The 72,089-nt window shown below is 35.5% G+C and overlaps 4 protein-coding genes and 3 long non-coding RNA genes across 10 annotated transcripts in view; 3 read left to right on the top strand and 4 right to left on the bottom strand.

Annotated features, from left to right (window-relative positions):
* Positions 1-26,644: 26,644 nt before the first annotated feature.
* LOC138857679 (uncharacterized) lies at positions 26,645-27,807 on the bottom strand. The gene is made up of 3 exons (XR_011396873.1): positions 27,717-27,807; positions 26,845-27,655; positions 26,645-26,783 (listed from the first exon to the last, which is right to left on the bottom strand). It is a non-coding gene; the product is annotated as an uncharacterized lncRNA (long non-coding RNA).
* On the top strand, positions 27,382-27,955 carry LOC106621887 (uncharacterized). Its single transcript, XR_001330933.3, has 3 exons — positions 27,382-27,470; positions 27,529-27,684; positions 27,747-27,955. It is a non-coding gene; the product is annotated as an uncharacterized lncRNA (long non-coding RNA).
* Positions 27,956-28,505: 550 nt separating this feature from the next.
* On the bottom strand, positions 28,506-30,924 carry LOC118680844 (uncharacterized). Its single transcript, XR_004976435.2, has 3 exons — positions 29,163-30,924; positions 28,991-29,106; positions 28,506-28,914 (listed from the first exon to the last, which is right to left on the bottom strand). It is a non-coding gene; the product is annotated as an uncharacterized lncRNA (long non-coding RNA).
* Positions 30,925-35,282: 4,358 nt separating this feature from the next.
* On the top strand, positions 35,283-37,621 carry Grx1 (Glutaredoxin 1). Its single transcript, XM_014240906.3, has 3 exons — positions 35,283-35,450; positions 35,514-35,618; positions 37,364-37,621. Exons 1-3 carry the CDS (start codon positions 35,298-35,300, stop codon positions 37,457-37,459), a joined length of 354 nt encoding a protein of 117 aa, XP_014096381.3. The 5' UTR covers positions 35,283-35,297; the 3' UTR covers positions 37,460-37,621.
* Positions 37,559-42,691, bottom strand: Uggt (UDP-glucose-glycoprotein glucosyltransferase). Of its 2 annotated transcripts, XM_014240905.3 has the most exons (3): positions 42,554-42,691; positions 42,162-42,494; positions 37,559-42,098 (listed from the first exon to the last, which is right to left on the bottom strand). In XM_014240905.3, exons 2-3 carry the CDS (start codon positions 42,412-42,414, stop codon positions 37,693-37,695), a joined length of 4,659 nt encoding a protein of 1,552 aa, XP_014096380.2. In that variant the 5' UTR covers positions 42,415-42,494; positions 42,554-42,691; the 3' UTR covers positions 37,559-37,692. The 2 variants fall into 2 exon arrangements, with proteins under 2 accessions (XP_014096380.2, XP_014096379.2); XM_014240904.3 differs by having other exon boundaries at positions 42,162-42,649.
* A 25,928-nt stretch (positions 42,692-68,619) lies between these two features.
* Positions 68,620-70,832, top strand: Rad9 (cell cycle checkpoint control protein Rad9). 3 transcript variants are annotated; one of them, XM_036362401.2, is made up of 7 exons: positions 68,620-68,771; positions 68,824-69,050; positions 69,570-69,721; positions 69,771-69,932; positions 69,997-70,131; positions 70,198-70,273; positions 70,361-70,832. In XM_036362401.2, exons 1-7 carry the CDS (start codon positions 68,738-68,740, stop codon positions 70,790-70,792), a joined length of 1,218 nt encoding a protein of 405 aa, XP_036218294.2. In that variant the 5' UTR covers positions 68,620-68,737; the 3' UTR covers positions 70,793-70,832. The 3 variants fall into 3 exon arrangements, with proteins under 3 accessions (XP_036218294.2, XP_014096383.2, XP_014096382.2); XM_014240908.3 differs by having other exon boundaries at positions 70,198-70,610; positions 70,679-70,832; XM_014240907.3 differs by having other exon boundaries at positions 70,198-70,832.
* Positions 70,818-72,089, bottom strand: part of Blos3 (Biogenesis of lysosome-related organelles complex 1, subunit 3) — a 5,237-nt gene continuing 3,965 nt past the window's right edge. Inside the window, exon 5 of the mRNA XM_014240909.3 lies at positions 70,818-70,973. Within this exon, the coding sequence (XP_014096384.2) occupies positions 70,857-70,973 (117 nt within the window). The 3' untranslated portion in view covers positions 70,818-70,856. The remainder of the gene's footprint in view (positions 70,974-72,089) is intronic.

Below are 72,089 nucleotides of genomic sequence, written 5' to 3'. Positions count from 1 at the left end.
ATGAAGTAAATACAATACATTATACACCCTAAAAATCCCAAGAAACTTTTTTTAAAGAAAATGTAAAATTAATTACACCATTACCAAAGGAACAAACTTGCAGATAAATCAAAAAGATGAATTAATTGTAATAATAAATAAAGAACACTATGTGTAAAGGAAAAATTCTGTATTTAAAAAATTAAAACTGGACAAGAATTGTATCTTTTCTGATGATTGTGAATTTATGTACAGTATAATAATAGAACACTAATTCAAGAAATAAGTGATGATACCTTAACAATAAACAATGCACGTAATGAAAGTCTCATTCAGACTAGTGATTAAAGCAACTTCATATCAAAAAATTTTCGAAAACCGGCTACAACTTTTCAAGGACGAAGACACCAGTCCATGTGGCTGATTTTTACCGAACATATCGATCAGTCTGCAGGGGTAAAAGGGGGTATAAATCAGTTCGTCATCAGCGACTTTCAGTAGAAATATTTATTCAGATTTTTTCGAAATATATGAATATAGGGATAGCAAGACTTGACAGTTAATAAGAAGACAGAACCATCTCGATAAATTATTTTGATTGATAATTCATTTATCAATTTAATTAATGAAAAGCGGTTCTTTTGAAATTTATTGACTGTTATGATTAAGTTTTTGAACATGCAGTTTTAAATCCTCCAATCTTAACTTATTTTGAACTTAGAAGTGAGCTTTTCGAGCTTTGGTGGTAGCGAATGCGTCGATTTATATGTAGTCTGGATATTCAACTTCTTGGCTAATTTTGCCTCTAGGCACAGTGAAGCTATGTAGTCCTGAAATCCTCCCCTGTGACGAGCATGATCGATGAAAGTTTTTGATACCTGCTAAAGTACCAACAAACGTTCACCACTTGAAACAGAAACGGGTGAGGTGCAAAATATTCTCAAAGCGATGCAAATATTTGGGAAAGGTCTTGCTTATTTTCAAGCATTAATGGCATTCAATAAGTTTTATGGAGTAAGACGGGTTCCAAAATTTGTATCGTAAACTTGTTATACTTATACTGTTAATAGCTTCATTAGACAACTTATCAAATACATCAATGGAATACTTTTTTACACCTGCGTTAAGTTGATCTTATTTGATATTCTGAAATCGCGACGAGAACGCTGACAAGTGTGGCGTAGAAAGTGTTTCAATTGAATTAAATTTCTTCTTTACTGGAATTTTCAACCACTTCTTCATGTAGGTCGTTTCCGTGTGTTTTTTTTATTGATGGTAACATCGTCTTCACATACGGGCCCCTTTGAAAATTCCGGGCCCAGGATTAGGATTATGCCAACCGCCTTCTTGTAACGTAATTCGTTTCAAATGAGAAAAAGAATAGGGCATTAAAATTGAAAACAAAAGCGTAAATACTAACCAGATTAACAAGTGTGATTTTTGAATGGCGAAATATTGCTAAATCCAGTAGATTAGTGAGATAATCTACTAAACAGCCTTAATCTATTGATTAAATGTCGGCCGATACATATTTGTGCACAAATGCAGGTGGGACGAAAAGCTTCTGCTCTTTCACCAAGAAACATATATTAGTTCAAATGTATTTAAATGAAATTTTTGTGAAAAGATTTTGAAATTACAATTATTATGATTATGAAATTAATTTCGCCTGCAAAAAATTACGTATTATTTTTTAAAACTTATATATCCGAAGGAAAACTGAAACAAATCATTTTTAATGGTTTATTTGCATAATAGTTATTGCAACTCGCTTTTGCAAACTTCATTTTCCAAAATCAATACATTTTATACTTATAAATTCAAACAAATACAACCTTTGCAATCACAATCCCTTTTAACCATTCACTTAATTGGCAATTTATATGCTTTTTCTTCTTATCTCAAAAGAATTACGTTACTAGATAGCGGTATAGTGTAATTTGTCACAGCCTAAGCCGAAAAAAGAAACGGCAAATACTTTTCGTAATCTTGTATCTTATCATTATTGCGGCAGATATACCGATACTTACCGGTAACTAACAAAAATACATATATGTATATATTATATATATACATAATACCATATTCCAAACAAAAAAAATTATGAGATTACATTTAATCTATTCAATAATCTAGTCTGTCCTCACTGCCGTTGAGTATTTATAAAACAGCTGTTTTTGACAGCCTCACTCCACATTACTGTCCTTTTTTTGGTACTAGTTTCTGCCAATCTCACTTATTTACTTGATATTGCTTTAATTTGTTACTTTATTTGTTTACTTAATTTTTTTCAATTTGACACTTTTTAAAGTCAAAATATTCTTTAATAAAACAAAATGTGACAAACAGAAAACGCTAAATCTGAGTCGAAAAGGGAGATTTTGAGTAAATTAGATTCAAATCACCTGTGACGAGATTAACAAAAGTGATTTTTGGATGGCGAAATTTTGCTAAATCTAGTAGATTAGTGAGATAATCTATTAAACAGCCTAAATCTATTGATTAATTATTGGATCGAAATAAAATTTCTCAGAATAATTTGGAGCGCTTTAAGCAGAATAAAACCGATTTTTTGCCTCGTTTTATAACTATGGATGAGACTTGGATCTACCACCATGATCCTAAATTGAAAAAAGAACATTTACAGTGAACCGAACTTGGTTGTTCAGCTGCAAAACAGGTGAAGTCACAACGATTAGCAAAGAATGTTATGGCATCAGTTTTTTGGGATGCAAAAGGAATTTTGTTGATTAAAAATTAATAATAAACTCTGAATATTATTACGGCCCTTTGGATCAACTGGATAAAAAAATTCGTGAGAATAGACCTGGTTTGCAGCACAAAAAAATTATTTTTCATCAAGACAATGCACCTGCTCACAAACGTGTTTTAACAGTGAAAAAATTCAAAGAATTAAAGTAAGAATTACTTGAGCATCCGGTGCATTCACTAGATTTAGCTCCCAGCAACTTTTACCTCTTCAGAAACCTGGAAAGCAAAACCGTTTTGATGGTTTGGTTGTGTAGAGTTTTAGTGTGATGTGATGTGTATGTGCGGGATGGATTGTGTTGATACGGTCTGTTGGCGCTTAGTGGCGTGTAAGGAGGGGGGAGGCGTAACTCATCTAGCCATCCCGGCCCCCTAGGCGAATTTTAGCCTAGCAATCGCTGTAGTTGCTACAACGCTGCTGAGGCCAGGATGGCCTGGGCGGTAGGATGGCCTGGGCTGCCGACGTCGCGTTGATGCCGAACGGCTGCTCTGCTGCGATCTGCTCACGGCATGGAAGCTCGGGGCGAGTTGTCTCTCGACGGCCCGCTTTAGGGTGCGATGCAGCATGGTGTGGTCTATTTCATAGTTGGCATTGACGTACACCGGAGTTGCGTGTATTGTGGCCAAACAATTGAGGCAGTGCCTATAGGCCTGGGCAACCTGCTGACGTTGCATGGGCTGCATGTCTCGGAAAACGCTGCAGTGTTGCGTCGACACAGTGGGTATCGACTGGTTTGAGGATCTGTTGCAGGTGCTGAGGAGGGTGCTAGTGGTCACGTACCACTACGAGGAGTTGTTCGGGGCGCTGGAGTTGCCCCAGGACGCGGCACGTTAATGGCGGATCTCACAGCTGGCATTGGTGTTGCTGCCATATCCACATCCATATTTATCTGTATAAAGAAGTTAGAATGGTTATACATTTGCGGCATGTAAATTTATGGCGATTGTTCCACTGTATGTGTTAGGAATGGATCGTCGTCTGGATCGATCATTGCGGTTAGTATGGTTAGCATTTTCAACGGTTGAGTTATTTGCGGGTTAATCGGTTTGTTATACGATTTATTCATTTGCGTTGCGGTAATATCGACGGACTGTTCGTTATTTGCGGTTTCGTTATTATATGTGGTGTGCAGAAAACATAATTTCACCAGCGGTCTTGTTAGCATTTCGCTTTTAGTACGGAGATCAACTGCTCGTATATGACCGTCGGAACCGTAATGTAGTGCTTCTATGCGGCCAAGCCGTTTGCGCCTTTTCTGGAGTTTTCCATCGGTATCTTTTACGAAGGTCCTTGATATATTCTTCCTTTCAACGGCGGCTGAAGTCATGATGGACAATTTTGATTCTTTCCCATCGATTAAATAAGGATAGCGACTCCACGCCTGCCGTAGGTGTGGCCAGAATGGATGCTCCTTTGAGAGAATGCCCGTGAGTTAGTGTTGTGACTTTTTTGAAGTGGGATTTGAACCTTTTTAGAGCTGATTCCCACAAACCACCCATATGAGGAGCGCTTGGGGGGTTAAACTGCTAATTAATGCCTTGGGGAGCATACTTCTGAACAATTTCGGTGATACTTGTTTAATAATATCCACAAACTGTTAGTCAGTGGCTCTTTGTGCTCCAATGAAGGTTTTGCCGTTATCGCTCATTAGTTTTGAGGGGAAGCTGCGTTGACCGACGAAGCGAACAAATGCCGCGAGAAAAGCCTTCTTAGTCAGATTCGTACATAGCTCGAGATGTACTGCTTTTGTCGGAAAACAGACAAAGACAGCCATATAACCCTTTATTATGGTGGACGATCTTAGCATGGACGCCTTTATTTGAAAAATCCCATCAAAATCGACACTGGTGGCAAGATGCAGTGGCTTGCACCCAATTTTACCTAGATCAGCAGGATTGTCATATTTTGCTACATGTCGCCAAAAGGCTGATTCTACTAGGTCATGTATTTGAGACGTTCGATTGGAAATATAATATATGTCTTCCATGCAAAAGGTGGTTTTTCTAACCAGGCTATAATTTGTATTTTGCCATGTTTAGATGCATTTGCATCATGGATACTAATTTGACTTATTATTTTTATGGGAGCTACTTTTGCTTTTGCTACTAGTGAGTGGGTTGTGGTCGCAATGTCGCTTTGTGTGCGAACGTAAATAGTGGCGCAATATGCTTTTTCAGAGGCATCACAGAAGCCATGTAGTTCGACTTTGTGCTCTGGGGCATAATTTACCCATCGTGGGATTTGTATCTGTGAGATATCATTTAGATTGCTCGCAAACTGGGACTACTTTTCTACACGAAATGGTTTTACTTGTTCGTCCCAATCGGTTCCATCTAGCCATAATTCTTGTATTAGGATTTTGGCTTGTATCATAATTGGCGAAAGCCATCTGCGGGGTCGAAAATTTTTACCACAAAGTATAGAATTTGTAGTTTTGTTATGGCGGATAATGCAGGTATTGACTCTGTAATGTAGGAAAACTGGTCAGATATCGCATTCCATTGAATTTCCAGAGTTTTTGTTGTACTTTTCTTTTCGAATTTAAAAAAATTAGTACCTAACAAATTTTCATTTGGAATCATTTTTAAAATATTAGGGTGGTTTGCCGTTATCTTTTTCAACGTTTTGAGGGCTTGTACCACCTGTGATAGTGACTCGAATGTTTGTGGAAGACTGTGACATCCAGACAGGATATCGGCTACATGCGTTTGTGTTTTTAACACCTGGGTTGCCAGTGGAAATTCTGACTTGGTGTTTTCTTCCAATTCGTGCAGTGCTCGAATGGCTAGATATGCAGAGTGCAGACCTTGCACATGAAAATGTATTTTTTTATTTGGGGCTTAAGTCGGGGAATATAGAACTCTTGGCGGACTATATGTTGCATTAGGCGATGTTCCGCGTGAAGCATAAGTATGTTTATATAACTGAGGAGTAAAGTTGCAAGTCGAGACTTCTCTGGTATGATTAAAGTGTGGCGTTCGTTATACGTGAGGCTTGAATTGGCAAACCGACCATTCGAACGAAGCAGACCTTTCGTGTCTAGGAATGGGTTAAGAACTCCTTTTGTCAATGGGTTTTGATTCTCTTTATAGTGTTATATCGCGGCTAAGTAGCGCATTTGAGTTGATGCGATTAGAGCGACCTTTGCCTTTTGCAATTCTAGGTTTAAGTCGTTCCATGAACTTCAACATATAGGCGACTACTCTGAAGGCTCGGGAGAACGATGAAAATCGCTCAAGGATGTCAGTATCCTCCATTGCTGTGTGAAAGGAGTCTTTCTGGGGCAATTAGATTGCGCAAGGGGGATTGTGGCCAAGAATCGGGAGATTCTGTTAACCATCGGGGACCAATGTACCCAATGTCAATAGGGTATTTTTTTATGATATTCCGCGTGTATGTTTGTATACCTGCGCCTGTATGTATGTACAATTACGTGTGTACATATGTTCACAGTACGAAAAGACCGCGAAACGGAGAATAATTTACCGCAGGTAATTTTGGTAAAATTTATGTATATTCGTATGTCACGTTATATAGTTGTGCGGAATATATGTATACATTAATAGCGCTATATTAGTAATATATGTATGTTTGTATGTTTTCATACATATTTTTTTAATGCATTTAAACGGAGGTTTTCTCCTAATATAGTATGAATATATTTATATATGATAAATAAAATGTATGTATTTGTTTTGGATGCCAATTTTAATGATCTGCGAGCCATTTTTTTCTATTTCAATCTCTTTCTCGATTCCATTGCGCCTTGACACTACCTGGCAGAATATCAAAGCCAACCTAGCTTTCATCAATTAGCATTTCTCGGTAGGTAAACGGATAGTCGAGCACTATCTATCAAATACGTGGCTTCTCTGACCCTTCAGTAAGAGCGTACGGATGCTGCAAATATACACGAAATGAATGTGCCAGTGGTGCTATATGTGTGGTGCTTACTGCAAAGTCTCTCGGTAACACATCTTCTTGCCAAGTTATGGTCACGAGTAGCACCTATTCTGAGACGACGATTCGAGAGAATTACATTTTGGACAGACTCTGAAATCGTGTTGCATTGGATTAAAATACATCCATCAACATTTCAAACCTTTGTCGTAAATAGAGTGTACGAAATCCAAAAACTGGCTGACAATGTAAATTGGCGACATGTGCCAACAAAACAAATCCTGCGGATCGAGTGTTTCGGGGTTGCAACGTGGACGAATCCAATAAATCGATATGGTTTGCGATCCAAAATTCCTTCTAGAAAATCGCGCTTTATGGCCAATTAACTCTCACTTCCATCCCTCCCCAGAAGACGAAGCATTAGAGAAGAAGAAAAATGCCGTTGCACTTCTTCAAATATGAAAGATAATACAATAATGGACCTTATCGAAACATTATTTTCTCATCAGAAATGGTTTCGTATGGTACCATATTTATTACGATGGTTCAGACGATCAAAAATGCCTGTGGGAAGCGATCTGAAATCAGAGGAAATATACTTAAGTTTTTTGAAAACTGTTTAGGTTTTTCAACATTTGCGAATGAAATCCAAAAACTGACGCTACCCGCAAACTTCTAAAAATATAACCCGTTCTTGCAAGAGTACTTTTATAAGTTCCTTTCGTTTAAATTAATCCGCGTAGGAGATTTCGAAATCACCACGCTGGGGCAAAAGCGTTGGTTGCATTTCTGCGAAAACGGATATGGATAATTAATGCCAAACAAGCTGGCAGTACAACTGTAGGCACTGCTTTCATAACTAGCCGAAGTTGCAAACCCAAATATTGGAAAATTTGCCAGAGCACTACGACCTCGTCTAATATGTGGCGTAGATTTTTGTGGTGCGATATATACAACATTAAAAAAACGCGGTCGACCACCCCTAAAAACATACTTTATCGTATTTTTCGTTTACTTCACTTTATAAGCAGCACATTTGAATTAGTTTCTGACTTATCAACTAATTCCTTTATTTTACCAATAAAAGAGTTTATTGGTCGCTTAGGAATTCCCAGACGATATAAAACGACAACGCAACCAACTTCCTTTATACCACCAAGAATGCCACACCTCGGCGGATTATGGGAGGCGGCGGTAAAGTCCGTGAAACTTGTTTGCCGGCTCAAGCTACAGTTTTTGCAACAGTGATCCAAAACATACCTGACGAGCCTTTAGGAGCGCAACAAATAGCTGCATCTGAAACGCAATTTGCACCCCGCCGATCTCGTCCTTGTTGACGAAGGCAACGTACCACCGCAGCAACGGGTACTAGGACGACGTAAGTCGTAACCGCAGAAGGCCAAGACAGCAAGGTACGAGTGGCAACCAAGACGGCACAATTAAGCGCCCTATACATAGACTCGCCCTATTGCCTATCGACAGTGAAGGATAATGATCGTGTCAAGCTTAACAGAAAGTGTACAGATAATTTTGGTTTGGACTAACCATTTATACGTTAGCTTTCTCAGTTATTTAACTAGTTTACTCCCTAAGTGCTCCTCGGCAGCAAGAAAGCTCGCACATGGCTTGAGTCAGCGAATTTACGTTCTCACGCTGACCGCAAACTCTTTGCTGGACGCTTCATGGGAATGTCAATACATTGCAACGGAAGGAAATCATTGAAACAGCGAAATTACGTACACAGCAGCTAACGGCTTCGCTATAGGTTTAGTTTTAAGTTTACTTAGGTTTAAGTATTTAATTCTCCCAAGGCGCAACCAACGTTCACCATTAATAAATATATCAAATAAACAAAATAATAATCAAAACTTATTAATTGGAGCCCAACGGCAAAAAATTATAAAACAAGTAGAATACACTACTAGAAACAAAAAAATAATAATTTTTGACTTATTGTGTAAGACATTAACTAAAGTCGAATTCATCATTAAAAAGTGAAAATAAAAACTGTAAAGCACAACTAAAAGTTGAAGTGAAAAAAATTGGGAAACAAAATTAAACTTTCTGTTAAACGAAAAAGCTGTCTGATCAACAAAATTTATGAAGCGCAAGAATAATAACTAAAACCCATTAATCAACAGCTTTATTAATCAGTAGCATAGGAAGCCCAACGATATTTACAACTTGATTTATAAAGATTATATAATGTATGTAGAATGCTTGTTCGATGTATTGTTTGTTCTCGATAAAATATATCACAAATCATTATTTACAAATATCGAAAAAGAACGGAGTGTTAGAATCTTTGCGAAGAAGTTTGATTTATTCAAAAAGTAATAATCCTATGAGTGAAAGTGAAGGATTTGCAGGTTTCCAAAAATACTCATAAAAACGAACAATTTAAAGCCAACTGATTACGAAAATTGGTGGTCCGCATCATCAAAGCCTAATAAATAGTCATTCAAAGAATCAGAAATCAAAGCGCTTATCGAGTTTACAGTTAACACTGCATTTACAAACCTGGCGCAAAGTTTTAAACAAAAAAAAAAAGGATGCAGACAGTAGAATTCCAAAAACATCGGTAACGGCTAACGCTTCTCTTTAATAAAACTTAATGTAACATGACAGTAAACTACTTCTCTTAACGAAAAATACAGAACAGATACACTAAGGGTATTTATTTCAGGAAGGAAGAAACGCTTAAGTGATATTGTCTTTGCGGCACGTCCAAATGACCTGCCATCAACGCTAGCCTTAGCTTAAGAAGTTGAATCTAGTCATGAACGCTTTCAATTCGCAAATAATTTGGAAAGATCTTGGAAGAAAGATCTCTTCAGATTGAACAACGGCAACAAACGAGTTTTGACTCGGACAATACTCCTACTCAAGAGGAGTTAAAATATCAAACTACAGTCCAATCAGCAGCTGATGACATTAGAAATTAAACTCATCAATGTGATGAAGTTAATTTTTTAGGAATAGCTCCCTGCCGCCGTTTGTAGACGAACGATAGCAGGCAGAACCAAAAACGTAACAGCAGTAAAATATTCTTTTTTAATTAAGTCACTTCATGGCTTTAACTCTGTTCAAAAGAAATGCCTTATGTATCTTTTCAACACCACAACTACATTTTTTATACTTCCAAACCTTTAAACATTTGACGGAATAATAGGACTACACCTGCTTAATGAAGTAAGTTGGTTTTCAAAAATAAAATATTACAAACTATATCCGCTTCAGAAATAATTCAGTTTTTTAAATCTGCTGACGTCAATTATACGGAGTTCGAAAGCATAGAAGTTCCCAAACAAATTCAGCAAAATTTCAGAAAAATTATTATAAAAATAACAGGCGCATTTGCTGACCTAATGAAGCACTCCTATTGTAAAGGGAAAAAATTGTTGCTATTATCCGAACAGAAGACGAAGAAGCGGTATACTCTAGATTGTACCCTTAGTCAACGGCCATCTAGAGCACCACCTTACAATAATCCATTATGGGTGGTAGATAAAAAACGAGTAGTCGCATAAGAAAACTGGAAACAATGACTTGTTATAGACTTTAGGAAACTGAACTCCAAATCCATTCGATGATTAATAATCTACTATACCTATCCGACGACATAATACTAAAGCTATTACGGGGCATCACGGCAGGTAATTAAAGATTGATAAAATCTGCTAGCAATATATCCAACGGATATTTTGCAATCATTGTCTAAATATATTTCATGAGAGACATTGCTAATGAACTGTCATTTTGGTGGTTTGACAGAGCCTTTGTCACTGTAGGAGAAAGGTGCGGTATAGAACAGCTGTAAAAACGTTGGCTTATGATTGTAATTTTTGCCAAATTGATTGCAGAAAATATTTTTTTGTTTGTTTTTATTTTACATTTTTACCTAGTATATAACACAAAATACTAACAAACAATTTTTTTCTAATTAATATAATAAATATAAAGAATAATAATTTTCTCGGCCAGCAGTTTCGGTGAGTCTCATTATCAGCTCCTCATTAACATGCTGTCTAAGCCTCAGCTCGTGAGACTTTGCATTTTTGATTATTTCATTTACCACTGAATTGATGCCTAGATCACGGCGTAGGTCAGCAGATCTAACGTACTAAGGAACACTAACTAAAGTCCTTAGTACCTTACTTTGAAAGCGCTGAATGCAGCAATAGAGCTTTGACATGAGCAACCCCATAGTTGGACTCCGTAGGCCCAGACTGGCCTTGATTGTATTATTATTAACAACTTGTTTTGGACTGATAAATTGGATCTCCTGCGAACTAGGTGGTAAAGTTTAGCAAATTTCATATCAAGCTCACTTCTTTTTTTTTGACATGCTCTTTCCAGCGATGCTTAGCATCTAAGGTGATACCTAGGTACTTAGCACTGTTATAATGTGGTATAGGAGTATTATTATTATATAAATTGGACGATATGTCGATTTTTTCAATGTAAAGTCGACGTGAATTGATTTGGAGTCGTTTAATTTGATGCGCCACTTATAGCCCACTTGGTAATTGCATTGACTGCTGTCTGCACTCGTCGAGTAGACACTGAAGTTGATTCTCCAGTTGCTAACAATGCTGTGTCGTCCGCAAAAGTCGCTGTTATATAACTTGGATTAGTAGGGATGTCACTGTAACAAGTAAGAAAGATGTAACCGAACATTTTATACTCTCGCAAAGTTAAATGGTATACTCGTTTCAGATTTCTTTATATATTGTAATACTTAGAAGTAGGAAATGTTGCCTTAGTTATTTACATTCACAGTGAAAATAATTAGAGCAATTTGTAAACTAAATTTACTCAAATTATGAGAAATCGTTCTTGTGTTTTTTGTATACGCTTATAATTGATTTTATATAGAATGCATTACAACTATATTGAGAAGTATGAAAAGAAATCGTTTTTGGACAATGAATAACATTTTTTATTTATTATATCGATATTGTTATACATGTTTAGCTTAAAAATAATAAATATTGACAACTTTAAAAATTATATTATTATATTAATTTGTATATAATATTTACAATATTAAACATAAATTTTTATAGAGATTCTTATACATACCTATATCGAAATTATATTTCTTTTCTCCTTATACTATTTAATTTCTATCATATATTTATACAATAATGTCATATATAATAACAAATTATACATATAATTTAAATTTTCTTAATTAGATTATTTACATATTTTTCTTAAAATTGTCTTAAAACTAATGTCAAAATTGCTATACCATTCTAATTCGATTATATTTGAAAAAAAAGTCTGAAAATTTTAGTTCGAAATAGAGACACAAATACCGTGTACTGTCTCAACAGTAATTGCATTAACACGGGAAGGATCCATGTTTGAAAATGCCCAATCAATTTGTGTACCGGCAGGTGTAGTTAATATTCTGCACCAAACAGGGAACTAAAGTTATTTTCTTGGAGCAGATTTCTTATTGCAGTCCCTGTAGACATTGAACAAATGTTAAAATCGCCAACAATTAGCACTATTAACAATTTTGATTGACTCAGAAGTAAGGACTTCCTGAAGTTCTACAATTAAATGTCTAATAGATAAAGCTGAATTTCTATATGGAACCAGAATATTAGTATTGAGACATTTAAACAAAACCGCTTCTAAAACTTTGCGGCTTGAATAAATTTTCTTTACAGCCTTTGATTCTATAGAGCAAGCAATACTATGCTTTGCATATATTATTTCTGTTGCTTGTTTCCGTGCTATCTATCCTCAGCTCGTTAATTGGAGTAAATCTTGGTATATCAAAACTTTCGCAAGTATAACTCCAAGTTTCTACAAACCATAAGATATATGAAGATAGCATCAAACAGTCGCTTTATATCATTAATGTGAGCGTGAAGACTCTGAAAAGTATGTATATAAGAATAAAATTTGATGTCATGATGTTCAGGAAATCATAAAATTGACACTTGCTGTCAGAGCTTTATTTGTGCTCAATTCCCTCAGTTTCCTAAATACAGGATCCGATTCAGAAAATTTGTGAGGCGGAGTTTCCTATGATGAATAGACCTTCTGCAACATATATTAAAGCTCTACGCATTCTGGGTCGAGTATGAACTACAACTTTATTATATGTGGCACCCTGACTTTTATGAATAGTTATTCCCTCAGCCGGAATAGTTGGAAACTGATTTTTTTCAATTGAAATGTGTTCATTTATTTTATATTCAAAAAATTTTAGAACTTTTTCAATTGGTATCCAAAAACTTTCTATCAAACCAACAGAAGGTTCCAAAAATTTAATTCACAGAATTGCTGGAAAAGAAAAATGGAAATCAAATTGCATAAGTTGTCCAGCTGCCCCATTAACCAAGCCATCACACGTGTTTATATTCACTGTAATCATATATTTGGCGAAGGTTTTTGGTGTCAATTCATAGGGCAGTCCCTGCGTTTTAGAAGTTTTGAAAAGTTTAACTCTTTCCAAAATATAATTAATTTCACTTATACCAATTCCTTTAACTGAGTCTTTTGCAGTTGAAAGGATAGCTTCTGTTGGGATTCGACTGAGCTTAAGGGCATTGAAATTATTTGTCTCTTCATTGGACCAAAATAAATGTATGGCATCATCGAAAACTTCCTCGAAATTAACTACTCGAGTTTCAATGAGTGATATGTCCTCATTTATCATAGTACCAGAGGCCATATGGTTTAATGCAATTGCAAAGGCCTGATCCTCTCGTCTCCTGTCTCATTATTTCTGTTAATTCAAAGTATTTAAATAACTCCCACAAAGGGGAACCAACTAAAGTGCTGTATGCATCATTGGGATTAGGAGAGAATATCCACCTATCTCCAACAGGTGAGAGTTGCTTCAAATCACCAAACACTATGATCGGCATACCACCGTAGGGGCTGTCTGTTTTGAAAATTTGTTTTAATCTCGCATCAACAGAGCTAAACATACGAGAACCTACCATCGATATTTCATCAATTATGATTAATTTTAAATCGATAAGTCTGGAATACAATGAGTTAACTGTGTCATTGCTAAGTGGCCTTAACTCTCTATTCAACTGATTAACAGGTAAAGATAATATTGAATGAAGGATCATTCCACCTATTCCGAATGCTGCTTCACCCGTAAGTGCGCAAAGAAGAACTTTTAAGGAACTTGCATTGGATCCAGGTGTAGAATTGTAACGATGGTTAAGAGCTTGATATATTGCAGATATCAAACGACTCTTTCCTACACCTGCACCGCCGCGAATGAACTTATAAAATGGGCGATTTGTTTTTAGCTGGTGCATCAAACAGGTTCTTTGCTTAGAATTTAGACTTTTAACTGAAGAAAATAATTCCTCAACTGGAATTAAAGGGGGTAGTTTAATAAGTCTAATGTTGCAATCAGATTCAGTGCCATTATATTTTAAATCTTCACCATGCAAGTCCAGCAAATTTATATTTGGGTTTATTTCTGGAAGCGCCAACACTCTAAACTCATTTTCCACGATATGTAGTTCATTTTGAGCACCTTCCTCCAAGTCTATTTCATTATAAAGACTTTCTAGAACATTTTCAAGTTCTCCTTGCTCAAAAGCATCATATTTTCTTTGATTACCCTCAATTATAATACGATATGTTATGCAAGTCTGCTCATTATCGTTTTCAATGAGATCTTGCTATTCATTCCGCCAAGGAAAGTTAAGCATTGCCATTTCGCGGAAATACTCAACTCTGGCCAAATCTGGGTTAAACCTTTTATACCGAATAATACAAGGTTTGGTACGGTTTTTCACAAAACCGCTACCGTCTTTAACAGGCATGACAACCCCGCTTTCTGGTAAATTATCGTCTTCCCTCTCTTCTTCTTCATGATCACTGTCTTGTGCTCTTCTACTAGATTTAAAATATTTATATCTAGACGTAAAATCAGCTAAACAAAGAATTTCTAACTGATCGGATCTTTGAACAAAACGGTCTAAAATACCGGCTACGAATATTTCAGTCGAACGTGAAGGAAGATTCTGAAGTTCCGCTTTAGGTTTTACCATTCGAACACGTTCCTCAGGTCGAGAAGTATTTATAAATATTTCTGCATTACTTGCTTTCGAAAGATGGAGCCCAATGCAGCAATATACTGCTTCTTGTGCAGATATTTCTGTACCTGATATAAATTTGTGACCTATGTGTTTAAGTTTTTGCTTAACAGTATAATTTCCAGCATTTACCTCTGATATAGCTTCATTTAAGAGCCTAGAAATTCCCCCGTTAGATTTGTTAATATAATTAATTATATATGAACAGCAAGCATATGCATCCAATTGTTTAAATTAGAAATGTCTTCTGTACTCATATTTGAATTTAAAACGTTTTGAATTTTGAAAAAGTTTTCCTTGTGTCTTTCTGAATTTTGACTTGTTGTCAAACAACAACTGGTAACAGTATTTGCGTTGAAAGCATTGGTGGATATGGTATATCAAAACGACAAAACTGTTGTCCTCTTATTTCCCTAGTACAAGATCGATTGTGGTTAAGTTTTTGATAACCCAAATAATTTTCTAAGTGGCTGATCGAACCATTTGTAGAAATATAGTTGTCAATAAAACTAATGACATCAGGGAATGTCTGAGGATCTTGAAGGGTGATCCTGGGAGCATGTTGAAACTCCACTCTCCAGTAGAAATTTGTAACAAAATGCTCTCCAAAAATGCCGGCGTTATCTTTAAAAAGCTTAAGAATTTGTCGATAGCGGTAGTCAAAATATCTAGCACAAGTAACCACGTCTTCGTTGGCTTCCTCTTCCGAAATATCTTTCGAATCAACAGTTTTAGAGAGGATAACCAAAAGCTTAACCCAATGAGATTCTGCAGCCGATAAAGTGATAAAGAAGGTTGGCGAATCATAGCGATTGCCTTTCTCCTCTCAGCTTCCCAGTGCGCAGGTGAGGATCTAACGCCTTTCAAGCCATGGCAAATGGATGTACTATTCTTAATTTGTAGCAGTTCTAATTTTTTGTAATCATAGAACAACTTTGGAACGGTACATGCTCTTCTGTTAAAACGGCGAATTTCAGAACGTATTATCTTGCTATATGTTTTAGAGCATGTACGTTTCTGCCCAACGTATATTGTTCCAAGTGACAATTCTTTTGACTTATTATCTTGAATTATGTCAATTGGTCTGTGTTCTTCACCTGGCGCTATAACTAAACGGTTATAGTCTAAGTTTTCTACAGGAATATTGTCCAAAAGAGTTTCTTGACCGCCTGGATTTAGCTCTGAAGGTATAAGACCCGTGGGAATATTATTACCTGAAAAATTATCATCTTCTTCTTGGTTATTAAATTCTGAAATTCAGTTTTCATTAATATGTATATTGTGCTCACGCTACAGAGGGGTATTCACTAAAAATTGAAAAATTGTAAAGCTTCCATAATCTTTGCGGGGCGTATGGTATCGATCATGTAATCATGATTGTATTCCAAACGTCTTTTTAAGTGAATTTGTATCACATGAGCCTCATCAAAGGACCTTGGTAGAGATGTCACAATATTGTTAACAGAAATTGATATATTAACAACAGCACCTTTGAGCAAACTCTGACCTTGATATCCTAACGGACGGATTGTCATAAAAGTCAATCTAGGCATTATGAGACGTTCTTCAATTGGGGTTAAACCTTTTAAACAATCCGGTATTTCAGGAAAGTCTAGATCGTTGGCTAAACATATTCTAGGAGCGTTCTTTTTAACAATCGCATTTTTGCAAGTAACACAAAAATTGTAATTTCCATCTTCTCAAAGAAATTTTTGGATTTAAAAGAAGGCGGATGCAGCATTCGGGTGACCTTGCGCAATAGTTTCGAAATTTAATTTGCGAAATTGGTGTGAAAACCATAATCCGTCGCAGCAAATACATATTTTATTAGGGCCCTTATTTATATTTTGGAAATAAATGTTTTAGAAATCTGTTAAATTGCCACTCTATCACTTTCTATAACATTATTTTCTCTCGTTAATCGGATTCGTTGGGACTGCCATTGGTTTTCAATGTGCTTATTGAACTTATCTCTACGAAAGCGAATTTGACTTTGCCTAAGAAGCCTCTGAATCAAAATTTCATCCCTCATACCCCTCTTACTAAGTTGTCGACGTTGTGTTTCTCTGTCACGCTTCTTTCTCCTTGTTTCAGGATTTCTTCTTGCATGTTCCCTTTGCATTTGATCACGAATGCGCTCTAAAGTCCTATACTCAGGATTTCTTGCGCGAAGTTCTCTATGATCCCTAGTGTTCCTACTTTGTTCATCATAACGTACCTCGGGATTTTCTTGACGAGATCTATGATCTCGAGTATTTCTTATTTGCTCTTCAGAGCGAATTTGGGGATCTTGCCGCCTTGTTCTATGTTGAACAATATTTTCAACTTGCTCAACAGATCGAACCTCGGAGACTTCATGCCGAGGTCTATGACCTCGAGTATTTCTTATTTGCTCTTCAGAGCGAATTTGGGGATCTTGCCGCCTTGTTCAATGGTGAACAGTATTTACAACTTGCTCAACAGATCGAACCTCGGGGACTTCACACCGAGGTCTATGATCCCGAGTATTTCTTATTTGCTGTTCAGAGCGAATTTGTGGATCTTGCCGCCTTCTTCAATGTTGAACAGTATTAAAACTTGCTCAAGATATCGTACCTCGGGATTTTCTCGACGAGATCTATGACCTAGAGTATTTCTTATTTGCTCTCTAGAGCGAATTTGTGGATCTTGCCGCCTTGTTCTATGTTGAACAGTATTTACAACTTGCTCAAGATATCGTACCTCGGGATTTTCTCGACGAGATCTATGACCTCGAGTATTTCTAATTTGCTCTTCAGAGCGAATTTGAGGATCTTGTCGCCTTATTCTATGCTGAACAGTATTTAAATCTTGCTCAACAGATCGAACCTCGAGATTTTCTCGACGAGATCTATGACCTCGAGTATTTCTAATTTGCTCTTCAGAGCGAATTTGAGGATCTTGTCGCCTTATTCTATGTTGAACAGTATTTAAATCTTGCTCAACAGATCGAACCTCGAGATTTTCGCGCCGAAATCTATGTGCCCGAGTATTTCTGCTTTGCTCTTCACATTATTACACTTACTTACAGTATTTTGTGACTGCTCACTATCTCTATATAAAGAGTTTGCACAAAGAACTCTAATAAGTCTTCTATTCTAAAGACGACTTAGTAATACAGATTTTCTACTTAATCTAGGCATAATTAATTAATAATAAATTAATTAATGTATAAAATACTTATAGATAATAATTATATAATTCAGTCCGTCCGGGTGTAAAAAGTTGGATCCTAGGTGCTGCTCTCTTTCACTGTAATTCCTTGTAAGTCCTTGCTATGACTCTTTTCCTGTTCGGTGCATAGGTACTATAGTATACTGGTGCACATATGGCCAATATATGTGTTTGCTCGCCCTTGTATTTACTACGGTTTTGATCGCCACTGTATATAATAATACTTTAAACACTATATAACTAATACACTAAAATTAGTTTGAATAAAGCACTTTGCTGGTAAAGAAATCTAGTGTAACTGAAACTACAAACACAGTGTACTGATATTTATTATACTCTTGCAACATATTGCTACAGAGTATAATAGTTTTGTGATGGTATATTTTTGTTCACACAGCTTACGTACTTTTGTATACCTATATATTACTTAGATATTCACTAATATAAAATACATAATATTTAGTTATATTTATTTTTTAGAAATTAGTAGTTTATTTGTATTGAAATTAAGTACTCGGAAAACCCTTCCGTAAATTGCATTTGTCTAACACTTTTAAAACAGTACCTATTTTGAAGGGTCTGCCCATGAAGGCTAAATTAACAATAACTTACATAAAATTAAGTATGGTATACACATATATAGAGCAGGTATGTAGATTTTCTTCTTTCTGTCTTAATATCTAAACCTTTCATGAGCTGCCAACGGCGCTGGGTAAAAATGTAATTTTCTTGAGTTTACAGTTCACCTCATGACCTTTATATTAAAATGTGACGTAAAACTGAAATAATAGACAGTATCATTTAAACCGATGGGGTCGCAGTTTATCTATAACCACATAAAAAGGGTCTTTAGCCCTTTTGATACTACACTAATAATATTTATTTCATGCGATTTTTTCTACAAAGTTATTTTTGCTCTATAAAAAATCCAGCACTCTAAGAAACTTTTTTACATTGTTGTCTTTTATATTTTGCAATAAGTTCAACATGATGGCTGAAAAAATATACCTATCCACTGATTATCACCATATATTAGAAGAAATATATGTATATAGAAATCTGTATCTATCTCGATTAGTTTTAGGTGATACAAACAACCGTTTGGTCAACAAAACTATACTCTGTTGCAATATGTTGCGAAAGTATATTAATCTTGCGAAAGAATTCAACATTCATTATTCGATTATTATTTGGTATCTTATTAACTTCTGTTATTGATCATAGATTTATTTAGAGTCAATATAATTTTTTTCTCCGAAATGTTAACTTTAATAAAGAGAAGCTATTTAACTCAAACATAATATATGTGATATAAACTGAACCAAAGGGGTTAGATTTAATATGTGGGGTATATGACTTTTCTATTGTACCAAAAGAGCGGAAATCAGTATTTTAGGGTTATAAGATTTAAACAAAGGTCTCGACCAATTTCATTCATATGCAGCGATATACCACGTTATTTTTAAGAAAAAATGTCCATTTAAATTCATTACATTATCAAATTAACGAAAAAAATTATACCATAAGTAGTATATGTGAGCTGGAAAATTCGTGGACCGATTTCGCCAAACGGAAGTTTTAATTTTTTACATAAAATATGTTAGAGATAGATTCAAAGGCCAGGGAATTCCTTCAAATCTTATATTAAAAAAATTTTGAGAAAGTATTAAACATGTATTATTAAATGAAATAGTGATTTAATTACAAACAAATTTGGTATCTTCTTGACTTATATAAAAGGCCATAAACTTAGTCTCAGTTTCATTGCTTGAAGTGAGATATACATAAGTATGAATGTGATATTAAATCTGCCAAAGTGGCTATTTTATATTATAAGCTTACGTGGCAAACGTCTACCACAGAATCGGAATTCATTATATGAAGGTGTGAGGTTTAGACCAAGGTATAGTATATTTCATTCTAATTCAGCGTCAAACCACATAATATTTACGAAATTTGAATTTTGATCAACCGGAACGGTTTAAAGTCAGGTGGAAAGACGGAAATCATATATATATCCATCACTAATCATATGGAGTAAAGTTAGACGAATGTTCGATAATCCTGATATTAGTTACATGGGGGCTAGGTAAAATTTTCACACGATTTCATCCAATTTAGACACAAAGAGATACCTTGTTATGAACAAAACACGCTCTCTCATTTTCATTGAGATAACTCACATACTGGCCGATTTACGCGGTATAAAGTCACCCGGAAGTTCAAAAATCTTTATAATAGGTATATGAAGGCTATAGGAAGTATTGATCCGATTCAACCTATTTTTTACACAAAAACATATCATTATTCAGAATTTTATTATATGAATTTCAATTATATACCTTATACATTGACCGATATTTTCGGTAAAAAATCAACTATAGGCACTGGGGTCCACATATTCAGTACCTAGGGGCTTGAACAGTTTAGAGAATTTTTGATCACAAGGTGGCATACTTTAAACGCATTATTAACGCAAAGTTTTACCCCGATACAATCATTGTTGCTTGATTTGCATACTGGAAAGTGAAAGAATCAAATGGAATTTAAAATGGTGTTATATATAAAGTAGGCGTGGTTGTTGTCCGATTTCGGCCATTTTCGCACTATAATATAGAAATATGAGAAGAATGTTATGTACCGAATTTAGTTGAAATCGGTTAGGCAGATCCAAAGATATGGGGTTTCACCTAAAAAGTGGGCGGTGCCACGCCCACTGAACGCGGTTCCTATAAAGTCATCTCATACCATCCTAGAGATAAAATTTAATGTCTCTGACTTACTTTTAGTATTTTTTAACAGTACCGTTATATGGGGAGTGGGGAGGGGTGTCACCCGATTTCACCCATTTTCACACTGTAGGTAGAGGAGCTAAAAACATTTGCTTCCAGTGGAGTTTGTTATTATACCTTTAGCGGCTTAGAAGATATGCAGATTAAACCTATTAGGAGCGAGACCACACACACTTTAAAAAAAAATTTTAACTACAGATGCCCCTCCTTATTGTGATCCTGTGTACCTAATAACAGTCTTGTATCTTATTGCGGAGCTTAGTTATGGCAATTTATTTGTTTGTGATTAATGGCGGTTTGTGGGCGTGGCAGTGGTCCGATTACGCCTATCTGCAATACCAACCGTCTTACGGTACCAAGAAACATGTATACCAAGTTTCATAAAGATATTTCAATTTTTACTCCAGTTACAGCTTGCACGGATGGACGGACGGATTTCAACTCGTCTCTTCATCCTGATCATTTATACCTATATGTATAACTCTACATCTAACTCGATTAGTTTTAGGTGATACAAACAACCGTTAGGTGAACAAAACTATTATGCTCTGTAGCAACAAGTTGCGAGAGTATAATAAGCAAATAAAGCCTTGACACGCTTCCCTGTTTAATGCGGAGGTATCTATTTTTTAAGTAGGAAGCAAATATTTTGCAATATTGTTTGGTTAACATGCATTTTAATTTGAGCAGCAGACCCGAACGCCAAACGTTGTGAGCTTGAGACACGTCCAAGAACGCCGCCGAACAAACATTCTTTTTATCCATTTCACTTGTCGACTATTCTAAATATTCTCTATTGCGTCGCCAATATTTTGACCTAAACAAAAAATGTTATAATAATTATTTAAATAAAGTAAAAAAAATTATTTTAAGTAATCCATAATCGTTTTATGATTTCGTCAACTCCAAACGCAGGATTTCCAAATTTCCGTCCACGATGAAATACAAATCTATCATTTCAAGTGACAATGATATTATATCCAATATGTTTGCAGAATTTTTCAAGTCAAGCCAAATATATTTACTTGCCTTTGACAAGGATTTTTAATTCCTCTCTTAAACGCGGTATATTTCTTTCAATATGGAAACAGTCATTTATAATTCATCATCACTGACCATATAATCTTTTCGATCTCTCCGTTAATTTCCTCATCTCAGCATGGATTTCGTAAAGGGAATTCGACTATAACAAACTTGCTTAAATTTGTAAACCATGTATCATTAGGTTTTAGAGAACATAAGCATACGGATGTTATATACACAGACTTTAGCAAAGCTTTCGATAAAGTAAATCTCTCGATTCTCATACATAAACTTGATCTGCTGGGCTTTCAGCCAAGATTCCTTCAATGGGTATCTTCCTATCTTTATAATAGAACACAACGAGTAATATATGAGGATACACCTTCAGATACAATTAATGTTTCTTCAGGTGTTCCGCAAGATAGTCATCTTGGCCCGATTCAATTATTGTTGTTTATTAACGATCAGTAATAGAATTCTCAAAAATTTTATTATACGCTGACGACGTAAAGCTTTATAAATCATACACTTCAACTGAAGAAAGGTGTCTGTTGCAAACAGACTTAAACAATTTGGTTGCATGGTGTGATAGAAATGATTTGCCATTGAATCTCAATAAATGTAAGATGATGTGCTTTTCCCGTAGATCTGTGCACCACTCTTCTTATGTAATAAAACCCCATATTCTAGAGCAAGTTTTTAACTATGTTGATTTGGGAGTTAATATGGACCCTAAGCTTAATTTCAGTCTTCATATTGATACCATGGTCTTGAAAGCAAAAGCTGTCCTCAGTTTTGTTAAACGTTGGTCCAAAGAATTTAGAGATCCGTATATTACAGTTTATACAACTTTGGTTAGACCTATATTGGAATATGGCTCTGTTGTATGGAACCCTAGCTACCAAATCCATTCTGACAAGTTAGAATCTGTTCAAAAACAATTTTTATTTTTCGCCTTAGCGCATTTCCGATGGGATAGGGTAAGTCTACCTCCAAACACTAGTCGTTTAAAACTTATTAATCTACCTACACTTTCTAGTCGTAGGGAAATGCTTGGCATAATATTCTTAGTGAAACTTTTGAATGGAACTGTTTGCAGTTCTTTTCTCCTGTCTGAAATTAAATTTAATATCCCGATTCGGTTTTCGAGGCAGTTTAGACCTTTACTGTTAAAATCCTATAGATCAAATTTTGAACTAAACGAGCCATTCCGCCGTATATGTCATGATTTTAATTCTCATTCCACCACATTTGACTTATCTGACTCACTTTTCAAAATTAAAAAGAATTTATTGTTTTCTCTTAATAAATGAAAATATAACAATTTATTATATTGTAACTATAAATCTTAGCTGTTGAAATTTTTCTTTCTGTAGCTGAGCAGTTTTAGTAATCAACACTTAAAAAGTCTCTTGCCTTTTCTGACTCGGCTAATTCCGCACGGATGCGGTTTGCGCACCCCGCATCGGTTGGGCGGGAGGAGGGTAATCGTTGGATTATTATTATATTATATTTTCAACGAAATTAACAATTCGGCGCACCTGATCAATTGTTGAATGGTCACGAAAGCCAAATTGATGTGCTAATAGCGTAAATGTGGTCCTCAAATGATTTCCTAATAATTGGTTTAGTTTTATGGGTGCGACATGTTGTATTTCTTTATTCATATTTCTTACAGCTTTCCAGAGAGAATACTCAGTGGATTTATCAGCTGTAAGTTTAGCCAGATAAGTTGTAAATGAATAATATTTAAACTGTTTAATTTGTGTCCTTAGTTGCGCGGTATTTTATTTATTAAGCTCAGTTTTGAGAGCAGAAAACCTAGTTTTGCTGCCATCTCCGTCGAAGTTTACGCTTCTTATGGATACTTTCTAAAATATATTTTGGGTATTATTTTTGTGAAATATTCAACTTCACCCTCCAAGTCAGTACTTGTCGATAGTGTTTAAGCTTTGAGTCGACTTTAGTCAGTATACTCTTAAATTTATACCAATTAATATGTTTATTACATAACGTAGGTGTGTCAGCCGAAATTATTGGCTTTTCATACAGGGTTAGTAAGGCTGGTGAGTGGTCAGAGCTTAGGTCTGAGCAATCTTTAATAGTTAAGTTGATTTTGGGTAGTTTATTGACTATAAAGAAGTCAAGAAGGTCTTGCCTACGATCTGTAGACCAATAAGTGGGTCCTGTAGAAACAATGTTGCATACAACTGCTTATATACCTTTGAGAAGTTCTCGGCCTTTGGTTTTAGTTAAGATCCTCAATGAGTCTTGCATTAAAGTCGCCATCCATGATGTACCTTCCGTCATATTTTTTTTATTTTATTATACGTATCAAGATTTTTGTATTATGTCTAAACGGACTTTACAGAGCAGTAAGAAATAATGGACATTTTAACTGGTTTGTACATTTTAACTGAAATTGTTGTAGCTTGAATTTCTTCCGTTTTGATCGGATCTTCCTCGCAGTGTTCAATATTGCTTTTGATTAATATCTCGCTCCCTCCTCGTGCTGAGTTTGCTGGGTGTAGAGTGTGATATCTCTCTATTATATATAAAAGTTTTCTGCTGCTGTCGAGAATCAACTAACAAGAGCGAGCTAGCTCGCGCTCGGCGGGGGGCGGACGTAGGCGAGCGAGCGAAGCGAGCGTCCCGGAGCGCAGCGGAGGGCGCCTAGTAATTCATAATTTTTTAATTTTAAAAATGAATGGTTCGTAAAATGCGTTACGGACAACAGACATATGTATATCAATACTTCTGTCGTGTAAATTAAATTTTACTTTTGGAATGACTATTGGCGTTCTATTGCACTATTCTCAAAGAGTTATTGTTCATCAGTAAATTGTAGATGGTACCCAAGAGACTTAAATAGTTTCTCTTGCTCATTTAGTTTAATCAAAATTTGGGATAACGGACTACTTTTTTAATGTATTTGTATGATCTTGGTTAGCCATTTGCGCAAATGTAACTTCACCAGTGTTCACAACGGGTTTGTTCGTCAGAGCATTGGCATTCTCCTCAACTAAGTTAACATTCTTTTTATCTCTTTTGCAACGGCACTGTGGAATTAATTTAGATGCTTTTATAGGCTCAACTTTGATGGGTGTGAACTGGTGAATTTTCCTAATGTTTTCGGTAGTATCGAATACTAATATAAATATGTCTAGCGGTTCCTTAATCTTCCATTTAAGTTGATTAATTGCATTTAAGACATTAAAGCCTCGTAGCTAAGCCAAGGTATATTTTCATTTGACAAGAATTTTGTTATTATGCGATAGTCATTTGCATCGAAAAAGCTAAGTTTGTAGGCGCCGTTACTCAAAAGCTTGATTAAAAAGCTGTTTTTTGTCAGAGCTGTAATATTAAAATGTAAGTAATTAAAATCTTTTACATCGTTTATTATAATAGGAGGTGAACGTTGGATTTTAGTATCATTGTTGGCCGTCTGCTTTCTATTTTTATTTTTCAAAGGGCTATTAATAGTTGGGAAAATATCAGCTTTCATGTTTTTTGAAGAGCGCTTCTTTTTGAGTATCCACTAAGTTTCTTAAGCTAGTTCATCTTCATCAGTTTCATATAGTTGATCAACATTCATACTAGAGTGGTTTGCTTCAATACTCACGTTTTTGCTTTTACTTGTTTTAAGTTCTTCGTTTTCATTTTTAATGCTATGTTATCTCTGTGTAGCTTCAATTGTTATAAGCCTTTTGTTTATAAGTGAGTTAGCTGAGACTGTTTCTCGGCGTCACGTCATAAATAGATTTAGCCATTTTTATTTTCTAGTGCTTTCTCTACTGGGTATTAGCAACCTGTCGTTTGGTCGATAATGCAGTTTGAAGTAGAAGTTTTTATTTCACCAATGTGTCACAGTTGGCAATTGTTAGAACCCAACAGCTGATTGGATATATGTATCAGAAACTGTTTACGAACGTGTTTAGTACGGCTGTCTCTACCAGAAACAACTTTTTTTTTTTCTTTTATATTTTGTGAATTCACAAATGAAAAATTTCATTATGTAAACAGATTCCATGAACTACTTTCGTTACGATTATATCTGCTTGTTAAATACGCGATTCTTGCAATCTTTTTTGCCGGATTTCGGGCACTTGAGAACTAATATCACCTCCATAATCCTTGTTTTATGTTCCGCAAATTAGAACACTAGCAAAACACGTCCGTACTTGTAAGCTGTTGTAGAATGTTGTGTTGTGTTGCAGAAACTATAAAACACTGTATTTATTCCTTTTATATAATTAAAAGAAAGATATCATTAAGTATAGAAAGGACAATTAAAGTAGCTCGAAATAAATATACAGAAAGTTATCTTTAAAATAAGAAGATCATTAAAATATCAGAAATTTGATTTTTGCATAAAAGATGAAAACTACACTTTTTTTTAACAGTTTGAAAGAGATTCTTATGATATCCTCAGATATAATTATCGGACGCAGAAACAAAGTTCCTCAAAAGATTCGTTTAAATTTTCATAAAATGATATAATTATTTACATGACAGTCATCTGACCGGTCATATGACAGTCACAGCTGAAAAAATTTGTCAGCGCGCAGAACAAAGTTTCTATCATTTTCTTAAGAGCCTTGTGCAAAAACTGGTGTAAAGAATCGTATGTGTGCGAGTTTGTATCTCTATTTAACACATGGGTATTCGGAATTGATTGACTATTGTATATATCTATACTGCTCACTCTCATGCCTTTTTCTGAGTCATTGCTGACTACAAATCCATCAAAGCTGAAAGTTGTCAGTTATGACTGAAACGCTATCATAGCTGCAATTTATCAGTTATGACTATAAATCTATTACAAATGAAAAATTCTTTTGCGCAGTATGTAATACAATTTTTATCTCTTTAATAAATTCAAAACTTTTAATGAAAATTAGTTATAACAATAATAACAAAAATATAATTAAATAATAAATTATGAAAAGAATCTTTCACTTAATTCCATGCTTACTCCCCTCAACAGCACTGCGGTTCGTGTTCCCAGTTTATGAATATTTTGGAATTTAAAGAGGCCTAAATAAGAATTAAAATTAACTGAGAATATAATTTTATTTAAAACTTAATAATAATTTACGTATATTATATATGAAAACTCCTTTGTTATTTATTTCCTTTTTTGCCACAAAAATAGTTATTGCACAGGAGCATGCAACACTTTCGGTTTATCGCACGGAATAACAGCTACATAGCTATTTCACAACTTCTATGGAAATGTATGCTGTCTCCTTTCGACGTATACAGAATTTGGTTTTGGAAAAATTGTAAACATTGACAGTCATTTTACAGTACTGACATAATAAATTTGAGTGTATTGGTGAACCCATCAGCAGTTTCTTGTAGGGGTGTCGAACTTGTTTGAAGCTTCAGTAGCTGAGCCAACTTAGTTTTACCTTTTTCCTGTTACACATTTCTATTGTCACATATATTTTGAATATACGCAAAATAATTTTAAGTTTCATCAACTGGTATTCACTTTTTGTGAGCAATGGAATCAAAAGAGAGCTGGGGGACTATTCTGTAATGCGATTAGAAAATTGTTTGTGTTCACTATAATGCGACTTTCGCATACAAATTTTCGGTTTTCGCATTTCTTTTTTCTCCTATCGCATTCGGGGTACTCTGTAATTTGAATTAGCTGTCAAACGGATGCGATATTCGCATATTTCTTGCTAAACTCCGCAGGCTGACGCATAAAAAAGTGTTAGTTTAAAACGAAAAATACATTAATTTAATTAATGATTTGTTATGATAATTATAGGGATAATAAACAAGGCAAGCAAACAAACCAGAAGCGATTCGAAATATTGGTGGATTTAATGAGAAGTCACACACATTTATCCAAAGGGCTTTTCGAGACGGCGGACGCTAAGAGCACTTCCATTAATCTATGCAAAAATTTACTTTCGACGTAAAGGTACTGGTCCACATTTTTTTTTACAAATATACTTATAGCTTTCATTTAAAACGCACTTAAAGGCAAAAATGCGTCGTAATAAGTACAGCATTTCCGGAACTGGTGGTGGTCCCTCGAATTACTGCTCATTGACGGATTTGGAACAACAAGTGTGCGATTTTTTGTCCATGAATATCAAATACTTTAAGTTTCTGCGTTCAACAAACAGCATCGAGTGTATCGACTGGATTTCAAATTAGGCTTGTTAGTAAAAAAAGCTGTAAATGAAAAAGAGAGAAATGAGCTGCCTTATTGCTCATATGTAAGTACTCCACGTAGGAAGCGATTACTTTTGGAAAAACAAGTGGATAATCAAATGGCATACCAAGAAAATTCAGCCGAAGTATTAAAAGAAATAATTTACAATTTAAAAAATATATTTAAAAATATGAAAAAAGTAAAAAAATTTAAAAAATAAACTGAAGTTGACAATGGAGAAATTTCTCCACAAACAAAAAAATGGACAGTGAAAAATTAAATTAAGTGTTAGTTTATTAGAAATAAATAAAAGAAACATTAAATTTGGAATTCGGGATGTGTTATAAATTTAAAATAATGTAAAGTATGTACGAAACATTCTTTTAGCTATTTTTTTAATCATTACCTACTGAAAGTATTAGTTTTATGTGAAAGATAAATAATAGTATTAATGATGCGTTTATTTTTTAAAGACTGTATTACCTGAATTTTTTTGTGCTTAGATACATATGTACTTATGTATAAAAATATGATTAATGTATAAAAATATAATTAAAAATTACTGAAGTTATTTTATTTTAATAAATAATTTATAAAAATATATTATTTTTCGCTACACGGAATATCTAATACTGATAAAATAATTTTTTATTTGATTTCTAATTCTTTTAGCAGTCTTTACAAGATATATTTTTTCATAGTTGTCCGTATCAACTGTTACAGTTTCTGCTGGTACAATAACAATCTCGGAAGGTTGCTCCACATTATATAAAATACAAATGTTGTGAAGAACACAGCATGCGTTCACTATTTTTACCACTTTAGCTAGTTATTCTACCACTTAGCTTTCCTGCAGCTAACAGACATCGAAACCGTTTCTTTAATACGTCAAACACTCGTTTTATTATCGATCTTCCTTTCAAAAATTTTTGGTTTGAAAAATAAGTCGTCAGAGTTGTCCGCTGAATTTCTATAAGATAATTCTATATACTCCTATTGTAATAAAGAACAAAAATTGTTATTAAAAAAACGCATACATATCTATATTTCACAAGTATAAAGGGCTTACCAAGGATTCATTTTTAAATATTCCCGTTCTTTTGAAAGATTGCAAACGTGTAAATCATGGGATGCACCTCTAAATCTCCTATAAACAGCCCTAATTATTATTCGATGACCGCAAACCTTAATAGAAAGTACAAGATATAAAAAAAACCGTATTAAATTAAACTTCGTCTTACCACCAAAGCGTTTATGCTATGCTTTAACTTCCGGTTGAAAAAGAAATATTCGTCCATTTACGGTCTAATTATTTGGATGTGTGTGCCATCTACTGCACCAATTATTTCTGGAATACCACACATTTGGTAGAAGTTCAGTTAGCATCAACCTTTTCTTCGGTTGTCATTTGAAATTATATGTGTTTTGATCATAAAACATTTTCATTCGCGTTGCAAACTTCTATAATGCAACTTGAAATAGTTTGTTGTGCCAGTCCTAAATGTAAATCTTGCCCAATTAAATGTTGATAACTGCCTTGTGCAAAAAACTTTAAGGTGGCTGCAAGTTTTAAAATTTGAGCTACGCCGGTAGATCTACGAGGGACTTTTAATTTATCATCTTAGGCATCTTGTATTATACGTACATAAATGCGTCTTTACTGAAAAAAACAAGTAAAATCGTTAAGATCCTCCAGAGCCTTGAGGTTTTGAGATTGTGTAATTACTAGAAGAAAACTGGCTAAGGTCCTCAGAGTGAGCCGAAAAAGCATCCGAAACATTATTAATAAAAATTTGAGAATAAAGGCTTATAAAAAAACCAATTAATGGTCTAACGGAACGACATAAGCAAATGAAAAGGGAAAGAAATGATTGGCTCCTTCGGGGGCCCGCAAATTGTGAGATTGTGTTTTCAAAAATTAACTCAAAATATTATTTGGAGGAAGTGCTTGTTGGAAACTTCTTTGCTCATGTATTCAGTCTGTTTGACAATAATCCATTCTGCTTTCAACAAGATTCTGCCCCGGCTCATGAAGCAAGAATTGTTCAGCGGTGGTGCAAAGACAATATGCCCTGTTTCATTTAAGCCGATGAATGCCCTTCTTCTTCTCTGGATTTGGATCTTTTGGAGTTTTGTATATGGGATATATCCCTAGAGAAAAAATAAAACTGGACCAGAAATTGGGACGAAATTCAAGAAGAAGTTGAGAGTGCCGCCTGTACTCGTGATCTGGAGAATCTCCTCTATCCAACCATACCCCTCTTAACCCTGAAATCGTGGGATGCTAAACTTAAGTTTTCCCCATAATTTTTGCGTGATCATCATGGTGGATTTCCTTAGGCTAATAATTTTTCAATTTTGAAATATCATTAACAAAGAGACTATGGGAACTGCAATCATTTCAGATTAGTGAAGTGAAAGGAATAACAAAATCATAAGAAGTCGCGATAAATTTCCAAAATCAACTAGACAACGAATTCGTAGTTGCCAGAATGTTCTAGTAGCGAAATTTTGTTAAAGATCTACTATATAAGGGGTATGCGATGATGTAGCAGACAAAGTACTAGTTAGAGTGTTGCGGTGTAAAGGGCAATTGTAGTAAAGCGTTAAGTTGTTTGGATTAGAAATAAAGATCACTGTATAGCGATTAAATTGGGACCTTTATTTAACAATCTCGCGATCGAACTCAAGAACGTGTTACAAGGTAGACGATTTATCGAGCAATCCATTACAATATGTTTATATCTTTTTAGGCGGATTTTCGTCACAATTGACAGATTTTATTTTTATTTTAAATTACAACTAGAGAACGTTTATCATAGAGAAGGTTCAATTACCTCAAACCTGGTAAGATTCTAGTAGTGGATTTCACCACAGCTAGCTCGGAAAGAATTATGCTCAGAAACTTGCTTTGATATTACAGCTGCCTGTTAGCCTTTTGACTTATATTTAAATACGCTTATATGCAATCATATTTTTTTATATGAATATCATTTTGCGAATTTGAATGCATGCAAAACTGATAAGACTAAATAAATTATGGAATTTCAAAATAATATTTATAGTCAATTTGTGCATTTAATAATTAGTATTATAGTTTTTACATAATATACATTCCTAATAAATATTTTGTATTATAATTGTTACTAATAGAGATTAATTTTATTACAACATACATATATGTACATATGTACATTTTTTATCATATTAATCTTATATAGTTATATATAGCAATTAAGCTATAAGCAAGGAGGTGTAAACACGAATATCGAGCAATAAGTGTTTAGTTTTTGGAATTAGAAATAAAGATAATGCTATACACATTGAATTGGGACTTTTATTTAACAATTTAGTGATCGAACTCAAGAGTTGAAAGAGTCAAGATGTTGAAATTTATGTTTCGAATATTTCTTCTATAAATTGTAGTTTACGCAACAAAACATAAAACATTGGCGTTTGTTGTTGTTGTTGTAACGGTTACCTAGTCCCCGTTTGCGTGATAAATTCCAGATTCGTTGTCGTCGAGGTCATCTAACGGGAGGCCCAGGAAACGAGCTGTTTCGACAGGGTCGAACCATAGGGAGAAGGGTGTTAGATGAGTGGGGTTTGTTGGGCATGCAAAGAGGTGGTTAGTGTCATGCGGAGACTCATTGCACGCAGGACATGTGTTTGGTATGTCGGACGATATTCTGGATAAGTAGGAGTTTAACCTGCTACAGTATCCAGAACGAAGTTGCGCGAGGGTCACTCTGGTTTCGCGAGGCAACTGGAGCTCGACGCCTGCTATGGGTGTTGGTTTGACTCGTAATACGCCATTCACTGAGAGGGAGTCGGTGAAGGTGTTGATGGCTCCACTGTGAATGGCGGTCAGTGCCTGTCTGAAGTTCGTAGCGTCTGAAGTCCGGTCGGCGTATTGTCTAATGTCGTCGACGTAATCAAGGAAAGACCTCTTGATGTTCCTAGGAGGCGGCTCCGCTACAAGCAGGCGACTATAGGGGTGGTTTCTACGAAAACACCCCAGCAGAAACTGCTTGGAGACGAGTTCGTTGTGTTCCTTAACCGGAAGCATACGGGCCGTGATAGTCCGGAGTGCAGTGTTCTGACAGGTCTGAAGCTTCTTCTTCTGCGTGTCACTGCATCCAGGCGACCATATTGGGGCTGCATAATTTAGGACCGGCTGGCCGATTGCCTTGTATGTTGCCAACAACGTTTTTTTGTCTTTTCCCCAAGAGCTGCCGGCAAGCGACTTGAGGATTTTGTTGCGGCTCTGTACTTTGGCAGTTATCGCGGTCGTGTGAAGAGTGAAAGAGCACAGACTGTCCAATGTGACGCCTAAAATTTTAGGGTTATTTACTGTCGGAATGTTCGACTGAAATGTTCAGGTCCAGTCTGTACTCCTTCGTCCAATTTGTGAATATGGTCGCTGTGGATTTAGTGGGGAGAGTGTTAGGCTCCTTGCAAAGAAGAAGCGAGAAAGATCGGAGAGGTAGCTGTTTACTTTTGAGGGAGCGTTGATTGTTCTAGGTCCTTAAGTAGCGTTGTGTGATTGACTGTGTCAAAAGCTTTTGACAAGTCCAACGCTACGAGGATCGTCCTCTCGCAGGGTGGCTTCTGGTCCAGGCCATGTATTATCTGGGCGTTTATGACGCTAAGTGCTGTGGTGGTACTGTGCACTTTTCGGAAGCCATGCTGATGATCTGCTAGGCTCAGGTGGTGAGTGAATGACGGGAGTAACAAGGCCTCAAGTGTCTTCACTACTGGGGAAAGGACAGTTATCGAGCGATAAGACTCCCCTTTGTTGGCGGGTTTCCCAGGTTTCAGTAGTGGGACCACTCTTCCGACTTTCCACACATCGGGTATTTGAAGAGTGGATATCGACAAGTTGAGGACCCTGGTGAGATAGTTTACTTCCGTTGGGCCTAGGTGTTTTAGCATCAGCATGCTTATACCGTCAGAGCCGATGGATTTAGACGATTTCGCCTTTTTGATGACACTCTGAACCTCCCCATCGGTGAAAGTAAATGGTGCGCAGTCTTTTGGCATTTTGCGCAGCTGTCGGGTAACACATCGTTTGGCCTTGTCGGTCAGTGTAAACTGCCGGCTAAAATAGCTCGCGCACTTCTTCGGGTCCGAGGAGGCATGCCCATCGAATTGAATTTCAACTCGGTCGTCATGTCTCCTCGGGTTAGACAAGGCATTTACAGTATTCGAAAGCTTACTCACACCGGTGAGAGATTACAGAACTTCAGGTGCTCCACCCATTTTGTCCGCTTATGTTGGTTTACCATTCGCCGAATCTCCAAATTGAGATCCCTTATTCGGGGATCACAGGGATCGGCATGGCGTAATGTGTCGCGCTCGTTTGCTAGTACAGCTGCTTCGGCTGGGAAATTTGGGCGGAGTTCCGCGATTCTGCCAGCTGGTATGAAGTGAGCGGTAGCAGCAGCGATCACCTTGCGGAATTGACTCTCGCCAACGATGACGTCCGTAGGATTGGGTAGTGCGTTGAAGGTGCTCTCAGTAAATTCTGTGAAGCCGACCCAGTTAGCTTTGTTAAAGTTAATGAAGGTGCGGTTGTCCACAGAAATAAAGTCGGGAGGTTTCTCGATCGAGATAATTATGGACAGATGGTCTGATGCGAGGGTTAGCATAGGTCGCCAGGTTATGCTATATATTTATCTACCACCGCTAGCGATGGTAATATCGGGAGAGCTATTACAGGTGCCCATAATTCTGGTGGGAGCTTCGTCATTTATTGTGCAGAATGTCGAATGGTCAATCTGTTCCGCCAGCTCCGTCCCCCTATGATCATTTGACAGACAGAAATGCCAAAAATCATGATGCGCGTTAAAGTCGCCTAGCACCAAACGGTTTTCACCACGAAGTAGCGCATCTATGTTCGGGTGATATCCTGTTCGACATCGCCTGACCGGACAGCTATACCCTGACATTCTAGGGTAGTGTCCCTGCGGTCGATGTCAACATCGATTAGACTATATTGCACGGTGTTGTGCAATAGGAAGGCTAGGCCTCCACCATTATTTCGCTCGCGATCCTTACGTAAAACGTTGAAACCTGCACAACTCAGAAGATCTGAACGGCTGTTTAGCTTGGTTTCTTGGACCGCAGCTATCGTTACGCGATCCCGGCTCATGAATGCAACTATCTCCTCGATCTTACTCTGGAGTCCGTTGCAGTTGAATTGTAGGAGTTGCGTTTGTCGCGGGTGTCCAGTCGTGATCCTAGGGGTGAATGGGGTGCGTGTTGGTGGTGGTTGTTGCAGGTGTACTATCCGCATGGGCGGTTGTCGCACTGTGGTGTTGATTGGCGACGTCACTGTATGTGATTGCGGGGACAGACTCCTACAGCATTGGGCAACATACGACGCACTCCACTCTCGTGTGGTGCGCAGACCGGAACACGACAGAAAGTGATACCAGCCAGTACAAGAATTGCACTTGACTGATGTGACAGTCCGGCGATTTACGGTCTGACACACGGAACAGACTGTGCGAGGAACCAGGAGTTGCTGGGTGGTTCTCGCACGAGGATTGGAGCTGGATAAAGGTTGGGGGGGGAGGTTGGTCAGACTGGGAGTCATGCTGTCTGTGTGAGCTCCTTAGGGCCGTGGAGATCCTATCTTGGCCACTCGACTGGAGCGGCAGCGCAGTGCGCAAACATGGTGCAGGTTGCACAGCCGTTGAGGCAGATGTCGCATTATTGCGTTGACAGCATGGGGCCACGTAACTCGTGGTCCACTCCCTATGTGTCTTAAGGCCTGAACAGGTCTTAAGATGGCTCCATCCATTGCATGTATTGCACCTAACCGAGGCGGAGTTTGGATGGAGCCTTTTAGCGCAAACGCAGCAGTAGAATTCCTCGGGGCCCGGGTTGGACTCGATGCCAGCACGGATCAGGAGGATACGGAGCAACCCTGCTGCTAGGCGTTGCTCCAATGACGACAAACTAAATCTAGAACTTACCAATCCAAACAGGGTTAGATCGCCGAAATAACAGCCCTTGGTCGGATAAAATCCCTGTCAATTCCGGTATCGCAGAACCGGCTGTTGTGGGAATTGTGGGCGTTTCATCTTTATTGGCATCCTGCGACCGAAGCTATGCATGTACATGTACCTCTTCAAAATGTGTGTGCAAATGAAAACAGCTCTGTCAAACCACCAAAATGACAGTTCATTGCTATCAATGTATGGCATGAAATATATTAAGACAACAATTGCTAAACATTGGCAATGGCAGTCTTCATTCGCCATATTGCTAGCAATTTAGATTTTCAGCAACTTTTAATTGCCTGTCGAGATGCGCCGTTAAACACTTCAAAATTCCGAGAAATTTACGTGGATGTAAACAGCTCATGTATGGGTTCAATCATTTCAGCTTTACCAAGAAAATCACCTATTAATGTGAATATGACCAGTCCTCAAGCAGATATGGTTCGCGATATAATCGGGAGCAATAAGGTTGTAATATTTTCTAAGAGCTATTGTCCTTATTGTACAATGGCCAAAGAGGTTAGTAAAACTTAAATATGTCATCTTTATTAGCGATTAATACACATCTTTAAATAAATGTAGCAATTTCGCAAACTTTCTATAGCCGCACATGTTGTTGAACTAGATAGTCGTAATGATGCTGAAGAAATTCAGAACATCCTTGAAGAGATTACAGGCTGTAGAACCGTAAGTTCGTTTTCCATAAATTATCATTTATATGAATAACTATTTATCCTTCGAGTTCTAAGAGTATAGAAATAAGTTGATACTATATAAAAATTATATCTTGAATGCAAGTTATCTAAGGTCACCACTATAGGCAACTCTTCCAGTTATGGGAAACAAGGGATGTAGTTGTATACAATAAACATAAAAGGTATGACTACTAGTTTGTACTGTAACTATATCAAACCTGTCCCATTTTCCGAGCCTAAGAAATTTTTGTTTTGTTTAAATTAATTAAAAATTACATATGAATATACCTACATAAGTATATTAAAAAAGGGAAAACTTTGATAAATCTATAGTTTAAATTCCTCAACGAAGAAGGCCTCGAAAATTCAATTTTTTTTTTTAATTTTCTTATTTTCACGCGAAGATTACAAATTTGTGAGCGGAAAGTCGATTTTTTTAACTTTAGTAAAGCATCCCCCAAATTGGAGATAAAACCAATATGGACGGATAGAGGATGTTAAGAATAAGATGCTAAGATTAAGAATATATATACATATACAGATTTAAAATTTTCGAGATATTGACACTTAATGTCGGAAAGTTCACATATTAAAGTATGTAATTTTCTATGTATTATGAATTTTACGTTTATATTATTCAATATTATATTCACATATTTTTACACATTTATTTAATCATAAGTAGTGCACAAATAGTTTTAAATTGTAATTAATGTTTTCTTAACTTTTACTTATTTACACAATAACAAAACGGTTGAATGCAAGCAAATAATAAGTGTTACCATATCCATATTTTTTCATATTCATAAAATAATAAAATGGTTGCATTCTAACAAATAATCAGTGTTACTTTTCCTCCATATTTTTTAAAAGAACCATAAGAATTAAAGAAAACAGATAATCCAAGACAGATTTACTTAGTTGTCAGAATTGCAAACTAATTCTGATTTTCAGTGGTGTCACAGAATCTGATTTTGGATTTTCGTCTTTTGTAACATTCGCGAAACCAATATTCGAATCATCTGCTTACTAATGTGACAAAACCTAGATTTATACAATGGACAAATCTTGCAAATAAATAAATTTAAAATACTGAATAAAGTATATTAAAGTTTACAATGAGTGCCGCAATTTTAGCTTTTATTTTATTAGATGAAGAAAGCAGCGAAAAGATTAAAAGAAACATTTTGTCCCAAGGGAAATCGTAAGCGAAATTTAGCTTGCATTGCTTATGGATTTATATCACATATCGACTGAATAAAAACGCATTTATTATGCTGATAAACATAATAATTTTAGCATTTTTTTGTTCTATTATGTTTTTCCCTATAGAAATAAAGATAAGTCAACTTGTAAGAATTTAAATTCAAATATCTGGTAAACCACTAGTCAGCGGCAACTATCGGCTATCAGCGGCTTTCTTAATCTGAAGAACTCTATCGGGGAATGCTATTTTAAATCGTAGCAATGATAAGTAAAATACTGGCAACCACAGTCTAATTAAACTAGGCAAATATTTATGTTATATATATTTTTTTTTGAATTAGACGCGAAGTTCTGAAATATGTATTAACACAAAGTTTTTAAGTTTTCTTTCATTTATAATAAGAATTTGATCAGAAATAGTTACAGCTATTCCATGATTTCATAATATTTTTAGCCAATGCGTTTATAAGTATTTGTTACATAATTTTTGCTATAAACAAATAAAAGATATAGCTTTATTTTTGTTTTCAGGTGCCAAGGTGCTTTATTAATGGAAAGTTTATAGGAGGCGGCACAGATGTAAAAAAAATGTACGAGCAGGGAACTCTTCAGAAGTTCTTTACTTAATAGTGGCGATTGCAAATACATAAAATCGTTATCCTATTTTTTTTTTGAAATTAGGTAAAAAAATGTATAGTAAATTATAACTTGAACTAAATTCAACCATTGTTTTTATATTATTTATATTTAATTACTCTAATCAAAATAAACTTGTATAAAAAATTTAAACTGAACATTTATAATCAAAAGATGTGAATATTTATGAATACTACAATTACAGGACAGAGCGGGAATAAAAATTACAGTTCTTCGTGTTTCATGTTTCCGTCATCATGGTTTTCATTACTTGATAGTGGGATTTCGTTTGCCTGGGCGTAATGGTCAGTATTTTCATTATCCTCGATTTTAATCATTAAATTTTTTATTTCAATATCATAATCCTTCCATTCGGGTACTATACGTTGAGCTGCTGTCAATTTAGCTTCTTTGGTCCTTGGATTATTACATAAATCAATCACTTTTGCATTTTTAAAAGAGTTGTCGCTGCACCATGTTTGGCACCACAACCATTCATCCGGTAATGATTTGATGGCGACTTGATGTATCATGTTATTTGGTAAGTCCTGATCTAAATTTGCAAGACTATTTGGATCTTGGCTCAAAGCCTGATATTGACCACGTAATCGATCACCGGCTGCAATTTTGCGGAATCGTTTAAGGTCAACCACATACAAAGCCGAGATATGGTATCGTCTGCCCATAAGATGGCTACGCCAATAACCTTGCTTCCAAAACCGGAAACCTTCCATTTCTTTTCGAGAATCACAGAAGGGTGTGTATGCGTATGGTGCTCCTCCTAAATCCATATCATAAAGTTCTTTAATATCTGTGCGTACAATGGCATCTGCATCCACGAAAATTATCTTGCGAACGTTAAGGGGGAATAGAACATCCAGAAAAAGGATTTTATAACCCCAAATCGTGCGCTGCTTCTCTGTTTGTTGATGAAGCCACCGTGGCCACTTATATTGAACAAGTTCGTATTGAAAACCATACTCTTTCGCCATATGAGGAAGGAAATCAGTAAATTGTGGTGACAAGTAATTTTTCAGGAACCAGAACTTAACAGATGATGTCGTATGTTTTAACACAGATAACATCATAATGCGCAACAGGCGCTCATATAAATGACCGGAAGCAACAGAAAAAACATTGATTGTTTCAGAGTTCTCCACACCTTTTTTATCAGATGCTGGGGATGAAGATCCGCCTCCAAATGAACTAGCAATAGAGTTCCAAATACCTGATTTTGAATCATCTTCGTCGTCACCAAGCAAATCTGCATTCTGTTTACCAGATTTTTTTGTAACTCTTAGTTTTATCACGTGAGACCGCAGAGAATTAATCACGACTTTTGTTAATTGTTTTTGATGTATTGTATTGGGACCTTCTGCATGGCCAATATCATATATATCAGCAGATTTTCCTTCGCGTAGGCGCAGTTCCCAAACACCAGGATTAGCTTTAAGTTGGAAATAGCCAAGGTTAGCCATAACTATGGTATCAACAATAGCAGGAGATTTCTGTGTTCCGAGCGTGACTTGAAGACCACGAGGAGGCGCACCAGAATTCGAATCAAAACAATGACCTTCTAATAACAAATATTCCAATTCATATTCGCTATGGACAGGCCCACCAATTTCGCTTAATTTGATATTATCTAAGTCATATACAGAATGCACAGCCTCTACAAGCCAGTTTTCCGGCACCTGTATATTTTGAGTAAGCAATGAGTTAACAGGTAAGCCGGTGAACTTTGATATAGGACCCTCCGCTAACTTGCCGTTGGTTTGAAATTGGACCTCCGGTTCCACAACATACCGATAAAAGTTCTTTACAGGCATATCACTGTGTTGTCCAACAGGTGTTAAATATATATTCATTTCACAGTTGAGAATATTCCGCAATAAAATAAGAATTGGAGCGAGTTTCTGTGCACTTCTAGAAGCAGGATCAACAACAGCAGAAATATCAAAATGTGGCATCAGTGGCTGTTTGGGTATTAAAGAAACTACTGAATTATGTTTCTTAATATCATCAGGTATCTTAAAACGAGTTTTTGATTGTCTGGGCACAAGGCTGGCATATAACTTGAGCAAGGTATTACTGTTGATTTCAGTATCATCGGTAGTATCTGCCTCATTTTCGACACTTTGTTTTAGTATTTTTCGGATTTTATCAGCATATTGAAAAGCATTGAATCGATCAATCAGCTCAAAGTCTTCGATATTAAACTTTTCACCTGTTGACAATGGTCCGAATATCTTCCCATTTCCAACTACTAAACGGAGAGACTTCGGCAATCCGAAAATGCGTTGCACATAAACTCGCAACATTTTTATATGCAACTCAGTTGATGAAAGCATTTCGTTGACAACATTTGGAATTTCAATTATCGAGTTGGGATTATTGAGCCATTTTAAAACTAAGTCCGTAGCTTCGACGGAGGGAAGTGTTTGTGTAGCAGCCCATGCTAAGCGATTTAAATTATATTTATTTGAAATAGATGAACTCTCCACATTAGGCAAAAAGCCGATTCGTACACTACTTCCAAACTTAAGATAATTAAGTGCATTTTCTAACAGTTCGCGACCTTCCGGTTTTTCGATATCAGCAATAATCCAAATGGTTAAAAAGTTTAATTCGTAATTACCAATGCGTTCAGTAGCATGTTTAACCTCGAAATATTTTATATTGGACAATAAAGTAGCCGTCATATCGCGATTTGAAAGCTGAGCTAGATCTTGAACATTCGTCAAGTCCTTATATTCCTTTCCCGAAAAATCAAGGAATTTTGACGTATCTGTGCTGAGAATACGTTGATTTAAACGTGGCATAACATGATCTTGATTCATAAGATAATCTATAATTGAATCAGTGTCTGTTAGATCTCCTTTGTAAACCGCTTTCTGTAAACTACTGGTCTGTTGAATAATTTCCGAAAAAATCGCTTCTTCAAATTCACTATCCGAGGTTAATATACTTTGTTGCATAGGTACGCCATTCAATAACGCCTGAGGCGAATTGGCAAATCCTAAACGTTCAATAAATTCTTGAGACAATTGTTTCCCATAATCATAGTCCGAATCGTTGCCCAAAATATCATCAATTTTGCCCCCAGATAAATTACTAAACGTTTTTTTGAATTGACTACGAATATGTGTATGTCGCACCTTTTCTGTGGCATCTGCAGCTGCAAATACATCTGTTAAAAAACCTAAGGCTGACCGCCCTTCCTTATTTTGAGTTACATAATTGTATGCACATATAATTGAATTATAATCTTTAGCAGTATCTTTTTCAGCACTTCGGGTATCGAATATTAGACCAAGTCGTACTGGCGCTTGGTGAATGATAAAACTCTCGGCTAGTTTTATCAGATTTCTACTAGCAGGATTTAATGGATCGACTACCAAGACTAAGTTGAATATATTTTTACGTATGTTTCGTAACATTCCTGGGAAGGCCGGTCTTAGTAAATCCATTACGCTTGATGGCCAACGACGATACTGTGGGTCAGTCTCTATGTCATTTATCCACATTACTGCTGTGTCTCTGATATCGATGGCAAATTCTTTGTTTGATGCTCCAGAAAGATCCAAAGCGAGAAGTGCTGCTGCTAGTGGACCTCGTATATTGTTCTTATGTAAACTCTCGAGAACATGTACTTCAGAACGCATTGTTTCAACTATAGCGCCAAGATCCATTGTATCAGCATCAAAAAATAAACCATTAATGAATAGCGCACCATCGGGAGGAATGATATTTAAACTACGGCCAAACACTTCAATATTGTGTTTTATTTCAGCTCGCAAGGCATCAGTTACTTTATGATGAAGTAGTGTATGCGCTTGCATTGGAAAATTGTGTGCAATAAATTGCAGTACCTGCAAGGACTCATCACCTTGCACTTCAGTAATTGCACGTGTTGCTTGTAATCCCAAGTCTTGAAACTCCCAGGCTTTCAGTTGGGTAATTTCTTCATTACCCTTTAAAAGACTATAACGTAATTGGTCTAAAGAAGCGGACAAACTTGGAAATCTATTCTTCAGTATTTTGAAGTCGAAACCTTTTAATTCAGTTTCGTCATCTGCGCCATTCTTGAATGTGTCATCGTGTGACTTAGGCGCATCATCCTGATTTTTGTATTCAGTAGACTTAAGATGTAGCTCTACACCGTAGCCAGATAGTCGTACGGGATTATTATTAGTATTATTTACTAGGTAATGACGAACAACGTAACGTATATTTCCAGAACGGGCTTCTTTTGATAATATTTTGTGATAAGTAGAGAAACTGTTAGACCCAAAATCTCCATGCAGAATAAATGTTCGTGAATTATTTTCTGACCCTGGATAAACATGGTCAAAACTGTATGTAACAAGTTTTACCAAATCCTCTTTCTGAGAATTGAGATTTTCTCTTAACTTATCAATGCTACATATGACTTCAATATCAATTTGAACGAAAGTATCTTGATTACATTTAGATTTTGAATAAATATCATTCGATATTTGTAAATGTGTTTGTATACGAGGTGTCAAACTGTGCAACGACACTACAAGTTTAAGTAATGGCAATTGAAGTACATTAAGCCTATTACGCGCAATGTTAATCGCTGCCAAATATTGGTTCGACTCTGACGCTAAAAATATAGGGATAAAAAAAACATAACCAATTGCAAAATAAACTGTAAATAATATTTTACCATATTCTTTAATTGGTTTTTGTTGTGTCAAAACATCATTCACATAATCCCAAAATAAAGCCGGATTTTCATCTGCTAAATACTCTGCAATTTCCAAATACAAAGGTGTTTGATGCCATTTTGCATTAATAAGAGTTGTAACCGAATAACTTTGGGAATGAGAACTTGGAAGATCTGATGCGATATTCACTGTAACCGACGTAAAAATTATATATAAAAGGGCCAGCGTGCGGAAGACAACTTCTCCCAACATTTTCTCTTTGTACTTAAGACTTGTTGCACTTCATATTAAGTTGAAAAGCAAAGTTTGCGTTTACGAAACTGTAGATTGTACTAATAAAACGAAATGTTATTCTAAAATAATTCTATACATAATTATATATAAAGCTAACTTCAATATATTCACAAGAAATTAAAAACTGATGTGGCATTAAAAAGCCTTGCCACAATTAAGAAACTTCTTATAATTTTAACAAACGATGATTAGGGTTGTTCTTCGTTCAACTATTGTATCTGAAACTCCAGTGTATAAAACGTCTCTTACAACACGCTTACACATATGATACGAGAATCATCTTTGCTTCAAAATGAAAACTTAAACTCACATAGTTTTGATACTATGTTCATTTATTCTATTCACTTATCTCTCTGCCGTTGGAAATTAATAAAAATGATTTGAAATTTTAAAAATACCATTGTTTATATTGGCAGAGAAGTCGTCTTGTTTTTAATATTTTCCATATATTGGAAATAATTGACGCATTTTTTTACTTTGGAAGTCGATTGCCCGAAGAATTCAGTTGCATTTGTTTTATTTTATTTGTTTGTTTACATTTTTTCCCCTTTGTAGTGTCTAAATCAGCTGTGATAAAGTGATAAATTTCCCCTCTGACAAACAAATGGCGCTAAATCAAAGTTGCATAGGGAGATTTCGAGTTGATTATATTCAAATCTCCTCGCTGAAGAGATTAACAAATATAATTTTTGTATGGCGAGATTTTGCTCGTCCAGCAGAATAGTGAGATAATATACTCAACAACCTAAATCTTGTGATTAAGTGTCGGTCGGAACATGGTATAAGATTCTATTTTATGAAGCGCTTATTTTAGAGATTATATAAAAAGAACAGTCTATTTAATGATAAAAAGTTTGTTAAAATTTTTTAATATGAATGGTATTATAAGTAATTTTTGAAATAGCTGTAAATGAATATTTTAATTGAATGGCAGCATATGCTATCATTCCTCAAATATCAATAGTAACCTATCTGGAGAGTTTACTTAGAATTTACCAAATAAATGATATTAACGAATTATCTTTTATAACTCAAATGTTCCCTAAAATCCTTTTTTCTTAAATACATATCTGTACTCACGGCAAAAAACATTCCTGGAGTTACTTAGAGGAATGGTGCCGAGTTGACAGTCCTTGGCCTGATAAAAGTCCGGGTCCGTTCGGTTACTTAGACCCGACTGTCGAGGAAACGAAATCGTAACTCATGATCAGGGATGAGCAAAGTCATCGTAAAGGAGGAGAGAGACACTATCAACTAATAAGATGTAAACAAAGCCACAACTCTGAGGTGTCCATGAAAAAATGATAAGGGAAGTCTGGGGTTGAGTTTTTATTGGCATCCAAGATGGCCGTCTTTTGACCGGAAAATGGTTTCATTCTGTTATTTTCTTAAAATTGATTCAAAAATTGTACGAAAAATATGGTTATATGTAAAACTTTGATATTTCTTTAACTGTAGTAAATGAATAAATAGTCACTACTGAAAAATGTGAGGTGCTCCATGTCAGAAACTGGATCCAGAAGATGCATATTGAACGAAACTGAATATATTTTGATAATTTGCGAAATTGAATTTCGTAAGTAAGGGCTAAGTTCACGTGTAACCGAACATTTTATACTCTTGCAACTTGCAACGACCAAGGATTCATTAAAATTTTGACCAACCTAAACGGTTTTGAGTCAGGTGGTAAGTCGGAAATCAGTAATAGGATATATTGAGGCAGAGAAGGAGCCCGTAGGTAGGGTAGGATAGGTAGAGTGGCTGTCTAACGACGCACCTAGGCCTATAGGAGGCCCATTGTGATAGAAGCCCGTACTTTTCAAGAAATTAAGTGAATAGTTAAAAATTAGAATACTTTAATGTTTTCTACATTGAATTTAAAAGAAACACTTTTTACCTCGTACCTCACAGCGTTATCTGTGGAATGAAGAAAGATTCGCCGCAATGAGTGACACAAACGAAACGTTCTTATTTTTATGGCAGTTTCCTGTTATGAAATAAGGCGAACTCAACGCAGCTGCAAAAAATTTTGCAAACAAGTATGCCATTGATGTATTTAAGTTTTCATATGACTTCAGACTACGATGCAAATTTTGAAACTCGTCTTATTTCATACAACTTATTGAACCGGCCACCAATGGTGGAAAATTAGGAAGACTTTTCCCAAATATTTGCATCGTTTTGAGAATATTTTGCACTTTACCCGTTTCTGTTTCAAGTGGTGAACGTTTGCTTAGTGTTCTAGCAAGGATAAAAAATTTTAATCGATTATACTAGCCAAAGGGCAATATTCCAGGACTAGTTAAGTATACTTTGCCTACAGGCAAAAATAGCAAACAAATTGAATTTCAGACTATGTACGACGCATTCGCTGCCGCCAAAGCTCGAAAAGCTCAATTCTAATTTCCAAACTATTGAAGATTGGAGGATGCATGTTAAAAAACTTAATTATGATAGTCATTAGATCTCAAAAGAATGGTTTTTTCATTAATTAGATCACTAAATAAATGTTTGAGTCAGATGCTTCTGCCTTCTTATTAACTGTCAAGTCTTGCTATTCCTATGTTCATACATTCCGGTATAATCTGAAAAAATATTTTTTTATGAAAGTCTATGTATAAACTGATTTATACATAACAATACTGATTTTCAAAATCGCACAAAACAAATTTGGTCCACCCAACATCAACAATAACGTAAGTTTAATACAGATGTGATGAGAGCATACAACACTACGTGGTATTTGACTTGTTAGTCAAAAACCTTGAAGTAGTAAGTGTGAAGATAGTTAATAAAATTTATAAAGTATTAGAAACACTCCTGTAGGGAGGTGGCTCCCACCTTTTTTCCCCTGCATATGTACCAAGTTTCATTTCAACTCGTCTAGTCATCCTGATTTTTTATATTATATATAATATATAATATATAAAACGCTATATCAATCTCAATTAGTTTTAGTTCATACAAACAACCGTTAGGTGAATAAAACTATTATACTTTGTAGTAACATGTTGCAAGAGCACAATAAATGAATAATATCGAGTAATTTTGATGAAAGAAAAGCTCTATCATACAATATTCGCCATCATCATCCGCATTGAAGATCCTTTAAACTCGAACGGAAAAAAAAATATTGTAACGGATATTGTAACACATATATACCAAGTTTAATTTCAAGTCGTCTAGTCATCTTTTTTTTTTAATAATAATAATAACCCAACGATTACCCTCCTCCCGCCCAACCAACGCGAGGGGCGCAATCCGCATACGTGCTGATCTTGATCCTTTATATATATAAAACCCTACACCAATTATGATTCTGTGATCTGACATGGAGGGATCTGATGACACCCTCCATTGTAAGATCAGTCCAGTCATTGGTCCGTTGCTCAAACTGATGTCCAGTAACTCCCTCCTACTTCTTGTAACGAACGTGGATTCACAACCCACATTTTCTACACTTAAATTACTACTAATGAGGAATTCCAAGAGAGAGACTCATCTCGTGTTTTGCAGTCCGTACTACCGCATTCCGTGTGATGGGCGTTTGCCTCGAATCCCCGAATTAGGGGCAACTTGTTTCTTCTGCAATAGTCAACTGGGCTATCTACAGCCTCTGGGAATTCAGCCGTAAAATAGGCTGCTGCCAGGACGAAGGTTAGATCAACAAGATGCCCATGATAACAGCCGAGGCTGACGCCATATGGTTCAGGTTCACCTGGGAAACTTCCACGTTGATGACCACTGTAGGATCGGTTCCAAGAGGAACTGATCCTCATCCTCCGCGTCCTCCGCGCTGCTATCCACTAGGTCCTTAATCCCCTCTAGAAGCTCCTGCGTGGAGGGAAGCACAACACCTTGTACGCCTGTCTTCTCGTTAGAACTTCCACCATGGTCTCAGCAGTCGCGACCTGCTTTGACGTGCTTGCGCCGGGGTGAGTGGCATCCTGCATCCTCATCTTGTTCAAAGTGCATTCTATTGGCAGAGGAATAGTTTATCCATATCTGTTATTAAGCTTTCAATACTTAATCATTTTTAATCGTAATAAATGTTGGGCGTTTTAATTTAAGTACCCAAGAACAAGTAATTTATCTGATCTGGCTACAATGCAAAATTTTATTAAAAAAAAGCTAATTTTGAGGAGCTCTCACACTGAAATATGTTGGACATCCCTTCATATCTGGTATATAATATATACAAATTTTCCTACATATAATATTTCATGAAGAATTCCATAAAAAATATATAATAGGTTAAGTAAAGATTGTATTATTACCTAAATATTTAATTAATATAGATTTTATAAATAATATACAATATTTATTTGCTTGGGTCATTAAAAGTTTTAATAACATCTGAAAAGACCAAGCGGTTGCACATATGCTCATACATAAAGATTTATATAATTATGTGTGCATGTATGGTAAACAAATATGTGAAGGAACGCATAATGATTGTTAATTTATCTACATGCAAAATATGTATGTAAATATGTACACTCATTGCTTCGTGCAAAATCTTCATTAACACGGATGACAAATATCTTCATGTCAAAGAGTCAATGTGTTGAAGGACTGACGCAACGACAAAGCGTCACAACATTGTGTTGTTGGTAGAAAATCCGAGCTGTGCCGAAAAAAATAAACGAACGATCGCCGATTGTCACCATTTCCCTTGCCGCTCTAATGCCAAAGACAGTCATACGCGTATATTACATATTGTAGTATGCTACAGAAACTATATGTGTGTCAACCGTATTTTTAATTTTTGTTCCAAAGCAAATTGAGTTCTGTACTACAACAGGGTTCAAGAAACCATTGAAGTATGTGGTGTTATGTAATGTACTACGATAGATTGCACTGAACATACCCGAAGCTTTAAGCTCTTATGCCAAAATCATATCTTTTGAGTTGAGAAGAAGAAGTAAAGAACGACATGTAAATTGTAAACAAAAACGTAAACTCTTTTGTTAATTCGTGAAATAGACTTAATTTATTAGTTTATAGAGATCTTACTAAAATTAATAGAGTAATATTATAAGAAATTATTTTGGTTATTTTCCAATATATACTTTTATTTATTGACAACAGAATTACCAATTCCCTGGCTTCATTTTCCAGCTTTGTGCTTTTTTTTTTTTTAGTTGATTTTAATTTCATCAGTGTCACTCTTAGCACATCATCTGTGTGTCAGTATGCTGGTAGATCGTTTCCTGAGCTTTTATTGTAGTACACATTGTAGTATGGAAACATACGTCTATTTTTAGCGTAACAGCTTTGCCAACCAACTATTGTAAATATGGATGTTTATGTATAAGCAAGCATACAGACGCAGATTTATGCGAGCTATGTTGCGCTTTTGTTAATTATTTCTATGTTTTTATTGTTTCTATGGGTTTTGCGGGGTTGTCAATTTTCCCTACTAGAGGGAACATCAGAAAATTGTTCAATCAATCATTTTTAGCTTTTGCCATCGACACAAGAATACGCTTGTAGGCAAACGCAGCCTCGGGGCGATTGGGTGGTGTTTGCTTTTATGACTGCATCAACTTTGCTTGTTGAAAGTGCGCTTGCGTTCATGATAGTTTACAGCTATTTGGCATAGTGACTAGTGATGCTTATGCTATTTGAGACGAATGTTTTTTTTGTAGTACAATGTTTGTAGTTTTATGTACATATTTTAGTATACAGTATCCCCCGCTTATTTGAATTACCTGGTCGTTCAAAAATATATTGCACACAAAATGCGAGTAAATTTTTCATCTTAATTGAATCCCGTTAATTGCACAAAACTTTCGTTAAAAAAATAATTTAGAATTGCCGCACATATGTACATATTTCCCAGTACTTGTGATAAGCAGCAGTTGGCATCTCTGCAAAGCAATTAGAAACATTTGTTTATTGGAGAAGATGTTTTGGAGGGTGCCGATGTTGAGGAACAGAAGAAAGAAGATGATCCTCCAAAGCCTCCGAGGTTTTAAAATACATTCAAGAACTTCAAACATACGAGATTTGCCTTTTATATTAGGAATTCGAGAACAAAAACAAATATTAATTATCGAAAAACGCTTTGTTGTTTTTCAAAATATTCTCCATTACACTTTTTTCATGCGTTTTAACCTTTCAGTCGATGTCGGAGATCTCGTATTGTCGTGGTGAAGAGTGATGTGAAGGACAACAATGAAATTGTGTGGGATTCAACGAGAAAAACATTTTTATACAATCAAATGTTCATGCAATATATTTATTTCGAGACTTGCCAAAGATACCTTGGTGGAGGACATTAAATCTTACATTTCGTCACGTTTAAAAATCGATGATATCAATATCCGTAAATTTAAGATCAATTATGATAGAAGTATATCATCGTTTAAAACAGACGTATCTCTTGAAACATTCAAAAGGATCTTAGATGGTTCATTCTGGCCACCTGGGGCTTTTGTACGCGAATTTAAACCTAAACTTAGAAGTCAAACTGAGGAAAATATTGTTAAATTACCAAAAGCAACAACCGATATAAAAAACTGATTGGTAGAAATTCGCTAAGCATTTATTATCAAAATGTTAGAGGTCTTAATACAAAATTAACCGACTTGTATTTGAACAGTTCCAATTTTAATTTTCATATAATTGGATTTACAGAAACTTGGTTAAAACCTCACATTTTTGATTATGAGATTTTAAACAGCGAATTTCAAATTTTTAGATGTGATCGACTGAACAGAGTCGATGGAGGGGTTCTATTTGCCGTGCATTCCTCTATCCCATATGAAAATGTTCTTGTTTCAGGGACCAACTCTTTTGAATTTAAATGTATAAGAGTCTACGTTAATAGTTGCTTTAATTATTTAACCCTATCTTATATACCACCCCATTCGGACTTATCTGTATACATGCAGCATGCTTCTTTAATAAGTAATGCTACCTCGATGGCAAATAATGTAGATTCATTATTATTCTTAGGTGATTTCAATTTACCTTGTGCTTCGTGGAAACCTTTCGATGACTATATCGTGCCGATTTGCAATCGGTCATGTTTTAATGAGTTTTTCGAAAAAATGTCCGAGTTGGGTCTGAACCAAATTAATTTGATTCCGAATAAATTTGGTAAATGCTTAGATTTAGTATACGTTGATACCTCTTCAAAGTGTTCCGTTATTCAGAGTAATCCTCTTGTTCTACCAGAGGACTCATATCATCCTCCTTTGGAAATATCTGTCGAAATCTCAGGCAATGTACGGGATAATAATCATGAAACTTCGTGCTTCTGTACTCGGTTTAACTTTGCAAAAGCTAATTTTAAAAAGTTAAATACAGAACTTTCTACAATAACATGGCCTAATTATAATGGTGACATTGAATTGAGTGTCTCTCATTTTAATAACATTATTACGAAATTATTTGAAAAGTATGTTCCAATAGTAATTGTTAATAAAAGTAAAAGTATAAGTCCGTGGTTTTCGAAAGAGTTATATAAATAAAAAACCAGAAAAACTCGAGCCTCTAAACATTTAAAAAAACTGGTTCATTTGTCGACTATTCTAAATATTCTCTATTGCGTCGACAATATTTTGACCTAAACAAAAAATTTTATAATAATTACTTAAATAAAGTAAAAAAGAATATTGTAAGTAATCCAAAATCGTTTTATGATTTCGTCAACTCTAAACGCAGGATTTCCAAATGTCCGTCCGCGATGAAATACAAATCTATCATTTCAAGTGACAATGATATTATATCCAATATGTTTGCAGAATTTTTCAAGTCAAACTACTGTAATAATTCTTCTAAAACCTTTTCTTATCAGCACGTGCTGTGTTCGAATACTTTAATTAACGCTACAATTATTTTATTAATAATATTTGAGGATATATTAATAATTTAAATAAGTTAAAACCATCTTTTAGTTATGGCCCAGACATGATACCCTCATGCTTCCTAAAAAATAGTGCCAAATATATTTACTTGCCTTTGACAAGGATTTTTAATTCCTCTCTTAAACACGGTAAATTTTTTTTTAAATTTTTAAATCATACACATTTTAAATCATACACTTCAACTGAGGAAAGGTGTCTGTTGCAAACAGACTTAAACAATTTGGATGCATGGTGTGAATGATTTGCCATTGAATCTCAATAAATGTAAGATGATGTGATTTTCCCATAGATCTGTGCACCACTCTTCTTATGTAATAAAACACCATATTCTAGAGCAAGTTTTTAACTATGTTGATTTGGGAGTTAATATGGACCCTAAGCTTAATTTCAGTCTTCATATTGATACCATGGTCTTGAAAGAAAAAGCTGTCCTCAGTTTTGTTAAACGTTGGTCTAAAGAATTTAGAGATCCGTATATTACTAAAACACTTTATACAACTTTGGTTAGACCTATATTGGAATATGGCTCTGTTGTATGGAACCCTAGCTACCAAATCCATTCTGACAAGTTAGAGTCTGTTCAAAAACAATTTTTACTTTTCGCCTTAGCGCATTTCCGATGGGATTCTAGGGTAAGTCTACCTCCATACACTAGTCGTTTAAAACTTATTAATCTACCTACACTACACCTACAAGGCAAATCATTTCTATCACACCATGCAACCAAATTGTCTAAGTCTGTTTGCAACAGACACCTTTCCTCAGTTTAAGTGTATGTTTTAAAATGCTTTACGTCGTCAGCGTATAATACAATTTTTGAGAATTCTATTACTGAAGAGATATCGTTAATAAACAACAAGAACAGAATCGGGCCAAGATGAATACCTTGCGGAACACCTGAAAAAACATTAATTGTATCTAAGGGTGTATCCTCAAATATCACTCGTTGTGTTCTATTATAAAGATAGGAAGATACCCATTGAAGAAATCTTGGCTGAAAGCCCAGCAGATCAAGTTTATGTATGAGAATCGAGAGATTTACTTTATCGAAAGCTTTGCTAAAGTCTGTGTATATAACATCCGTATGCTTATGTTCTCTAAAACCTAATGATACATGGTTTACAAATTCAAGCAAGTTTGTTATAGTCGAATTCCCTTTACGAAATCCATGCTGAGATGAGGAAATTAACGGAGAAATCGCAAAGATTATATGGTCAGTGATGATAGCTTCAAAAAGTTTAGGTATAACTGATAGTTTTGCGATACCTCTATAGTTTTCAATGTTGGATCTAAATCCACATTTATGCAAAGGAATTATAAATAACTGTTTCCATATTGAAATAAATATTATATACCGTGTTTAAGAGAGGAATTAAAAATCCTTGTCAAAGGCAAGTAAATATATTTGGCACTATTTTTTAGGAAGCATGAGGGTATCATGTCTGGGCCATAACTAAAAGATGGTTTTAACTTATTTAAATTATTAATATATCCTCAAATATTATTAATTAAATAATTGTAGCGTTAATTAAAGTATTCGAACACAGCACGTGCTGATAAGAAAAGGTTTTAGAAGAATTATTACAGTAGTTTGACTTGAAAAATTCTGCAAACATATTGGATATAATATCATTGTCACTTGAAATGATAAATTTGTATTTCATCGCGGACGGACATTTGGAAATCCTGCGTTTAGAGTTGACGAAATCATAAAACGATTTTGGATTACTTACAATATTCTTTTTTACTTTATTTAAGTAATTATTATAAAATTTTTTGTTTAGGTCAAAATATTGTCGACGCAATAGAGAATATTTAGAATAGTCGACAAATGAACCAGTTTTTTTAAATGTTTAGAGGCTCGAGTTTTTCTGGTTTTTTATTTATATAACTCTTTCGAAAACCACGGACTTATACTTTTACTTTTATTAACAATTACTATTGGAACATACTTTTCAAATAATTTCGTAATAATGTTATTAAAATGAGAGACACTCAATTCAATGTCACCATTATAATTAGGCCATGTTATTGTAGAAAGTTCTGTATTTAACTTTTTAAAATTAGCTTTTGCAAAGTTAAACCGAGTACAGAAGCACGAAGTTTCATGATTATTATCCCGTACATTGCCTGAGATTTCGACAGATATTTCCAAAGGAGGATGATATGAGTCCTCTGGTAGAACAAGAGGATTACTCTGAATAACGGAACACTTTGAAGAGGTATCAACGTATACTAAATCTAAGCATTTACCAAATTTATTCGGAATCAAATTAATTTGGTTCAGACCCAACTCGGACATTTTTTCGAAAAACTCATTAAAACATGACCGATTGCAAATCGGCACGATATAGTCATCGAAAGGTTTCCACGAAGCACAAGGTAAATTGAAATCACCTAAGAATAATAATGAATCTACATTATTTGCCATCGAGGTAGCATTACTTATTAAAGAAGCATGCTGCATGTATACAGATAAGTCCGAATGGGGTGGTATATAAGATAGGGTTAAATAATTAAAGCAACTATTAACGTAGACTCTTATACATTTAAATTCAAAAGAGTTGGTCCCTGAAACAAGAACATTTTCATATGGGATAAAGGATCGCACGGCAAATAGAACACCTCCACCGATTCTGTTCAGTCGATCACATCTAAAAATTTGAAATTCGCTGTTTAAAATCTCATTATCAAAAATGTGGGGTTTTAACCAAGTTTCTGTAAATCCAATTATATGGAAATTAAAATTGGAACTGTTCAAATACAAGTCGGTTAATTTTGTATTAAGACCTCTAACATTTTGATAATAAATGCTTAGCGAATTTCTACCAATCAGTTTTTTATATCGGTTGTTGCTTTTGGTAATTTAACAATATTTTCCTCAGTTTGACTTCTAAGTTTTTTTTTTTTGAATGTTTCAAGAGATACGTCTGTTTTAAACGATGATATACTTCTATCATAATTGAAGTTAAATTTACGGATATTGATATCATCGATTTTTAAACGTGACGAAATGTAAGATTTAATGTCCTCCACCAAGGTATCTTTGGCAAGTCTCGAAATAAATATAGACTTTTAGACTTTAAGTGGAATAACTATCAAATTATTAACTGATGCTACTAAGTTATTACGGAAAGTCTCTTGAATTGTGAGACACTTATTACTAGTAGGTAGAGCTTTTGGTGAATTGACCTTTTTTGAGATTTATAAGGTCCATTGGAGGCGACGTTCTTTTCTGTACAGAAGAACTAAGTGTTACTTCATCGGAAGGACGTTTACGCTTAGGAGCAGGTTTAGAGGATTCGTGAGAATCATTCAGGCACTTAAAAGATTTGAACAATTTTTCATACTGCCTAAATATTTCAGTGAGGGTTACAAGATCACGACCGATTTCGTTAAAGCCATTGCGTGTCTCCCTATAAACTTTAAATAGATCGATTTCAATAGATCTACAATTTAAACAGGACCAACGCAATCCCTTACAGGCGATAATAGAATCTAAGATTCTACCTGTAAGTCCAGCACATTTAATATGGGCAAGCCCAGCACAAAGCCAGCATGAAGCGTAGCGATCTGACTCACCTTTAATGTTACAATTGGGGAAGTTACAAGACATAATAAACCACAAGAATGAAGATCAAATTTATTATTTATATTTATTTATTATTTTAAAGATAACTTCTATATTGTGATTTCGAGCTCCTTTAAATGTCCTCTCTATACTTAATGATATCTTTATTTTAATTGTATGAAAGGAACAAATTCAGTCTATTATATTTTCTTCAAGCAATTTTTCAAAAATTTCAATAATAAGCCGACGTTTTTATAGCTATTCTATAGCGCACCGTTCTTCTACAGTGACACTTGGAAATATCCAAACCTTGAATAAATGTTTTTTACATCTAAATATAGCTAACTCCTGCATTTTTATACTCTCGCAACCTGTTGTTACAGAGTATAATAGTTTTGTTCACTTAACGGTTGTTTGTATCACCTAAAACTAATCGAGTTAGATGTAGGTATATGTATATAAGTACTTGTATATATAATATTTATAAATGATCAGGATGAAAAGACGAGTTGAAACCCGGGTGGGTGACTGTCTGTCCGTCCGTCCGTCCGTGCAAGCTGTAACCAGAGAATGTTAATAAATAGAGAAGGCGCAAATGTTAAAATAACTTCGAAAAAGAAAAATACACCAAGCAATGTGCGAAATGCTATAAATAGACACAACGAATATTCCTAAATGAAAAATAGGTGCGCATATTTATTTTGATTTATATTTTAAATTTCTATGATATGACCAAATTTATAATTATGAAAAGCCTTCTGAATTAAAAAGCTGTATTACCCGCAGAATTCATAATAAAACAAGAGAAAACGTTAGCTATAATACCCTTCACAGGTGCATTTCTTTTAGTAACTACTATATGTATGACTACATTTGAAAACGTAACTTGCCAATGATTTGCATCCAACGGAAAGCATTTTGCCAGTTCTTTCTAGCCAGGTTCTTTGCTATAAACAATCTTCTATTCGAATTTAGGTTAGTTATTGAGGTAAATAGATATTTTTTTGACATTTACATAAATTTTAATTTTTTAAGCTGATTGATTGTTCACATTACATTTATGGAAAACAAAACAAATTATAATATTTATATTTATTGTTCTATAATACTTTTTTATATGATATATAAATTACAATAATTACATCTATGACTCACACTTTATATTATAATACAAACTTAAATTTAATAATATTCAATCTAACATATATCTATATATATAATATATCTATTTTCTAAAGCTTAAAAATATGCCGTCATGATCAGTGTATGGTGTTTCGTATGTTATACATGAAGTCCTTGCAAAGTCCATGTTTGTCCATACCCAATCTATTGACATATGTTAAAGTCACCAAGGACTACTGACGGTTCATTATACTGTTCAGTTATCTGGCGGATATTATTTTCCACTTGGTTTCTAAATTCCGGAAGTCTATAGCGGGGGTTTCTGTACACAAGTGATATGAAAACTGTTGAATTGTTTACGTTTAACAGTTGGTAAACGTTTGTTGAACCGTTGTCGTTCCTTGAAAATGATCCTTCTGATAGACCTAGGCATCTATCTTGCTTGTAGTATATTATAAGGCCGTTGGCAGGGTGTCGCCGGGATGATCTTGTTTCTCCATTAAGGCGTGCAATAACACTGTAGGGAATTCTTCTTGAGGTAAGGCCCACGTCTCGGCAAAGCACATAATATCAGCAGAACAAATCAGCTTGTCTGATCTGATATCTTCAATATGCGTGTTTAGGCTCCTTACATTTTGATAATAAATATCTAGGCGTTGTTCCGATTTTCCAGTTAAAAATCTACCCTCTAGATAAACAGCAACTTGTGTGTATATTCCACCTTGTCTTTTATGTATCGTGATGGCTTCAGCTGGAATAACCGGAAACTGTCTGCGTTCTATGGTTATTTGCTCATTTCTCTTGTATTGGAATGATCGCACCACGATCATGATTGGTGTCCAATCTGCATTGCGACTGTGTGACTGCTTGGGACGTGCAAAGTTTCCAACTTTTGATTCTGCGAATTTTATCCATAGTCGAACCACTAAACTTTCAGATCTAAGTGATTCGGAATCAACCTGCATTAGTTCCACCCTAGCACCATTGACGAGACCATCACTTATGCTTATGTTGACTGTCACCATATATTTGATCGAAGTCTTGAGCTGCAATGTATAAAGCATTCATTGTGTTTCCGATGGCTTAAAAGACTTCACAGCTTCTAAAATGTTTGCCCTGCTGCGTTCTGTAAAGGAACTTGACTTAATTGTATCATTCGCAGTCGAAATGAACTCCTCGGTCATCGTGTTCGCCAGTTTAGTTACATTGAAATCATTTAAAATAGATGGATGGCTTCGTTCGGTATCTCATTAGAGGTCATTTCCCTGCATTTGATTAATTGGATGTCAGCGTGTGTCATATTTCCCTCTGACATGTTATTTCAAGTGATGGCAAATGCTTAATCTTCACGCTGGCGCATTATTTCAGTAAGCTCAAAGTACCGAAATTGATCCCAAAACGGTGTTCCTGTAATTGAACTGTAATGAACATTCCTATTCGGCGCAAATATCCATCGATCTCCTACTGGCGGCAGCTGCTTTAAGTCACCAAACACGATAATTGGTATGCCTCCAAAGTAAACAGTGCTCCTGAAAATTTGCTTTAGCCTACAATCTAAATATGCAAACATCTTTGCTCCAACCATTAAAATTTCGTCAACTATAATAAGCCCAATAGCTATGAGATTGGCATGAATAGTGTTTAATGTGTCACTATTTAGTGGCTGAAGATCGCCGGAAGACTGGTTGACGGGGAGTGAAAAAACCGAATGAAGGGTTAGGCCTCCTTTTCCAAATGCTGTTTTGCCAGTGGGTGCGCAGAGTAACACCTTGGCTGTTTCGGGGTTGGTTCCTGGTACACTATTAGCTCGCAATGTCAACGACTGATATATAATTGTTATAAGCCGACTCATGCCCACTCCAGCACCGCCTCCGACATATTCGAAGAAGATTTCCCTTTTACTGACATTGTGCATTGCATGAGCAAAGTATTCCCTCTGTTTGCTGTTAAGTGACTGCAGCATTGCCAGTAAAGTAGAAGACGTTCTAATATTAGAGGTGGGAGTTTAATTAATCGAACCGCCACTTCCTCTTCCTCTGTATTGTTGTGCTCTTGAAAAACATTAATGTCTCCTGTTTGCTCTGGAACAGCTAGAGCTCTGAATTCGGGATGTAAAAGTTGTGAGGCAGCTCGATCATCAGCTGTTTCTTCCACTGTGTCATGAAGGTTTTCCAAACCGTTCTGCATGACAATGTGGTGATCCTCTATGCTGGAATTCAATTCTGTAATAGTAACGGACTACTAAATTCTCTCCAAATAGTCCGTTTTGTAATAATTTTAGCATTTGACGGAATCGATTGTCGAAATACCTGGAACATGTAAATGGATCTATCCTTATCAGTCTCGCCTTTTCAGAGCTTGATAGAGCAGTAGCTCTTCCGAAATGTCTACTTTATCCACCAGTTTCTTCAATATGACTAACAACTCAGGCCATTTTGTTTCTGCAGCAGACATTGTCATGGCTAAAACTTTCTTCTTTTCAGCCTCCCAATATGCAGGTGAGGATCGAAGTCCTTTGAGTACATGATAGCCTTCATCATGCTGGATAAGGTTGCTGACAAAACTTTCATCCCTCACATTTGCAGCAGTTATATTCCTCGAACCAGACTTTTTACGCAGGCAAATGGAAATTGCACTTTTAATGCGCACCAACTTGTAGAACTTATAAATATACAGGATCACGTCCACGCGCACACAACGCCGATCATAGCGTCGAATTTCAGAACGTGCAATTTTATTGGAAGTTATTGTGGATGCCCTCTTTTTTCCGCAGTAAATCGTTGGATACGACAATTCCTGAGCATCGTCGTCGGTTGCAACGTCCCTTGGGCATCTACCTTGTCCTGGTGCCATTGCAAGCCGTTCAATGGATCTATTTTCAACGGGTTCATTGTTCATTAAAGTCTCCTGACCACCTGGATTTAAATCCTCTTCCATTTCAAGCGGTACATTTTCCTGACGGACATTAAGCAGGTCTCTTACTTCTGCCTCATCAGCAGGATCTGCAATAAATGGCACAGTTTCCTCTTTTCCAGCATTTGCCAGCCAATCACTTGACATTTGTATATTATGCTTGAAGTACAGCTCTGTACCCAGCAGATAGTTTAGTGCCTCCAATATTTTTGCTGGTCGCACTGTCTCCGTCATAAAATTTTGTTCATATTCCAATCGACGTTTCAAGTGCACTTGAATAATATGGCGGTTATCAAATCTGGAAATCGTGGAAGCATGGTGACAGTCTCTACAACAGAAATCGGAATATTCACCACTGCTCCACGAATACCACACTGTCGTTCGTCGGAGATGATGCGCATAAATGGGTCCTCGGTGATATCAGTCTTTCTTCCAGACACGTTAAATCCTGAAGGAAACTCCAATCCTTCCGATAGGGAGATATTTGGTATCTTGCCCTTCCTAACAACATGTGTTGCAAAAGTTGTGCTTTTGGTTTGAAGACAGAAATTTTGATGACAGATAAAAGACTTTTCTAGCATCTTCTGAACGCGCAAATTTTATTGAAGTCTGACATTTTTCTAGTTTTTTCACTTGATGAGGGAACCAAGTGCCACCGCAACACACGCATATTTCAGTGGGTCCTTTCTTTATCAACAATGCGTACATATCAAAGATATTGGCAGCTCGACGTTGACGTTCTAGTTCTTCTAGCTGTGCATCAGGAGAAAGTTCATGACGTCTTCTTATATTCCTCCTGGTTTGTCTCTCGCTTTCTAACTGACGATCCGATCTATGCAATTGAACTCTTTCCAACGTTGATTCCTGCTCGTTTGCTAGTTGTTGCCTAGGTCACTCTTCTTTGAGATTTAAAATTTGCTCACGACGTCTTCTTACTGGATCTTCTCGACGACTTCTCCTCAATGCAGCATCTCGTTGCCTCTCTTCTTCCCTTATTACGCCGTACTAAACGTTCCATTGTGTTGCGCTCCTGCTCCGCTGCTCTATATTCCGGATTGGTTCTCCTATTTAAATGTTCCGCAGTGTTGCGTTCCTGTCCTTCAGTCTTATATTCCGGATCCAAGCGGCTGTTCGAGTGTCCTATTGTGTTGCGCTCCTGCTCCGCTGCTGTATATTCTGGATTCAAACGTTTGTTTGAATGACCTACTGTATTACGCTGCTGCTCTGTGAAGTAGGTTCTGTCGTCTAGTGGAACGTGCAGAACTGTCACAAGTTCTCTCCTCATTGCGGTACTCCAAATTTGAGCTGCGTAATTCTGCAATATAGTCGGCGTTCCTCTGTCTATTATTTTATAAATTTTGACTATATTGTTGTCGGATTCGATTCAAAGCATTGCGACGTCTTTGTTCCTGCGATTGTCTAGATACTCTTGGCATTTTTATAAATTAATAAAATATTTATACAAATATCAAAATATACTTAAAATAAACAGTGAAAAAATTATAATAGAATTAAAATAATGCTTATTCTTAAAAAATAATAATATACTTAAAATAATGCTTATTATTTGAAAAGGATTTTTTTCGTTGTTTTGAAAGTTGTGTGCCTTGTTGAAAGTTTAAGCTGCTCGCGTAAACTGAAGTGATCAGACGTGTTGGGCCCTATTTATTGAATGTTTTAGAGCCCCACTTCCCATCTGCAAACTCTTTTGCCCTTCTTGGTATCATCAAGGAATTTTCGCAGAAATGTTAAGGCGTTAATTACAAAAGTTGCTTTGTAGAATTTCCTTTTTACTAGGAACTATGTTTACTTTCTACCTAGGTTTTGTTTTGTACTTACCCATCAGTTAATTAGGGTTTTTAAATTATTTTAAAAATATAATATATCTTGAATTATTAGGGATTTATTTATTTTATGGGTATTAAAAATATTATTTCCCCGTTAAATACAAAAGGGGCATTATCGAAGTTTTTTTTACCTAGGTTGTGCTTTTGAGCTACGCTTCGAACAATGTTTATTTCCTACCTGTTATTCTACCTAGAATGTTTTGTACCTACCCATCAGTTAATTAAGGTTTTAAAACGGAATAATTATGTTAGAAAAAGTTAGTGTTCTATTATTATTAATAAATAATAATATACCTTACTCATATGTATCCATTCTTAACACAATTTTCAACTTATTGTCCCAATTAGCTACATGTTATACCTTACTTTTGGCACAAGCAACACAGTTTTTGGCAGATATAAGAAAAACTTTATTGAAAGCTCAAATTGGACAGTATAAATTATTAATTAATCTGATTTGTTTATAATAAATTTTTTGTAAAGTGGTTAAATCTGATTACAATGTAAATACATCGGAGAAGATTGATTAGTTATGTTACTCACTTTTTACTATATAGGAAAAATTTAAGGGTTTAATTTTCTGTTACAAGCTATATTACATTTCGGAGAAAATGGGTTCTCTATTTAATGAAAAAAGTAAGTCATGCCAAACTTTGTGAAGGTATTTTGTCATATAAAAAAATTGCCCATACAAGAACTTGATTTTGATCGGTCAGTTTCTATGACATCTGTATGCTATAGTGGTCCGATCTTAACAATTCGTTCGAAGATTGAAGTCATATCTTAAGCATTAATCCACACTAAAAACTTCCATACAAAAATGTATTTTGATCGGTCCGTTTCTATGATAGCTGTGGTCTGATATGAACAATTCGTTCGAAGATTGTAGCGATATCTTGGACAATCATCATTCATGCCATATTTCGTGAAGATAACTTGTCGTAAAAAAATTTTTTCATATAAGAACTTAATTTAGATTGTCAGTTTGTAGGTCAGCTATATGCCATTGAGAGAAATCCATGCCGGATTCCGTGAAGATATCTCATCTAATGAACAATTTTTCCATCCAAGCACTTGATTCCGATCGTTCAGTTTGTCTGGCAGATATATGCTATAGTGATCCAATCTGTACAATTTTTTCAGATATTGCAATACTTCTTCTAACAATAACCTATGCCAAATTTTGTAAAGATATCTCTTCAAATTAAAAAGTTTTCCATGCAAGTGTTTGATTCCGATCGTTCAGTTTATTTGGCAGCTATATGCTAAAGTAATCCGATCTGAACAATTTCTTTGGAAATTGCATAACATTTTTAGTAAAAACCCATATCGAATTTCGTGAAGATATCTCGTCAGATGAAAGAGTTTTCCATACAAACACTTGATTCCGATCGTTCAGGTTATGTGGCAGCTATTTGCTATCGTCATCCGATCTATAAAATTTCTTCGGAGATTACATTGTTGCCTTAGAAAATAACTCTCGCCCAATTTCGTGAAGATATTGCATCAAATAAAAAAGTTCCCCATACAAAGACTTGCTTCCGATTGTTCAGTTTGTATGGCAGCTATATGCTATAGTGGTCCGATATCAACCGTTCCGACAAATGAGCAGCTTCTTGGTAAAAAAAAGACGTGTTCAAAATTTCAGATCGATATCTCAAAAACTGAGGGACTAGTTCGCGTATATACCGACGGACGGACGGACGGACATGAGTAAATCAACTCAGCTCGTCACGGTGATCATTTATATATATACTTTATATGGTCTCCGCCGTTTACTTTTGGATGTTACAAACTCCACCACTCCACTTTTGTGGTGGCTTAGGTCGTAAGCGTCAAGGAGTTAAGCTCAATCCGAATACGAGCATATACGTTCGAATCCTAAAACTCATGAAACTTAAATAATATTTAATTTTTGGTTTTATTAATTGGAATCTAAGCACATCTCAATTCAAATACTTTGATATCATATTTTACTTCCTGAGATAATTAATATATTTCAGGAAAATATGTTCCTATGTTTAGGTTTATTAAATATTCCCTTATTATGGGTATTAACGCAAATATGATAATCACTCAAACATTCTTAAATACACGTACGCTGATGCTTGCTTCTTCTTGCCCCGCACAAACAATGACTTTTGTCTAAATTTTTTGCTTTTTGCGAGTTGAATGATCGCAGGCAAGAAGGGGACTGGGGCGCACTGCCACATAATTATATCAAATATACATTTTATTTATCGAATTTATTTTAAAAACGATTATGGGTATGAATTTATTTGTATTTATATTTTTACGTATATATTAATTATATTACGAAAATAAGTCATTAATGCATCAGTATTTTTCTATACAAAGCAACATATTAATATATAATATTATGAGTCCTCACTTGACACGCCTCTGTTCATGGTGGCAAGCCAACGAAATAACGGCGAGTGCGTGCGGATATTGTGTTGAAAAAAACGAAAAGACGACTTTGCCAACAAACATACATATGTATATACGTACATACATATGAGCTCGCATACATATTGACACCAAATTGTTCGAATCGTCGCAGAGTCGGCCGGCTATGTTGTCTCGTTTGTCCGTTTTGCAGCGCTTTGCTATTGAAAATTGACTTAAGCTCTTTTGAAATACTACGATTGCCAATTGGGCTGCATTTCCATAGCGTCGTTTGAAGATAAAACGGGCTAAATCGACAAACTAGGAAATAATGATAATAAGTAAAGATTTACAAGTACTATATGGAATGTGTTTAGAATATATAGAAGTAGTTAAAGATTTCATATAAATAGCAATTTTATAATTTAATGCCATAAATAGTGCATAATATGAAGTAAATTAAAATAATATTTCAACTCACTTATAGGTCATGTTGCCAATTTTCCATTCTGAAGGGAATATCATACAAATTCTTCAATTTCTGAGTTTTAGCATCGTCGTGAGGAAGCAGCTTGTGGGCAACATACAAATGCGATGGGAATGGTAAGATCAATTGTAAAATTGAAACTTCTTCAATTTTACTGAAGACATTCAAATTCAATTTCATTCATTTTCGGGCATTTGCGGTAGGAATTCCATATGAAAACCAAATTTGGTTGACCAGGCGCACAGAAAAAATAGCGCAGCGCAGTTATAAATGAACGCACTTTGCTCTGAAGCAGACGCACGTTCCTTACAAATGAATATGTTGTCGTTGTTATACGAAATACCTAAAAAATTTGGCGCGGGTTCGCTTGAATATTATTGCTCGATGATGCTGCGTCTACGTTTTTTGTCACTTGCGACATATTGAGGGACATATGCGAGTTAAGGAAGGAAATTTCAAGAATATTCACATATAAATATATGAACATTTGAAGCAAGTAAACAACAATAGCTGTTTAAGTTCACATATTAGACAACGCCGCTCGAATATCGTCTGCGGTGCTGCTTGTATAGCACACTTCCTTATTGCAACATTTTGCCTAAGTTCAAATCCTATTTTTATTTATTTTTATAATCCTATTTTATTAAATGATATTCTAATTATATTTTCATATTATTTCCCTCATTGTTTATATTTTCTTGTCAGAAGTCAATTACTTCCTTTTTTATTATTAAAATTTTCGGTTATGCGCATACCAAAGAACATTTGTGCATATATACATTTTGCTTATAGAGTGGTGTAGTTCGTTGTGTAAATTGACAGGATGGTGAAATTTTGTTTTCGAACTTGCGCGTTTTCGATGTTCCCTCATAGCAATTAACATTTTAGCAAAGCTAACATTTGCGTCTTCTCTATTCATTAACATTCTCTGCTGTAACTTGAGTAAAAATTGAGATATCTTTATGAAACTTGGTATACATGTTTCTTGGTACCGCAAGATGGTTGGTATCTACACCCACAAAGCGCCATTAATCAAAAATTAAAATAGTATTCATATACAATTATACTATTAACTGACATTTTACTGATTAATAATATTATATGATATAATTTAAATTCCTCTCTTCTTGAATGCATAGCTATATAGGTAGTTATAAGTTGTCAGAATTTTACCCATCTCAAGCGCTAGTTAAAATTTTAACATTCGGATTCACCACGAAAAGTGTCAAAATTTCACTCTCATCAGTCAGATTTAAAATTTTTGAGCGTTTGGCAAACAGCCTCATTTATTTAACTTCGTAATTTGCTTTAAAGATTTTTATTTTTTGTATGTGGAAGATTAATTTTGTGTATTATTATTCTTGGACTTGCTTAATTATCAAACGTGGCCTGCCAAAAGTTCCAAAGTATGTAACATACGATCGCCAAAATAAATAATTAATAGGCGCCCTTCACACGTTCACTATATATTGTGATATTTGGATCGTGATCCAGTATTTATACGAAATAAATCGAGTTTTTGAAAGAAATATGTTTAAAAAAATTTGTTTTGTTTATATTTTATTTATAAAATTTTAATGACATTTTAATGTGGAAAAAAAATGAAGACAAGTTTCTATGGTTTTAAAGAAATAACTCAAAGTAATCATTGAAGCAATAACTAGCAACAGTTGTGATTCACTTACCGAATCTTTCGCGTAACCCATGGTCGCGATTTTAAAATACTTAAATCGTTATTTTATCCTACATGTTCTATTAATTACGCTATCGTGGATCGTGGTCATTATATATTGCAACGGACTTCTCGAAAAATTGTCTACCTGTAACTCACTCTTGAGTGCGATCACTGGATTGTTAAATTAAAGTCCCAATTTAATGGCTATACACTTATCTTTACTTTTATTTTCAACAACTTAACACTTATTGCTCGATATTCGAGTTTACAACTTATTGCTTATAGCTTAATTTCTTTTTACACGGCAACACTCTAATTAGAACTGTCCCTGCTGCATAATCCAGCAGCCCTTATATAGTAAATTTTTAACACAAGTTCGCTACTAGAACATTCTGGCAACTACGAATTCGCTGCCTAGTTGCTTCTGGCAGTTTATCGTCGATTCTGATTTGTTCTGGTATTCGTGTTCTCCACACTGCCCTCTACCCTTAATTCCAAATTTTAATCAATCGGTAGTCGAAGATCATTACCAAAAATTACCCTTGCTGGAGTCTGCCCCGTTGTTTCATGTACAGCAGACCGATAAGCCATCAGGAACAAGGATATATGGGTATCCTAATCTTTTTGATACTTGTCCGCAACTTTCCTCAAATGTTCTTCCAAAGTTCGATTGAATCGTTCTACCATGCCATCGGACTGCGGATGTAGTGCAGTTGTACGGGTTTTCCGGATACCCAGCTTCTGGCATATCTCCTGTATTGGAGCTGATTCAAAATTTCTCCCTTGGTCAGGATGTAATTCTATTGGAACATCATATCTCGATATCCAATTGTTGATGAATACATCCGCTACTGTTCCTGCCTCTTGGTTAGGAATTGCGTATACCTCTGGCCATTTGCTGAAATAGTCCATGACTACCGAAACATATCTGTTTCCTAATTTACTGATAGGAAATGGACTAGCTACATCCATGGCTACTCGCTCAAACGGCGCACCTGAATTGTAGAGCTTCATCTGACCATGACTCCTGGACCGCGGCCCTTTAGCAGCAATGCAACCGAAACACTTGGCGTTGTGTTGTTGGAATTAGAAATAAAGATAAGTGTGTAGCCATTAAATTGGGACTTTTATTTGTGCCGTTTCACATTGGGATGCAAAAGAGTCTGATGTTTTTCAAATTTTCTTTTGGTGGCGCTCTGGGCATTCACACGGTCAAAAAGAGTCCAGCAACTCGAGTCTAGTTTTTCTGCATTCCTTTTCACAAAATTTTCGTAAATATTTGTGCGGTTCGATAGCGCAACACTGCGTATTTCGTATTTCATTTGTATGTTGAGATGATGGTCACACATTTTGCTTGCAATGAATTACCATGAATATGGTAGAACAATATGCATAATACAAGTACCTACCCGCTAAATAGTTTCAAAGAAATACTAAAGACGGGAATTCCCTAATCCACAAGAATGTATTGAATATCCGCTACTAATATTTTCAAGGCCAAATTTATAATAGGAATTTCCTAATCTTTAAGTATTAAAAACTCATAATTTCTTTACTCCGTATTAAAAATTCATAATTTCTTTACTCCATAATCTATATCTTAATTTTCTCCTTATTTACAATTTGTCATAATATTTCTATTATTCTATGCATACGTATTTGCATATTACATACAAAAATAGATAACAGAACTCAAATTTGCGATCGAATTCATTTGAAACCGAGCGCTCTTGCAACCATTCAAAGAGTTTGAAAGTGAAAAGGAATGCTGAAAAGGGTAGCAGCGAGCTGTTACGAACAAGAACACAAAGCGTGCCACCCGAACACGAGTGGCACGGTCCCTTCGTCTTTCCTCGTCGTCCCCTCGCCCACAATAAACTGGTATGAGACTCTTTTGAGTCCCTGTGTGAAACGGCACTTTATCAATCCAGTGATCGAACTCAAGAGTGAGTTACAGAAAGACGATTTATCGAGAAATCCGTTACAATTTGTGTCAGAAGTGGGATTGTCAAATAAATTCCCAAGGAGATAATTATTTGAAAATGGCCAAATTTAACGATCTGAGGATTCCACAACTGAAAAAGGAGCTGGAGCAACAGGGTTTGGCGACAAATGGATTCAAAACTGCATTACAATCACGTTTGAGAGAGGCCATGGAGGCGGAAAACATTAATGTGGAGGAATATGTCTTTCACATGGAATTAGAAGAAGAGACAACAAAGATAGAAGAAAAGGAAGAGGCTAAATGCTCGTCAAAGATTGTGGACATAAACATGGTTTTTGCTGCAATATTGCAATTATCAACGCAAATATCGACACAAATGTCGACACTATTTAAAGAACAGGATACACGTATGTCTCAAATGGAAACGCGATTGTCAACGCATTTGGATGAGCAGTTTGCAGCGCAAGATGCACCTTTTTCAGCACAGTTGTCAGCACCGAAAGAGCTCGACGTGCATATGTCAGCGCAGGTATCCTCACAGTTGGAATAGGAGGAAGCATGTGAACCAGGATCTTCACAGTATGAAGAGCAAGAAGCTTGTATACCAGCAAAAGTGTCTTCGCAATCGGAAGAACTGAACGGGCGTATGCCAGCGCAGGTGTCCTCACAGTCGGAAGAGGAGGAAGCCTGTGTACCAGTACAAGGGTCCTCACAGTCGAAAGAGCTGGAACTGCGTATGTCAGGGCAGGTGTTCTCACACTTGGAAGAGGAGGAAGCGTGTGAACCAGTAAAAAGTTCCTCACAGTTAGAAGAGCAAGAAGCTTGGATACCAGCACAAGTGTCCTTACAGTTAGAAGAGCAGGAAGCGTGTTTACCATCACAGGTGGAAGATCAGCATAAAATTGAACCTGAAACGGATGACTCTTTGCAAGAAGATCCAGATTTGGAAGGTGCATTACATGAAGTGGAGTTGAACCAATGTACAACGATTGGAGAAATAACTACAGGAAGGCCAGTCAGAAAATCATATTGGGCAGAACGGAGCAGTTTAAAGTTAGTGTATGGCTGCTTGCATCGAGTATGGATAAGCGAAAATGGGCAAACCTTCCGAGTACTTATGGTTGTTCCAAGGGTTGGAATTCCTGAGGTTCTTAACGTGCAGTACAAATGTCCAAGAGGAGGGCACTTGAGAGACATAAAATCCTTGGAGAATTTGAAGCAAAAGTTTTATTGGACTGGTTGTCTATCAGCTATAGAAAGGATTGCGAAATATGCTGAGGACATTGTAGCTAAAGGATCAAGGTCCAGGAGTCATGGGCAGATGAAACAGCACAAGCGTGCGCCAGTTGAGAAAATAGGCGTGTATGAAGATGGTCCATATCCCACCAATAAATTAGGAAATAGTCATGTTTTGGCAGTCAAGGACCATTTCAACGAATGGCCACAAGTATATACAATTCCTAACTAAGAGACTGAACCAGTGGCGGAGGCATTCATCAACAAGTGGGTAACGAGATTCGGTGTTCCAATGGAGTTACGTTCTGATCAAGAAGGGAATCTCGAGTCAGCTTTAAGTCAAGGGATGTACCAGAAACTGAGTATCCGGGAAACGGATGGAATTAACTCAAGAAGAGAAGGACGGCTAACGATGTCAGCACCAGCCTAGAAGACGAGATGGGGGACTTAAAAGCTTTGTGTTTGGTATCGCAAATATGTCTAATCGGGACGATCAGACTTAGGTGGAGGGCAGTGTGAGGATCATGGATAATAGAACAAAATCGAATCAACGATAAACTGCCAGAAGCAACTAGTTAGCGAATTCGTAGTTGCCAGAATGTTCTAGAAGCAATGTTTTGTTACAGATTTACTATATAAGGGCTGCCGGATTGTGCAGCAAACACAGTTCTAGTTAGAGTGTTGTCGTGATAAGAACAATTGAGACATAAGCAAGAAGTGGTAAGCTCGAATAACGAGCAATAAGCGTTAAGTTGTTGGAATTAGAAATAAAGATAAGTGTGTAACCATTAAATTGGAACTTTTATTTATCAATCCAGTGATCGAACTCAAGAGTGAGTTACAGATAGACGGTTTATCGAGAAATCCGTATGTATTTAATTACTATATTCCATGTTTTGTTAAAGTTTTTGATTTTAATATTATTTAACTAAATTGCAATTTACGCAACAAACATGTTGCCTCCTTAAAATTTGTGTGGGAATGAAAGCAGCACTGTCAAATCTTCAAAATGACAGTTCATTGCTAGCAATGGATGACATGAAATATAAATATATCAGTTGGCAAACGTTAGCAAAGTGCCGTCTCCATTGGCAATATTGCTTGCGATACAAATTTTCGCAATCTTAAATTGCCTGCCGAGATGCCCCGTAAGAAGTTTTCGCTCAATTTTGTTTAGATGAACTTTGTGACAGTATACAGTGTTGACAATTAGTTTACAAATGAAAAGTACAATAGATGGCGGAAATACAAAAGGTTTAAGATTAGCTTTGAATGTACATGAACTAACCATTTGGATTTTTTCTAGTTTTTGCTAAAGCAGTGCAATCACTTTCAAAGTTCGGCGGAGACTTATTTATTGAAGCTGATATTGGTGGAATGCAGCTCCGCACTCTAAATCCAACTAAATCTGCTGTTGGGACATATCGCTTTAGTAGAAGCTTCTTCGATTTTTACGAGGTCGACCAAAATGAAGAAAGTTTTTGTAAACTGGATATGAGGGCTTGTCTTACTGTATTTCGAAATACAAAACAGGTATATATTGTATATATTGGCACACATTTTTAGTAAATGTAAAGTGTAAGCTTCCCAACGAAGGAGGGATGTATTCCCTTATAGAAATAACGATAAGTTAAATCGTAACAATAATATAAATTATTTTCTTAACTTATATTTTAAAACTGTCAGCAAAAATTCCCTTGGTTTGTTTCTGATAACAAAACCGATAAAATTGGTTTCCGTGACACCCAAAACAAATACGATTTCGTTTCGGTTTCAATTCTGATTCCTATCTGACTATCAGATTCTGCAACACTCCTGGTAGTTTCAGTCTAAAAAAAAATTGGAAAATAGAAAGCGTATTCATGGAACAATAAATCCTTATGAAAAGCGATTTTGGTCAAATGTTTATATATTTTAATTTAGTTAAGTAGTAGTTTTAGAACATATGTATTGCTTCAGTATAAGAAAGTTATTATATATTCATAAAATGATAATTTTGTAATTTATCCAATTATAGTACATATATACATAAATTTATTCTGTAAAATGTAGGTGGAACGATGTGATATGGCACTCTTATATGACAGAACAAAGTTTCAAATACAATTAAAATGCCAACATGAAACATTAAAGAATACGTTTATTTCAGTTGATGATGAAGAAAACATTACCACAGATATGACACCAGAAAACAGTTGCAACACGTAAGTTAAAGTAAAAATTAAAAAGTAATAAACATTTTCTTTATTGTAGTATTTGTGGTTCGCATAAAACATTTACTGAAATATCCAATAACTTTAATCCAGCGGAGGAAGAAATTACTTTAGAAGCACAAGAGAAGAAAGTAAATGTTATGAACTATGTTGAAGGATCGAGAGTTAATGAAAAATTTATGAGGTCTCAATTGCAATTGAAGTAATTATATAATATTTATTGTTCACAAAAATAATATTACAATATATTTTCATTGCACATATAGCGCCGATGAGTTTGAAACATACAAAATTGAAAAAGAAACGTCCATAACATTTTGTTTAAAAGAGTTAAGAGCGTTTCTTATGTTTGCTGAGGCGTTAAATGAAAGCTTGTGTTTGCATTTCGATGAGGCCGGAAGGTAAGTTCTTTCGATAGATTTATGCCATGAATACCAAAGTACGTGCTATTGAATACATTTTTTTAGTCCAGTTTTCGTGGGTATATCCCATAGAGATGAAATTAATTGCATACTTATCATGTCTACTTTATCTCCAGAAGAGGTAAGTTTTTATGACAATTGTCAAGAAAGTGAAGTCCAAGAATGCACAACCTCAAAATCAAGTAAACGGAAATTAAAAACCTCGAAGGTACCTAATCAATGCAAAAATATTAGGAGAGCTATGGACCAGAAGTTCATTGCTGAGGACACGACTCTTAGTAACAGTTCATCTTTATTTACATTTGTAAACAGTAGTAGTAAACGGAATTACACGTCGCTTGTTGCGGTCCCTCGTAATCATAATACATCTGTCTCGACTTCTAGCCTCAATGAAATTAGTCATTTACTGCCAACAGTATCTGGGGAAACAAATAGAATGCAGATGTTGGATAAGAATGGTGAGCCTGTTGTCAGTAAAGTTATAGATAACTCAGATAACGACGATTTTATTCCTGAATCACCAAAGCGCCAAGGAAGAACTAACTTGCGATCTATATTTTTCCGCTGTTTTCAATCAACATATATGCTAGAGGAAACTTCGAGTGGCCAAGTATTTGCACTTGATTCGGACACAGAATAATATAATATAAATAAAGCTCCATGTGTAAAATTTCGATTAATATTTTATTTTTATTTTTGAAAACTTAGTGGTTGATATCCGGTACAAAATTGCTTGTAAAAATATCTTTGTGTTTTTCATGCAGTTGCTTCATACTGACCTGAGAATTTTTCAAATAGCATAAAACTGACTGCATAGTTAACTAAAAGGAAGTAAAGAAAGGGTTTTTTTATATTTGTTCTTACAATGGAGATTGCAAATATTTTTTTTGTTAATCAAATTTATACGTCAGAAAATATGTTATTAGTATGTATACTTCTTGAAAATATTAAAATTAGCTTCTGGATAACATTTACAAATAAATTTATTACAGCTAAGCACTTTTAATAACAACTCTTTTGTAGTATAACACACACTTGTGCTCACACAATTAAGCCACGTGAACGTTGAGTTTTATTGATAAATCAGAAAGATATAGTCTAGTACTTTGTTGGGGACCTCTTTTGCAAAATCATTTCCCTGCAGAGTTTGCCCTTTGTACAAACAAGTGTGATACATTGTTCCGGGTTTAGAATTTACCACAATGTAAACTTATACGAAGATTTTCTCGCTACAACTGCTCTTTTATAGATCTCCCATGGATTCTAAATGGGGTCTAAGTCCGGGCTTTAGGCATCCCACTAGAGACACTTGATATGGTTCACTGCAAGCCAGTCCTTAACTACCCTGAAACAGTGCTTTAGGTCATTATCATTCTCAAAAATCCAAGTTAGTGGTAAAACATCGGCGTAATTTCCATTTAAATATTTGCTGAAATGTGTGTAAATACTGCTATTTATTTTGCCTTAACTTGTACAAATGGTTCTACCCCAAATCACTAGATCCAACAATTTCGAGTCCTCGGCTGAATTCGAAAACATCAATTGCAATGAAGAACAAAGTATAATATTCTCATTGCATCATGTTTTGAACTTCATTAAACCGGCAGTCGATGCGCAGTGACAGAGAAAATCACGCATCACAAAAAAGTTTATGCTTTTTACATTTTCATATGTAACGATGGCGGAGTGAGGTTGCAAAGCTTGTTATTAGTTTTTTTTTTAATTTTATTATTTTTTACTAAATTTGTGTCATGCAGCTGGCTGGCCCCCATCTACGCAAACTGTGTTAGACTGGGCCATGTCCCGAAGGTCTGGAGACAGGTTAAGGTTACTTTTTTCCCGAAGGCCGGCAAAAGCTCTCACGTCGGTGCAAAAGATTTCAGACCCATCAGCCTATGCTGGTTTCTGTTGAAAACATTGGAGAGGCTTATGGATCT

The sequence above is a fragment of the Bactrocera oleae genome, chromosome 6 (assembly GCF_042242935.1).
Source record: "Bactrocera oleae isolate idBacOlea1 chromosome 6, idBacOlea1, whole genome shotgun sequence".
Classification (NCBI taxonomy): domain Eukaryota; kingdom Metazoa; phylum Arthropoda; class Insecta; order Diptera; family Tephritidae; genus Bactrocera; species Bactrocera oleae.
This window is presented reverse-complemented; position numbering and strand designations above follow the sequence as displayed.

Bases quoted from the DNA above. Each gene is read 5' to 3' on its own strand.
- Grx1 (XM_014240906.3), top strand. From the start codon at position 35,298: ATGGGTTCAATCATTTCAGCTTTACCAAGAAAATCACCTATTAATGTG. The intron at 35,451-35,513 runs GTTAGTAAAACT...AAATAAATGTAG, and splicing joins ATTGTACAATGGCCAAAGAG to CAATTTCGCAAACTTTCTAT. The intron at 35,619-37,363 runs GTAAGTTCGTTT...TTTTGTTTTCAG, and splicing joins AGATTACAGGCTGTAGAACC to GTGCCAAGGTGCTTTATTAA.
- Uggt (XM_014240905.3), bottom strand. From the start codon at position 42,414: ATGTTGGGAGAAGTTGTCTTCCGCACGCTGGCCCTTTTATATATAATT. The intron at 42,099-42,161 runs GTAAAATATTAT...CTATATTTTTAG, and splicing joins AAAACCAATTAAAGAATATG to CGTCAGAGTCGAACCAATAT.
- Rad9 (XM_014240907.3), top strand. From the start codon at position 68,738: ATGAAAAGTACAATAGATGGCGGAAATACAAAAG. The intron at 68,772-68,823 runs GTTTAAGATTAG...GATTTTTTCTAG, and splicing joins AGATGGCGGAAATACAAAAG to TTTTTGCTAAAGCAGTGCAA. The intron at 69,051-69,569 runs GTATATATTGTA...TGTAAAATGTAG, and splicing joins TATTTCGAAATACAAAACAG to GTGGAACGATGTGATATGGC.